The sequence below is a fragment of the Budorcas taxicolor genome, chromosome 15, assembly GCF_023091745.1.
Source record: "Budorcas taxicolor isolate Tak-1 chromosome 15, Takin1.1, whole genome shotgun sequence".
Lineage (NCBI taxonomy): Eukaryota > Metazoa > Chordata > Mammalia > Artiodactyla > Bovidae > Budorcas > Budorcas taxicolor.
Window position 1 is genome coordinate 51,836,830 of NC_068924.1, and position 72,089 is coordinate 51,908,918.

Below are 72,089 nucleotides of genomic sequence, written 5' to 3' on the forward strand. Positions count from 1 at the left end.
TACCATAATACTTTTAATGTAATGACTTTTGTTCAGGATTATGAAAAAATTTGAATTATTTCTTTCCAGCCATTTCATTTCATATTTATACAGTTTAGCTAGCCAACCAAAAAGAAAGAAAATAAAGGAAAAAGATATTTGGCCAGATGACACACAGAGAGAATGCTAACATGAGTTCAATGCATGGAGTTCTTGGTTGCTCTGTTCCACAGACCGGGGCAAAGCAACGATGTTCTGGTGAAGGCTAAACAGAACGCCAGGTCAGTCCATTTTTACTGGGCTCAAGAAAATTCTCAATTAAAGCATCAATCAGTTTCTTCAATTCCTCTTCTAGCAAGGCAGTGTCACTGAGGAAAAAGGTTAACAGTTTTAAAATTCTTTATTTCCATAGCCTTAAAATGTGCTTAAATTGTTGTAATTTTTTAAGAGTGCATATACTTTATGGGATGATTAAATAACTGGTAAACAAGACAGAAATTCACTCGGGTAAAACAAAACAAGACCAAAAGTGGGAAGAGAGGAGTCACACTCACAGAAAACAACTTTCTCACAAACTGAAATTGAACTGCATTAAAAGGAGGTCCTTGGTACATGAAACATGGATGAGTTAGAGTATATCTAAAGACTGCTCCTAAAGCAGGCAATTTAAATGGCTCAGAACACCAACACCAGGTATTAAGATAAACTGGCTTCCTGAAATACTTCAAGGCACACCTCTTACCGATTATTATGGGATGATACAGCATATCTTTTAGGAAGTAAAGAAAGAAGTGTGACTAAAAATATAAGATGTTTAAAAAAATACCAAGTATTCCCTTCAAAGTCATCACTTGAAGAGCTGCCATTACCCCAAATATCTCTCTTTTCGGACTGCCTTCACAGTCATTCTACAAGCTATACAACAAATTTAATTTTTATTATGGTAATAATCACCTTTCATTTTAAATCAAAGATAGCACTGTTCAATTTGCTTTACTTTAAACTCTGCTCTGAATGGCTTCAGGAGGTCATTTTCTCCCCCCAAAGGAAATAAAATCTACTCTTAAACACAAGGTTTACAGAAATACTAAATAATTAATGTACATTGCTCTGAAGGCAATTCCAAAGAAAAAAAATCTCCTTCCCAAATAGATATTGACCAATGACAACATTATAGGAGATACTACTCATAAAAGTTTAAATACCCTCTAAATGTTATTAAAGTCAAGTTAATCACAATTTATACTCTTAAAAGGATATTAATTCAGCATATTAAGTCAAATCATATTAAATGTAGAAAATGAATATTTGGCAATGAACAAATTATTTGTTGATCATTTCTTTATGCTTAGCCTAAATAGTTCAAGCTTTACAGAGTCTTCCAAGGAATATAAATTCACTAAAAAATTAAGATTCAGTTCCCAAATAATGCAGTTTTTTTGGAAAATAGTCTGGCAGTTCCTCAAAAAGTTAAACATAGAACTTACCATATGACCCAGCAGTTCTCCTTATGTAAGTATGACATATACCCAAGTTAAAAGAAAATATATGTCCACACAGAAACTTGAACACAAACATTCAGATCACCATTATTCATAACAGCCAAAATATGGAAATAACCTAAATGTCCCTCCTCTGGTAAACAGATTAAAAATATGGTGTATCTATACAGTAGAATATCACTGGGCCATGAAAACAAAATTTCTAAAAAAGGAATAAGGTACTGATTCATGCCAACATGGATGAACCTTGAAAACATTATGCTAAATAAAAGATGCCAGTCACAAAGGACCACATATTGTGTCATTCCATTTATATGAAATGTCCAGAATAAGAAAATCTAGAATGACAAGTAGTAGACTAGTGGTTGCCTAGGGCTGGGAAGAAGGAGAATAAGGATTGACGGCTAACTGGGAGAGGCTTTCTTTCTGAGGTGATGAAAATGTTCTAAAATCGATTATAGTGATGTTTCTACAACTCTGACTATACTAAAGACCACTGTATTGTGCACTTTAAATGGGTGAGCTATAGGGTATGTGAATTACATCTCTTAAATAAAGCATTTTTTAGTTAATGCTTACTGGAGTACATTGCTATACCATGTTGTGTTAGCTTCTGGGGTACAGCAAAGTGAAATCAGTTCTGAAATCAATCAAGCTTTTATATATACATAATATTTTAACAGTTGATTCCTACCTCTGGTCAGGTGATGCGCACATCTCTGCATAATACTTTATCTTCGGTTCTGTTCCACTAGTCCGAAGAGTAGCAACACAGCCATTTTGAAAAGTAAATGTAATCATTTGGCTGCTTTTGCTTACAGGCAGCACCTAGGCACAATTGTAACAACGGCTCAATTACACTTGGTACCTTTCTCATTTTCAAGAGTTGTAAAATGCATTTCACTTATATGAGGTGTGTAAAGCGGTAAAACTCATAGAAAGAGAAAGAAGCAAGGCAGTTGCCAAAGGCTAGGGGGAGGGAGAAATGGAGACTTATTTAGTGGGTATAGAGTTTCAGTTTAGCAAGATGAAGTTCTGGAGATCTGTTACACAACAATGTGATTATTAACATTACTGAGCTCTTAAAAATAGTTAAGAGGATAAATTTTATGTTTTTTATTTTTGCATGCTCAGTCATTCAGTAGTGTCCAGCTCTTGGCGACCCTATGGACTGTAGCCTGCTAGGCTCCTCTGTCCACAATATTATCCAGGCAAGAACACTGGCATGGGTTGCCATTTCCTCCTCCAGGGGATCTTCCTGACTCAGGGATCAAACCTGTGTCTCCTGTGGCTCCTGCACTGGCAGCAGATTCTTTACTACTGAGCTACCTGGGAAGGCCCTGCATTTTTTTTTCTTTTTTTACTGCAATTAAAAAATTTTTAAATATTTTAAAGAACTTTAAAATACAAAAGATTACATTCATAATAGTTCATAACTGTACCATTTACTATTTATAATTGTAGAAGTATTGGATTATATACCTTATACACATGATCTCCAGGTCTCAACAATAATCCTGCAAAGTAAATATTACCGACAATTTACAGAGAAGGTTCAAAGAGGGTAAACGACCTGTTCAAGGTAATCAGCTAAGTGGCAGAGCAAGAAGTTGAAACCTGGCCTATCTGTCCCAAAGTCCAAACTACCCCTACTTTTGCAAAGTGCTTTACAATTTCAAGATACTTTCGCAGATAGTTTTTCAACAGTCTCCAAAGCAGAGGGCACACATCCTAGAGGGCAGGCAAAATAATCCACTGGGGTACAAATATATATAATTACCTAAAAATTAAACAAGAATGAAGCTTTACTGACATAAATATATAGATTAACACAGGTACTCTTCCTGAACCACAAATCAGTCTGTGAAGGTATCTTGAGGGAACCATGGGGGTTGTACTAGGGCAGAGGGGTTGACAGTGGAGCCTTTCCTCAGGTGTCCTGAGCTTGGTCCTCTCCGTGACTGGTACTCCTAGTTGCTCAAGGCAGAGACCTTCCTTCCCTCCCGTCTGTTCCACTCACAGACCATCAACTAGCAAGTCCTGCTTATTCTATCCTTTATTTAACTCAACTTTGTCAGGCTCTGTCCTTCACTGCTGCCACCATATTACATTCCGGCTCCTGTTGTCTCTCATCTCCGTTACTGAAACAGCATACTAATTGATCTTCTTCTCACCCTTCTCCAACCCACTCACTGTACATGCCATCCTTCCTTGAACTCCGTACTACTGCTGTAGAGAACTACTTGTGGTTCCTTGAAAGAAAACATGACTTCTCACCTCCAGACATAGCACTTACTGCTCCCTTTGCCTCAAACATCCTCTGTTCCTCCCACACCTGGATAATTCCTGCCCAAACTCTAGAACACTGCTCACAAAGTCCTCTGCAAAGCCCTGCGTGAGCCCCTCAAATCTGAGTAAGGGTCTTTCCTATGCTCCTTTATGGCACTCTTATGCACCCCCTAGTCATTTTGTAATCAGTTTACTTGACTGTTTCCCTACTAGACTCCTACTGTGTCTTTGTCATTACTGTCTTCTCAGTGTAGCACAGAAGGGTTTTGATAAATGCCTATTGAACACACAGATGAATGTCAATCTGAAGTTGGAGAAGAAAGAACTCAGGAAGTCTTTGACAGTCACTATATGACCCCAGGGGATTAACAAATATCCATACTACAAGCCTTACAAAATTTGTTGCAAGCATAAGTGGAGAATAGATAGGAAAGCACTTGGAATAACAAATGTCATAAACTTTAAGGGGAGTCAAGAGGGGAAAAGCATCATACCAAGAACTATTCTAACCACAGCAACACTAGAGAAATAAAAAGAAGCAAAACATTTGGTTCTTCTTTTCAAGTAGTTTATAAACACACAAGAACATACGTGCATATAGACAGAATAACAACAACAAAGAGCCAATTCTGTTTGACTGGATGAAAATACACAAAGGGAATATGAGTAGTATTCTACATAAGAGGCTGCAGATTTTCCAAAATATATTATGCTCCTAGACTCTTGAGACAATATCAGACCATTATACATGGAAATTTAGGTTAATAATAACAATCATAATAGTAACAAAATAAATATAATCAGCAATCTATGGCATTTAAAGGTTAGTTGAGCACCTACTGTGTAGGCAAGAGCTTTGAGAGGCATAAAGGTATATTAGAAATGAATCTGCCATGCAAAAGACAATGGTAACATGACATAGAAAGTGATAAGTGAGCAGAGGAAGGCACAATATATAAAGAAACCTCAGGAGGAAGATATCTGATTATGAGACCTGGAGGGTACATGGAGGAGGTGACATCTGCATGAAGTCTTAAATAATGGCTAAAGTGTGAATCTGCAGCAGTAGGAAGAAAAGGTGGATTAAGGAAAAAGCTTGAGCAAAAATAGAAAAATAATTTTTAATGTATATATGTAAGAAGTATTTGTAAGTTATTCCATTTGGCTAGAGGTATAGGAAATAAGGTTGAAAAGGGATACCACTGAGCCACCTAGGAAGCCACGCATTCATAGGGAATAAGGTTGAATGGGAAGTTAAAATTTCCCTAAAAAGACACATAGCTTTGAAATTATAGGCATTTATTTATTTATTCATTTATTTTTTTAGGTGCTAAGATTATCAGTAAAACATTCATCTTTTAAAATTATATAGTCTATTTTTAAAATTTTAATTGAAATATAGTTGATTTATAATGTTGTGTTAGTTTCAGGTGTACAGCTATACATATATATATTCTTTTTTAGATTCTTTTCTATTATAGGTTATTACAAGATCTTGAGTATAGTTCATACTATGAAGTAGGTCCATGTTGGTCATTTATTTAATGTGTGTATATTTTAACTCCAAAGAAAGTTAGTGACTTAGTCGTGTTTGACTCTTTGTAATCCCATGGACTGTAGCTCACCAGGCTCCTCTGTCTATGGAATTCTCCAAGCAAGAATACTGGAGAGGGTTGCCATTTCCTTTTCCAGAGGATCTTCCTGACCCAGGGATGGAATCCAGGTCTCACTCATTGCTCCATCTACCGACAGAGCCACCCTTAACTCCAAACTCCTACTTAATCCCCCATCCCTTTTCTTCTTTTGTAAGCAAAAGTTTGTTTTCTATGTCTGTGAGTTTGTTTCTGTTTTGTAAATAAGTTCATTTGTATATTTTTTAAGATTCCACATAAAAGCAATATCATATGATGAAATTATAGGCTTTTAGACTTAAAAAAATTTTCAACATTATTTAGCATTATCACACTTTTTCCCTCCCTCCCACCCTCCCTTCCTCATTCTGTCTCTCATCCTCCTTCCCATTCCCCACCCTCAGGGCATACTATACCCCTGGGGAGTGATGAGGATGGGATGGGTGAGAGTCAGAGTCAGTTAGTGAACTTACAACTGCTCTGGAGAAAAACAAGGATCCTAAGTTTTAAGAAACTCACAGGCTTGACCTTCCATTTTGCTGTAGTATGAATTATTACAAATTGTTAAAAACTTAAAAATATAGGTACTTACTGATTTCTTATTAGGCTGGCTGCTGTCATATCCAGTGGTAATATCTCGTACGTGCAATATAGCAAATGTCCCACAAAACTTGGGGTATTCTTTTGGAGAATCAAAATTGCGAAGCCTTTCAAATATACTTTTGATGGTAGTTGGATCATAACATAAGAAATATGAAGTTTTTGAAATATGATAACCATATCTGTACAAAGATTTAAAGTGTTAAAATCACATTTCAAGTCACCCTTTAGAAAAGTACAAATTAAAGATAAGCCTATTATTGTGTTAAGCAGATAGTGGCAGTACTTAATGCAGACAATATTAGTACTTTTTAAAAAGGAATGACTATTCCTCAAAACAAGTTTATAAAGTTAAAAGTAGCACCAAAAAAATTAGAACACGAAATTCCAAATAGTAGAACTTACTTTTCATAAACATTAATCAGTTGCTGTTTCAATGTTATGTTCATGGTTTCCAGGTAAGATGCCATCTCAGCAACAACAACGGCTGCACTCACACCATCTTTATCCAAAACGGAAGTTCCACACAGAAAACCTAAGAATTAAAAAACTCTTTAAAAAGGAGGAAAACATAAGCCTACATATAATTTCAGTAGTTTCATATTTCTTCAGAAAGATCAATGCATTTAAGAACCTGGTAATAAAGGAAACCCACTGATACCGAGCATATGTAGGGGACCTTTAAGGGTTTGTTTTTTTTCTGATGAGAAATGTATACACATTTCTGAGTTCTTGATAGTTTTTATAACTCAAAGTGTAAAACCAGATGACAAAAATTCCTCTCTATAGAATCACTATATTTGAAAAAAGTGCTCTCATTCATATTTCAAATATTTTAATTTTTACTACTTACCTATAGACTCTTCAAATGAAAAAAGGACTTCTTTCCCATTTTCCAGGAGGTCTTTTATCCTACTTCCAATCCATTTAAAACCTGGTAATGTTTCCTGAAATGCAGAAGAGGCCACTCTAGTTAAGTGACTCTCTCAAAAAAATATATATATTAGAGAAAAGCCCATCACTAAATGCACATAACACTTCAATAATGATCTTCTGTTATGGTCTTCAGTCCACAAAGATTTATACAGTGGTAAACATAGTCATAAAGTGCATGGATATATATACATTGCCACAACCTGCTATTTATTGAGCATAGTAATAGTGATGTAATTCACCAAATATAATCCAATAAGTGGTGATGTATATAGTCACAAAGTACCATAAATCCACACATATATTATCATCATACACTATTTATCAAGTACTGTAATAGTTGCTTTACATCATTATCTTTTGCAACGCTCACAAAAACTCTGTTACTGAAACAGAGGCTCAGAGGTTGAGTAAATTTGCCTAAGAGTACCCTGCATATGAGAGAGCCAGGATTCAATATCACTTCTCAGAAACTGCTCTTCAAGTTGCATTGTAAGCACTAATGTAAAAGTGCCTACAAAGGTTGTAATTTAGTCCCTCTGAGTAACCAAAGGCCACAAAGCTTTTTAACAATGCACTTTCAACATTATCACAACATATACTTGAACCAAGTATCCTTTTACCATAACACCATGGCCCAAATAAAACCATCAAGAAAGTTACTAGGTTCTTCTTTGGTAATTAGATTTGAGGACTTTTCATCTGATAAGCTGCTGCTGCTGCTGCTCCTAAGTCGCTTCAGTAGTGTCCGACTCTATGCGACCCCATAGATGGCAGCCCACCAGGCTCCCCCATCCCTGGGATTCTCCAGGCAAGAACACTGGAGTGGGTTGCCATTTCCTTCTCCAATGCATGAAAGTGAAAAATGAAAGTGAAGTCGCTCAGTCGTGTCCGACTCTTAGTGACCCCATGGACTGCAGCCTACCAGGCTCCTCCGTCCATGGGATTTTCCAGGCAAGAGTACTGGAGTGGGGTGCCATTGCCTTCTCCGTCTGATGAGCTAGTGTTCATTTTAAAGACACGAACTGCTTTAGAGTCAGAAAGCATGTGATACACAGTGACTCTAGAGCTCTCTTACTAATTTAAGATTTCTCATTCACCTCTCCACCTCCTCACTGGGAAAAAAAACAAAAAAAAGCCCAAAATCTCTGCAGCACCACCTCCAGGAATAAAAACAAGAAAGCACATATATAATATTGGTCTTTAGAATCATGTTTTTTCTCTTTTCTGCTCATTATGGATTTTCTTGCTACAAAGAAAAGACCCTGATGCTGGGAAAGACTGACGACAGGAGGAAAAGGGGGCAATAGAGGATGAGACGGTTGGATAGCATCACTGACTCAATGAACATGAGTTTGAGCAAACTCCAGGAGATAGTAAATGACAGAGAAGCCTGGCATGCTGCAGTACATGGGGTCGTAAAGAGTTGGATATGACTGAGTGAATGAACAACAACAGTAGTAATTCAGAATTTTAGGTTTGAATGAATTTTCAATTTCCTCTATTTTGCTGTTTGTAATTTAGAAAGCCAGAGATTGAAAGTTCTATTTCATTAAGAAAGGTACAATTTTCTTTTAGTTAGCCTATTAGTGTTAAGATCTATAGCTTGACTGTGGCTCAAGGCCCAGAGGTGACTTTTTCACTGATACTTGGCCAAGTGGGCAGAGGAAAAGCAACTTAATTGGCATTAGTCCCAGTAGCTATAAAAGGGGTCAGTTTAACTGCCCGAGGTTCACAAAGGTTAATGATCTGTGCTGAGAGAGAATCATTATGTTTTTTGGATGTAGATCACTGGGTCTTAATTTGTAATTTAGGAGACTACTTAAAGTTTCTTTTTTTTAATTTTATTTAAAAGTTTCTTAAGACTGAACCTGAAGAGGCTAAACAAGTGGTCATGACACCTACAGTTTTTTGGAGTGGAGTTTATGTTATTTATGAGGTCACTGGGAGCCAGATTTTCTTCGTAAGAAAGCCAGATACTGTTGTATGGAAAAATGAGCATTAATGCAATTTGTAAGAATGTTTATCTTAGTTTCAGAAACTCACATATAGGATGAATTTGGCTCAAGGTTTCCAAACTATCAAAAAGACTTAATCTTTTAGTTAAGTGTTAATAGAATTTGAAAAAAAAGAGGGAATTAGAAATGAAATCAATAAAAGTCAACTTTGGTGGGGAGATGGCTTTAGCTTACAGAAATAGGTTTAGAAAAGGAGCACATAGATATTACCTATTCTTACCTCAAAGTGAAATCCTTCTTTTAGTGCAATTGCCTTCAAAATTTTGGAAGAGACTGTGGTGGCTAACATATAAATGTTCTTCACATCAGCATTTCTTGATTTGCTTTTCTTCCAGCAATCAAACATCCACCACCCAAACAACGCAGCCAGCTCATTCCCTGTGAAAACTTTCCAAACACCACTGTAGAGAGAATGAAAATTCAAGTCAAGATCTTTGTAACTTGTCATTAAAACTTCTTGACCCCAGGACCTACAAATTACCATCCTTCACAAAGGAAAACCTAAAAACTACTGTATGGGATTTCTGAGAAAACATTTACTATTACTTTTCTAACTGATCAGGGTGAGCTTAGAGTAGGAATGGCAGCAATGTACTTTGAAAAGCTATGACACTGTTACTTGTATTTTCTTACTTAAAGAGAAAAAGGTTATAATATGGTGTCCTTTTTATGTAAGGACATTAGTCATGACATTATAATGGCAAAAATACACAACAACCCAAAGAACCATGATTAGGAAATGATTACATTCATAAAGCAATGTTTTGAGATACTACACTAGTTTTAAAATTAATATTTTAAACAATATTTAAAGATAGAGAAAAATGCTCATAGTACAGTATTATGTGGAAAATAATCAAGACACAAATTTATATATATATATATAGGATGATCACAATTTTATAAAAAACAAATATATCTTGAATATTTGAATGAAGAAAACAGGAAGGAAACATCAAAATATCAACCTAGGCGGTTATCTCTGGATTGTGGGCTTACAGGAGATTTCTTTTCTTTTTATTTTTTTAAATTTATTTCCAATGAGCCTGTAAGACTTAAAATCAAAAACTGTTTTTCAAAGTTTAAGATTTTAATCAAGTAACAGTTTCTACTTACTTCTCCTGAAGTTCTGCCACTGCCAGTCGGTCTGCATCAGGATCTGTAGCCAGCACTATCCGGGCATTTTCTTTCTCTGCCAGTCTCAAAGAAAGTTCCTGAAATAGTGACCCAAAAAGCTGAATTACATTGACGATGTTAAATTCAAAGTTCATATTCCTAAATGTAGGCACTATGTTAGTGATAATGAATTTCAGAAGGAATATAGTTTGGCTAACTTTTTTTAACTTTATTTTGTAGAAGTATAGTTGATTTACAAGGTTGTGTTGATATCTGCTGTACAGCAAAGTGGTTCAGGTACACATATATATATTCATTCTTTTTCACATTCTTTTCCGCTATGGTTTATCACGGGATATTGAATATAGTTCCCTGTGCTATATAGTAGGACCTTGTTGTTTATCCATTCCATATGTAATAGTTTGCATCTGCTAATCTAGTTTGGCTAAATTTAAAATAAGACTAGGAAGTAGGGAAATCCACCACAGGGACTTCAAACAAAACAGAATATATGGCTCTAATATAATTTAAAAGATGTAAGCTAAAGTAGTTTTTGCTTCTGTAAGTAATCTTTGAATTGTCAGAGTCCTATCCACATGATAAACTTTAATATACTAAACCATAATTTGAATACAGAAAAAATATACCAGTACAGATTCTCCTTCTTCAGGATTTGGGCATTTAACAGTAGAAAAGTCTGGATCAGGATCTTTTTGTTCTGGTACTGGAATTGGAGGCTTAAAACCAAATACTTGAAAAGCCAATTGTACATAGTCATGTCCGACTCCATGAAAAGATGTATGTACAAATTTCAAGGTGGTCTTTGAGTTTAATTCCCTGTAAAGGAATATATCATTCAATCACTGTCATAAAACTCATTACTTGTGGTATAATTAAAATAATCTCAAGAAAAGGCTAAAATCTATTTTGTCAGAATAGGAAAACTACACTCAACAAACCATAAACCATAATGTTTTCTGAAAACAGTGTTAGCTATTTATGGAACAGTTATAGAAACATGGAAATTGTATAGAAACATCAAATTTTAGAGGAAATTTCCTTATCTTATATACAGTGAATATATATATTGAGTTATAATTTTTAAAACTTTATTAAGAGGTAATTAGTAGTAGTTAAAAAGTAGTTTAAAAGTGCTAGTGGCTAAGTCATGTCTGACTCTTTGTGACCCCGTGGACTGTAGTCTATCAGGCTCCTCTGTCCATGGAATTCTCCAGGCAAGAATACAGGTGTGGGTAGCCATTCCCTTCTCCAGGGAATCTTCCTGACCCAGAGATTGATCCCAGATCTCTTGCATTACAGGTGAATTCTTTACCATCTGAACCACCAGGGAAACCCATCAATATACTATAAATTTATTCTTCTAAAGTACACAATTCAGTGGTTTTCACTATATTCACAGAGTTGTTCAACCATTACCATAATCAACTTTAGAAAATTCTAATTACCCCAGAGCCACCACACCCTAACCCTCCCATTTTTCCCAGCCATAGGCAACCACTAATATACTTTCTGTTTCTATCTCTATTGATTTGTCTACACTAGACATTTCATTGGAGAAGGCAATGGCACCCCACTCCAGTACTCTTGCCTGGAAAATCCCATGGACGGAGGAGCCTGGTAGGCTGCAGTCCATGGGGTCGCTAAGAGTCAGACACAACTGAGCGATTTCACTTTCACTTTTCATTTTCATGCACTGGAGAAGGAAATGGCAACCCACTCCAGTGTTCTTGCCTGGAGAATCCCAGGGACGGGGGAGCCTGATGGGCTGCCGTCTATGGGGTTGCACAGAGTCGAACACGAATGAAGCGACTTAGTAGCAGCAGCAGCAGCAGCAGCAGACATTTCATATCAATATAATCATACAATATGTGGTCCTTTGTGACTGGCTTCCTTCACTTAGCCTATTTTTAAAATTTATCCATGTTGTAGTATGCAACAGTATTTCTTTTTTACTGCTGAATAATATTTCAATGTATGGATATACTACGAACATATTTCTAGCCATTCATCTATTGATGAATATTTGAATATTTGGGTTATTTCTACTTTTTGACTACTATGAACTGTATTATTTACCTACAATTTTAATATAATGAATAGCCAACACATTTTTATCCTTATTTTTTTTTGTTGTTAATCTTATATTAAGGTAATATTATCCTACATTCCCCCTTGGATACCTGTAAAAACAGATCTTTTTCAGATCATCCATGTATCTTCTACAAATGTCCTGCAAAGGATCTCTCTTTAGTGGGCTGGTATCCACTAAATTATCATTCCAAGAACCATTCCAGGGTTCCACACATTCTTCTATACATTTTAAAATTTCTTTATCATGAGGAGATGTGATCTGAGCACCATTTTCCCAGTAAACCTAGAAGATAGGTAAACACAGCTATAAGCACTTGAAATGTTGACCATATGTTTTCTTAGCTACAGTAGGGATATTTGACTTTACAAAGAAGCATACCAAATTAGTCAAGTAGACAATGTCAATGCCGGACTAACTTAATAAATACCTAAGGATATTGATGGTAATGATTCCAAAGGGACTTTTCAACAAAATGATTCTGTATTATTTTCTCATTTAGAAGAAGTACATATTAATAACAATACAAGTAAAATATAATCAGGGCACCATTATGATATTGTTAAAATATGCATATATTGTAGCATCCAATCATAATCTTAGATCTATAATTATATACTAAAGAAGATCTAAGAAACCATGGAAAAAACTCAATATTATAAAATTTTAGCATTATAAAGTGGTTCTGTTATATGATAAAGAAGAATTTATTTTTCAGCTATAAATTAAACTAGAATTTATGTCACACCAAATAAAGTCTATTCCAGGGAAGACAACAAACATATTAATTATTCCATACACATTTTGGTATATTTATTTTCAGTATTTAATGAAAATACATTTCATTAAGTTGTCAGTCTGTCAAGTAGCCAAATCAACAAGACATTAGGAACAGTTAACAAAAAAAGCAGAAAATGTATTTCTATAATTCACAGGATCTCAAAGTTAGAAGGGACTCATCTATACCAACTTCTCCCATGTATTTGACGTCAATCCCTTCTACCACATCCTGAATGAAGGAAAGAAGAATACTTTTGAATATATACTATGTACTAAACTTTGTGCCAAGCAATATGGTAGACTAGATGACTAAAAAAGCTAAAGTAGAAAAAGTATTGTCTAAAATGCACAGCTTAGTTCACAAAAATGAAAGAGAAAACTCCAGGCAGTGGGAAAAAATGAAAGAATGATAAACTTGAATGATAAAGCTGTGCATTGATGCTGTGGCCAACTGGCCTTTGAGAAGGCCAACTTGCCATTTATCTGGTTCTTGACTGTAATGCCCAGGTGGAAAGCAGGAAAATGGAACTGAGATGTCCTTCTTAGTGGAAATATAGAATAGAAAAAGTTCTGTCCACTATTACTGAAAGATGATAAGGTAGCATGTCTCTCTTCTTAAGTTCTGGGTGATTAAAAAATTTCAAATCTGAGGCCTACAGTAACATAAAAATTGCTCCCAGTTGGTGAAACTCCTGAGGTTCCTACAGAAATTTAAAAAACAAAACCAAAAATCCAGTTGAAGGGATGCTCCCACATTCCAAGCAGCCAACAAGATCCTGTTCATGAGCCCTGAAGGCTCTCCATGAAAATTTATTTAACATGAGAAAAATAATCTTGGCCTTTCTCCCTGCCTTTCCTCTTACCTTATATGTGAATGTGATGCCTAGAGGTACAGCACCCCTTATACAATAAGCACTTGAAGAAAAGGCCAAAACAAAACTGCAGGGATGCTAGGTCCAACAACACTGAGCTGTAGAACCATACCAGTTGCCACATACTTCTGATTTTTTGTTATGTTAGACAAATTAACTCCTATCAACTTTAACCACTTTTGTGGGTTTTCTGAACCTGTAGCAGAAAGCATCCCTCCCTGATACAGTAACAGAGAAATCGGTGCAAAAAAATATACCCAGGAATAAACTTAAAAAGAAATATGAAAGATGAAAAATCTTTAAAATGTGACTAAAGGGTCTAAAAGAAGGAAATGGCAATCCACTCCAGTACTCTTGCCTGGAAAATTCCATGGATGGAGGAGCGTGGTAGGCTACAGTCCATGAGGTTGCAAAGAGTCGGACACGACTGAGCAACTTCGCTTAAAGGGTCTAAAAGTAGTCTTGGAAGAATAGAAAGATACATTCTGTTCTTGAATAAAGAGACTCAAAAATTACAAAAATACTGAAGCTCTCTAAAGTAATGTACAAGTGAAATATGATACCAATAAAGCTGAAATAATTTTTCCAGATGGAGAAAAATACCATAAGAACACTCACAGAAAAATAGTCAAAAGGTAAACAATAATATGAAAGACAGATGACCAAGAGCTACTTTGGAGTTTTCACAAATCTACAAGGACAAGAGCAACTACCGAAGACAAAAATGAGTAAAGCCTTTAATAGACTTTTCAGGAAAGGGAACACAAATATCTTATAAATGTATGAAAAGATGCTCAACCTCACTCACAAGACAAGTACAGATTCAAGATGACATTTCCACATATCTGACTGGCAAAGATGAAAAGGTCTGACAAACAATAATGGATGGTGTGGGGTAAAGACCCTCCTATACTGCTGGTGGGAGTAGCAGCTGGAACCACCACCTTGAACAGAGAATGACAACCTTTATTTCATAGATCCTTTGACTCTGAAGTTTCACATCTAGAAACTTATTCTATAACTCAGCAGGGCCATAGGAATATAACGTGAGCCACAATGCAAGCCACGTATTTCACATGCCTTTTTTGTATTAAGTCCTCGAAATCTGGTGTGTATTTTACATTTACAACACATCTCAATTCAGACTAGTCATATTTTAAGTGTTGGGTAATCATAGGTGGCTGGTGGCTATCAGATTGGACAGTGCAGCTACCGAGAATAAGAATAAAAACAACAGGTAACTCTGATCGAGTATTTATCAGAGCCAGATACTATACAAGCATTTTTCATGCACTGTCTCCCTTAATCATAACTCTTGCCCTAAAATACTGGTTCTATTATTACTCTCAGTTTACAGCTGGGGAAACCAAAGCATAGAGAAATTAAGTAATTATCTTAGATTACAAAGCTTCTGCGTGGTGGAGGTAAGTTTCAAACCCAGTCCATAACACTCTTGAAAGTGAAAAGTGAAAGTGAAGTCGCTCAGTCATGTCTGACTCTTTGAGACCCCATGGACTGTAGCCTACCAGCCTCCTCTGTCCATGGGATTTTCCAGGCAATAGTACTGGAGTGGATTGCCATTTCCTTCTCCAGGGGATCTTCCTGACCCAGGGATTAAACCTAGGTCTCCCACATTGCAGACAGACACTTTACCGTCTGAGCCACCAGGGAAGTCCCAAGTGGTTAAGATAAAACCACTATTCTATAATGACTCTATAAATCTACTTGTGTATACGAACAAAGATGTGTATAGAAAAACATTCACTGTAGCACATTTGAAAGCAGTAGCAGATTAGAAACAAAATAAAATGTTTATCAACAAGGATTGGTTAAATAAATTAGGATTCATCCATATAGGTTTTTAAAGATGAATGAGGCAAACCTATTTATAGATCGACTGATGTAGAGGATGATCTCTGAGACTGTTTCACACTGTTGTGTGAAAAAAACAAGGTGCAGAACACTATATATAATACCCTGACATTTATGAGGGGAAAAAGAGGGACTGACCAATACTACACATATGATTACACAGGCATAGATTACCTCTGGAAGGAAACTAAAACCAGAAACAGTATTTGCTTCTGAAAAGAGATGCTCGGGGCAAGGGGTGGGAGAAATACTCTTTATTGTTTTAGCTTTTTATAATGTTTAACTTTTATACCTTTTACCTTGTGCTTATACTTCTTAAAGTATAAGAAAAAATATATAAAATATATATAATATAAAAAAAATCTTTGAGGGTCTACTCTATGACAAGTATGTTCAATAACAATAAATATCAAAACAAAGTCCCACCACCCATCAGCTTATATTGGGGAATTGGGGAGGGAGGAGGATTGAACAAACAAGTCAATAAACAAACAAGATAATTCATTATAAAAAAAGCAGGTAATTATAGACAGTGATACGTTCTATGAAGAAAATAAATAAAATGAAGAGAAGATCATTGAGGGAAGCCACTTCAGATAAGGTGGCCAAGGAAGGTCTCTTCAAGGAAGCAACATCTGGGCAGGAAACTTAAGGATGAAAATAAGCAAGTCTGCAAGATTTGGGGAAGAGCAATCCAAGCAGAGGAACAAATGAAAGGCTCAGAGCCTTTTGGAGGCTCTGGAGGAACTGGGAGAATGGAAAGAAGCTGCAGTGTGACCAAGACACAGTGAGCACAGAAGAGGACTGAATGGAATGAGGTGGAAGAGGCAGGCAAGAGAGAGAATCCTATAAGCCCCAAGGTAAGGAGATTGGATTTAGCAGGAAAGCTAACATGACCTGTTTATATTTTAAAAGATCCTCTGGCTGCTTAGTGGAAAATGGACTGCAGGGAAGAGGAATGGAAGCAGGGAAGAAACCAGCTAGGACAATGTTGTTCAGGCAAAGACAATGGTTTAGAATCGTGGAGGGAGAAGACACGGGCAGAAGTAAACACATTCTACACAGATTTTGGATGCAGAATTTGTAGAACCTGTTAGTAAATTAAATGTCTGGCGTGAAGAAAAGGGAGTAATCAAGAATGAATTTTGGTTTTTGCTTGGGTGGGTGGTAGTTTGAATTTATAGAGATGGGTTAAGACTTGGGGAGGAACACACTTGAGTGTATATATGGCAGGTTGTGGAAGAATCAAGGCCTCTGTTCTAGAGATACTAATTTTGAGACATGTTAGGCATCCCAATGGATATCAGGTTGGCAGCTGGATGTAGGAGTCTGATGATCAGAGAACAGATCTGGGTTCTTTACTCTCTGACGGTTGACCTCTCCCTCCTTGCAACTCTCTTACCCCTTTGGTTTTTGTAACATCAGTTTCTTCCTGTCTTTGTCCCATCTCCAGATCCTCTTCTTTCTCCCTTCTTTTGAAGTTGATATTCCCTAGGGATCCATTCTTGTCCTCTTTTTCTAACCTACACTGTCTCTGGGCTGCCAATCCAAATAAAGAACTTCCAAATATTCTTAAATGCTCTAACATAATATGTACAGTGATCCCAAATTTCTCCCCGAACAACAGATCTGCATATTCAACTGCATAAAGGTTGCTGCTGCTTGACTGACCCACAAATCTCTCAAACTTAATTATGTCCCAAACTAATGAATTAGGCTTCTTTACAGCTTCTGTAAATGGTAATACTCCCCACTTAGCTGGCAAGGGTCAAAATCTTAGATTAGTATAAAATATTCTTTTCCCCAGTAAACCAGAACTCAGTGTGCCTGGAGTCCCCCCCTACACAAGAAGAAAAAGAAATATTAAATTATAGACTCATGAGCCAGGAGCCCCAAATGCTGGTTCAACACTGCTGTATCTTCTGTTTGCCCCTTCTGAACACCCTTCACCCTTCCCCACCCCGCTTTCTGCCATGAAGCCTGACATACAAACAGATCCTGTGGCCAATAAGGAGTCCCAGCAGAAGACTGGAGGGAAAGGAGGAGAATGAGGATTCCTCCAGCTCTCTTCCTTCAAACTACCACTCATTCTTTAAGTTCTTGGTACAAAATGATTTTATCTCTGAAATGGTAGAGAGGATAATTTGGGATGGGCTGGGGAAATCAAGGGCAGTAAGATATCAGAAGTAAAAAGACCACTGAAGAGACTTTTGTAATAGTATATAAGTATATAAAGTACAATAATACATATTGAGATGTAATAAGGGCCAGTAAGGATACACATTCTTTGAGTGGTGGTGGTACTCAGTAGCTTCAATTGTGTCCGACGCGACCCTATGGACTGTAGCCTGCCAGGTTTCTCTGTCCATGGGATTCTCCAGGCAAGAACACTGGAGTGGGTTGCCCTGCCCTTCTCCACGGGATCTTCCCAACCCAGGAATCGAATCCACATCTCCTGTGTCTCCTGCATTGCAGGCAGACTCTTTACCCACCTGGGAAGCCATTCTCTGAGAGGCAGCCTCAGTGTTTTCATCTTCCTGCTTCCAATGTCTAACCCTGCTTCCCATTGTAGAAAATATACTCAGCACGTATTATTCAAATAAAATAAGAACTATGAAATAACCAAAGATGAAGAATCCAAGGTTTACCTTGTATCCATTGTCTTCTTTGCGGTTGTGAGATGCCGTAATCATCACACCTGCAACTGCATTGAGTTCCTGGACTGCATATGGCTAAAAAAGCAATAATACTGTAATTCTGTTTCCTAGCTACTCATACATTTGACACAAGAATAACTTTGATTAAATAACTGGAAAAGACATTAAGATGTAAATAGCCTAAAAACTTAATAATCAACTCCAGGTTCACTAGGTGGGATATAACTAAAGCCAACTATTAGGTCATCAGTAACCACCTAACTGTTAGACTGAATGCTTTCCCCCCCCCAGTCTCATTTAACTTAGTCTTATAATTATTTTGTTCCTTTAACAAATATTTAACAAACACCTACTATATACCAGATATTCCACCAGACTCTGGAGATATGAGAGGGGAATTTACTCATAAAATATTATACCTGGAAGTAAATTTAGAAATAATCTAATCTATCATATTTTACACACTATATATTGTTTATTCAATATTATGTAATCATAAGCAAGAATTATATAAGCATGGAACATAGGTCTCTTGCCTTTTGATTTGAAGATCTTTACATACACTCTGTGGCCTCTATGGCATATAAAAATGAATTTACCATTTCTCCCAAAGTTAATTGCCAGGTTGAATTTCCCTTTTTCATCACAGTTATTATTTATTTGCCTAAAATGTTCCTCCATTCTACCATCACATCCAACTTCTTTCCTCCTGGCCATGGGGGAATGGGCATATGACACTGATCTGACTACAGTAACCTATTCCTTTGATGATTTAACTCAGAGACTGGCTCATAAGACCCAATTCTTCTCCAAGATGTTTTTGCTGCAAGTAGATTTCCTCTGACTCAAAGACATGGTGATAAAGAGTGCCAAAAACAACTTCCCTAGCAGCTAGAGCAGAACCACTTGCAATAGGATAGGAAGGCCAACACACAGTTACAGATGGAAATGGTAACCCAGAGGCAGACTCCTACAAAAAAATTCAGCGTTTCTGGGCCCTCCTTGGTTACTGTCATTCATTAGAGCTAATTGTTTAAAAATTCCTTCAATTCTTTGATCCACTCTGTATACGGCCAATAAATCACTAGTAACAGATTATGGAGACATTATCTAATCATCTAACAATTGGTAAAACTTGCCAACAAAATCACGTAGACCTGACATTTTTATTTTGAGAAGAGTAATAAAAATCAGTTCAATTTCTTTAATGACTACAGGTCTGTCCAGGCTTTCTATTTCTTATCAGTTTTGATATATTAATTATTCAAGAAAATTGGCCAGTTCTCCTAAGTTTCACATTTATTTGCATCACGTTCAGAATATTGTGGTTTTCTTAATCTGTTCTTAGTCACTCAGTCATGTCCAACTCTTTGCGACCCCATGGACTGTAGCCCACCAGGCTCCTCTGTCCATGGGGATTCTCCAGGCAAGAATACTCGAGTGGGTTGCCATGCCTTCCTCCAGGGGATCTTCCCAACCCAGGGATCAAACCCAGGTCTCCTGCATTGCAGGAGGATTCTTTACCATCTGAGCCACCAGGGATTGTCTTTTTTCCTTTTTTCTTCAGTACCCTTGCCAAAAGGCCTGTTTTACTATTTGTCTCTTCAGAAAGCCAACTCCTGCTTTTGTTGATACCCTCCTTTTCTTTATTCTCTATTTAGCTGATTTTTCCTTTATCATTAGTATTTTTTAAATTTTATTTGGATTTATTCTGTTTTTATCCTAACATACTAAAGTCTTAGTTCATTACTTAAAACTTTTCCTAATAGATTCATCAAGACTATAAATTTCCCTTTAAGTAGAGCTTCAGTTAAATCTCATAGTTTTTTTTGCTACTTAGTGTTTTCATTGCTGCTCTTAAAATCTAGACAGTCCTTGCTTTGCAAAGTTCCAATACACATGAATTTCTGATACCATGTTTAAGTAAATAATACCAGTCTCCTAAAAACATGCTCAAATTTCAGCTGCCTATGCTGTAACTATATCAAGTAAAAACTTGGCTCCTAGCTCTTCAGTCTGAAACAACTATGTATATATGAGATCCATCATGATTAGTAACTGATCACGTCACTATTGGTCACTGTGCATCTGTAAGCTATTGCACAGACAGCAAAACATGTAGCTGTGTTGCTGCTTTACCTCCCAGAGATAACTCATGTGACAGTTTTGCAAAACTGGATGACTGAAATTAGGAAATGGCCAACAAAGATGAAAGTGCAGCAAAGAAGCAAAAAGTAATAATGGTGGAAGTGACATTTGAATCAATCATAAATGAAGTTATAGAAAAATAACTGGGAACATTGACACTGCTGTCATTCAAGAGACTCCAGATAGGCAATCAGATCAGCTTAGTGAAGGTGAATGTATGGATATAAGTTAAGGATGTGTTTGTGATGAAAACAATGAGGTTGTCCTAGAGTAAGTGATACTGGCAAAAAAGGAAATTCTCGAAAACATTTTATGACATTGAATGTGCAAAAGATAAAATGTGGAAAGTTGACCCAGACTTAGTAGGGAATTTGATAATTCACCAAGGCATAGAAAAGACGCACACTCATTGTTAAGTTATATGACAAGAAGCAAGCACTGTTCACACTCTCGAATTTTTAAAGAAGAAATAGAACACTCAAGTGAGTGTTTTATAGTAATTTTGCCTGCTTGATAAATCAGTTTCTGAAAGAAGAATATTAAAATATCCCACCATGACTCTAGACTTATCAACTTGTTATAGATCAAATTCTTAGGTGGTTCAACACATATGTGTTGAATGAAAATAAAGTCAGAGCAATATTTGTTTTCTTTAGGTCCTTTGTATCATTTAATATAGAACTTTATGCATGACAAAGATTTGAACCCTATTTGATTTAAGAAATACTTTTTCAAGAGCAGCGATCTGTATGATCAATGATATAACACACTTACTACGAAAGGTGTAGGAACATATCTTGAAAAAAGATACACAGGAACATCTTTGGCCAATAAGACTGCAGCAGTTAGCTTAGCAAGCCTGAAAAAGGGACAGAGATTTCACTTGGTCCTTAGCTTACCATACTTAAAAAAACCAACCTCCCACAAAATAAATGCATTACAATTGTTCTGAATATACAGCAATCTAATCCAACCAATTCTTATAATCACTAGTTATTTAAGCTTCATGCTTCAACTTTAAATTGTTAATAAACAAGATTTTTTAAAAGGAACTTTAACAAGGAAGAGAATTGACATTTTAATTTCCTCCTTTTTCCTGATTCAGCTTTTGGTGGCTATTTTACTAAGAAATAAAATTTTCCTTTTGCAAAAGGCAAAAAACATGGAAGAAAGTGAAACCAGAGACTTTGACAAACACAATATACCTTTTTACCCCCTAAAAAAAGTATCACTAGATCATGATCATCTATGTGTGAAAATATGCCGAATCTAATAAAATGGGATTATAGTGAGAGAATACAACTTACATAATATTGCTACCCAGTGCCTTTGCCAAAATAATAAAATCATAAGATAATCTATGATGTCATTCTAAATACTAACTTTAAATATTTAAAAATTTACTCTTTTCTGTAAAAAGCAAAGGTTATCTTTGAAATGCTGATGTTTCAGCTCTAAATAAACACCAGCATGTGATCACATTTTTTGGACAGTTTCCTGTTTCAGAACTCTTATTACTGGGCATAAAATTTTTTTCAGATTTTATTCCAATCCAGTCTAATCTCTGAAACAATTAATACTGTACCTCTGGCTGCTGCAGCTGCTAGTTACTTGACCCCGTGTGTCATACCCAACTACAAAGCCTCTTTGCTTGAAGTCTGAGAAACATCTCTCAAGGTATTTGTACATCCCCTGAAGCAGATAAACAGAAAAGGTTAATTCCTGAGTAATGCCTGCATTTTCAGTGACTTAAAGTCTATGCTTTTTATGTGTGGTGTGCAGCTAATTGGCTCCCAGGGAACTGGCCTCCTCATTTTGCCCGTGTTCACCAACATGAGAGCAACAATCTTCAGTCCTCAAATGTGAGATGACAAACACCTGTTTCCTGAAGTTTTGGACACATTTGATACACAGAAATATCAAGAAACTGTTAAAGATAATACAATGCATAAAACATTAGGTAAAAAATGATGGGACATGAAAGTCAGTATGCTAAAGAAGAAAAACTGTTAGAAGAACCAAAAGAAACTGCTGTTTGCATTAAGCCTCTAGAAAATGGAAGTTTGACCGTTTTAGGTCTTACTAAATCATAAGACTGAAGCTAACCATAAGAGTTGATCTATTTATGACATAAATATTTTACATCAGCAATATAAACCTCATTAGAATATTTCTTAAGATGGCTGATCCCATTCCTTAGTTTTAAAATCACAAAGAAAATCTTATAAACAAGGAAAATTTGCACCAAAGGAGACAAAAAGTAGAATAAAGTATTTAATATTGAAAATACCACAATAAGCCAAAGCCATTTAACTATTTTATGAATGATTTGCTAACTTTAATAAACACTTTCAACTATATGAAACTAACACTTTTAAAATGTTGCCACATTTAATCCTCACAATAACCCCAAAAAGAAAGAAACGCAGGTACCAGTTTTATTTTTGTCTCTGTTTTTCAACATCTCTTCCAAAAGAAAGGAGACAAAATAAGATTGAAGCTCCATTTAATGACTTGCCCAAGGCCATTCATTCACAATGTTATACTAATTTAATGAAGACCTACGATATGGCAGGCACTGCCACGTAACTATGGTGCCAGTACCAAATAAGGTCCCAGTGACTTCTGGGAACTGGGAACTTCCTTCAAAGTTCTTTCAAGTATAATTATTCTTCCCAACCTACTCCTTATGAGTGAGTGTGTCTGTGTATACACGTGCACTCACGCATGTATTATAGCCCAAATTGACCAACTTATTTATTTCTAATGATGATGCTATCCTAAAATCTCACAGAATCTCATACTTTGGTGTAAAAATCCATCTTATCTTATCCCACTATACCTAGGTTCTGAAAAAAAGCTAAAGTTTAAGAATCAGATTCAATCTGGCTTTTCTACTTCACATATTGGAATCTCAGCTCCTGTAAAAATTTGCACTTCTGTAGAAACTGATTTTCAAACACCTCCTCCACTCCTTTTTGTAAAGTCAAGGAATCTTTAGTCAAAATGAAATCTTATGAGGAATCCCAACATATCAGAAAGATCTAACTGAAGCTTTTCTGAACGAGGAAAAGAAAGGGGATGGGGACAGGAGCTAGCAAGCATCCTACTCTTCAGTCATCTTGTCATTATTTGTTCCCAAACCCCTGCATTAGCCATTGAGTTTAAAGAATTTCCTCAGAATAAGATCTATTGTTTGCCAGTATTGATTAGAATCATATCTATTGAGCAATTCTGTAGTTTAGGACTATTTTTAGTATATGCTAAATGTATTTTGGCCTCCAAAGTGGAGCTCCCTGAAACAGTTAAAGATGATTCACTGGAAAGAGAATTGTTTCTAGAATAAACTGCATAAAAATGGGGAGAAATAAAACAAATGGAATCATATCAACACTGCCTTAACTCTCAAATTATATGGAAAGCCATGTTAAAGGGAAATATTTTCAACTAAAATTTCCAAATACTCTGGTTAACCTTTATCAGTGGCCACATGCCAAAATAGATCACCTTCTATCTAAGTTTGCTTCTTTGTATTAAATGAAAATGTCAATAACCATTTCCTGGTTTGAAATGCAAAGTAATACTGTCAAGAAGTTGATGATGGCAACCAAAATAACCAGAACGTCAGTCTGTGACCCTAAAGATACATACGTGACCTCTAAGATGCGTCTTGTGTAAGACCAAAGGTCAGAATTTATGTTACATTTTTCATTTGTAAGAAAGTATCTTGCTGGATATAAAGCTTTTTTACCATTTTTTTTAAAACCTAATTTATAAAGCAAAAAACAGTGATAAAAGTACACATATAATAATAATACTTACCTGTGTTGATTGTATTACTGTAAGATCATTAATATAGCAAAATCCTGCCCCCATAGCAGAACGAAGTCCTGCAGTTCCAAAAGTCATTCGGCAACAAAGCCTATCTCGCAGCTCCTTGTTCATCCCATTCCTTAACAGATTTTCAATTTGCTCTCTTGTTTTTGGATTCTATTAAAAAAAAGATGCATTAAAACTTAATCAGAATCACAAGTAGAGTCCTAATAGGAAGCCCTTCTGAGGAGCCAATAAGTTTTATTCATATATTACAAGGTTCTGCATTTACTATAAATATATTAGTATAGACAGAAGCCTGGCATGCTGCAGCCCATGGGGTCGCAAAGAGCTGGACATGACTGAGCAACTGAACAACAGCAACAGTAATAAAACACACCTGCTATTTACTGAGTCCCCAAAGTGCCCAGACCCTAATGAGGGTGCTTTATATATCTCTAATCATATTTTTAAAAATACTATATTTAAGAAAATTTTAACAAACTGACAACCTTAAGAGCTATGGACCCAAAATAAAACTTAGTCAAAAATGACATCAATTATTACCAACTATGTTAAGTTTTAAAAGAAATGTGGGAGCTATTAAATAAATGTAATTACAACATGCCTATTAAATACTTCCTAAACGTCTATAATTCAAAATGATCAGATAAGCCTTGTGTGTGTGAGTGCGTGTGTGCGTGTGTGCGTGTGTGTGTTTTCAGTCATGTCCGACTCTTTGACACCCCAGACTATGCTCTGCCAGGCTCCTCTGTCCATGGGGTTTTCCAGGCAAGAATACTGAAGTGAGTTGCCATTTATTCCTCCAGGGGCTCTTCCCCACCCAGAGACTGAACCCGTGTCTTTTGCATTTCCTGGTGGATTCTTTATCACTGCACCAACCGGGAAGTCGCAGATAAGCCTTACTGCTCTTTAAAATCACAGAAAACTGTTCAATTTATCTATAGCAGGAAAAAAAAACTGACTATACAAAGGTCTTAAGTTTAAATATGGACTTGATTAAGATTGAGAATGAAAATTCAGTTCAAACTTGGCTTGTGAAGCAAGACTTGCCAACATCTTCATTTTAGGATTCCTATTTCATTAGCACATACTTCAAGTTATTTTCATAAAGCTCAGGATGCCTATAAGTGAAAATAGTGCTTCACAAGCGAGTAGCAAGTTTTAAATGGAAATGCAATTATAAATAAGAATAAAATTTAAATGGAATTTCCAGTAGTTTATTTTTAGGACAAAGAGTCAAAAGTAAGAAAATAAGGTAAAACATAACTTCTCTCTTCCATTACCATACATAATATGGATTGAGTCCCTACTAACTTCTTAGATTGTCTATATCTACAATCTATACAATGATAATGAATATTCAGAATGATAAGCCAAGACATATGAAAGATACTAGAGTATATTTGCACTTATAGAGAAATAAAATCATGTTAATATATAATTTAAACAAAAAAGTATTCTAGTAATAGTGAAAATTAAAGTTATTTGGATACATGCCAAAAACTAATGAGAAGACATGGAAATTTTGATTAACTGAAATTACAATCTGATTAAACTAGATGGATGATAAAAATGTATGTATATATATAGAGAGAGAGAGAGAGTGTGAGCGTGCCTTGACTTAAGGAGTCTCTATTTCATAAATGACACAAACTAACAAATACAGAGTTACTTTTACAATATGAATAGCTATTAAGAGAAAAATCAAAACAATAAAATAAAACAATAAAATTATCTGGGCTACTATATATTATTCCAATGCCTGTATTATACCACCAAATTTGATACAGAAGTCAAAGAGATTTGAAGAGGATTAACATTGGAGAAGGCAGTGGCACCCCACTCCAGTACTTTTGCCTGGAAAATCCCATGGACGGAGGAGCCTGGTGGGCTGCAGTCCATGGGGTCGCTAAGAGTCAGACACAACTGAGCGATTTCACTTTCACTTTTCACTTTCATGCATTGGAGAAGGAAATGGCAACCCACTCCAGTGTTCTTGCCTGGAGAATCCCAGGGACAGGGGAGCCTGGTGGGCTGCCATCTATGGGGTCGCAGAGTCGGACACGACTGAAGCGACTTAGCAGCAGCAGCAGCAGCAGCAACATTTCAAAATTATGACCCAGCAATCCCACTGCTGGGCATACACACCAAGGAAACCAGAATTGAAAGAGACACATGTACCCCAATGTTCATCGCAGCACTGTTTTTAATAGCCAGGACATGGAAACAACCCAGATGTCCATCAGCAGATGAATGGATAAGAAAGCTGTGGTACATATACACAATGGAGTATTACTCAGCCATTAAAAAGAACACATTTGAATCAGTTCTAATGAGATGGATGAAACTGGAGCCGATTATACAGAGTGAAGTAAGCCAGAAAGAAAAACACCAATACAGTATACTAACACATATATATGGAATTTAGAAAGATGGTAATGATGACCCTGTATGCGAGACAGCAAAAGAGACACAGATGAGTAGAGCGGACTTTTGGACTCTGAGGGAGAGGGAGAGGGTGGGATGATTTGGAGAATGGCACTGAAACATGTATACTATCATGTAAGAAACGAATCGCCAGTCTATGTTTGATGCAGGATACAGGATGCTTGGGGCTGGTGCACGGGGATGATCCAGAGAGATGATATGGGGTGGGAGGTGGGAAGGGCGTTCATGTTTGGGAACTCATGTACACTCGTGGTGGATTCATGTCAATGTATGGCAAAACCAATACAGTATTGTAAAGTAAGGAACGAAGGTGAAGTCGCTCAGTCGTGTCCGACTCTTTGCGACCCCGTGGACTGTAACCTACTAGGCTTCTCCGTCCATGGGATTCTCCAGGCAAGAATACTGGAGTGGATTGCCATTTCCTTCTCCAGGGGATCTTCCCAACCCAGGGATCAAACCCGGGTCTCCCGCATTGGAGGCAGACGCTTTAACCTCTGAGCCACTGGTTGTAAAGTAAAATAAAGTAAAAATAAAAATTTAAAATTAAAAAAAAAAGAAAAGGAAAAAAAAAGAAAAACAAAACTGAAAAGACTGAAAAACTCCAGTACTATACACGGTACAAGGCAGTATCACACAGTTAGTTACACTTAAATTAGGATAGGCTTTTCAGAAACATTTTGCAGCAATTATCAATATCAAACTGCATATGCCTTTGACCCATAGATTTCTCTGTCCACAGTAATATGTTCAAATGAACAAGATTCATTCATACAAGAATATCCATTGCAGTATCTTACTGCCAGTAGTATTACTACCATCATATTGATGAAGAGATTAAGATTTAGAGAGGGAGCCTCGTAACACTGAGCTAATTTTGCCAGTCTAGACAGGAACTGAATCCAGGTTGATCCGGCTCTAAAGCCTGTTCAGTTCAGTTTGAGTTGCTCAGTTGTATCTGACTCTTTGCGACCCCATGGACTTCAGGATGCCAGGCCTCCCTGTCCATCACCAACTCCTGGAGCCTACTCAAATTCATATCCATTGAGTCAGTGATGTCATCCAACTATCTCATCCTCTGTCATCCCCTTCTCCTCCCACCTTCAATCTTTCCCAGCATCAGGGTCTTTTCTGAGTTGGTTCTTCATATCAGGTGGCCAAAGTATTGGAGTTTCAGCTTCAGCATCAGTCCTTCCAATGAATATTCAAGACTGATTTCCTCTAGGATGGACTGGTTGGATCTCCTTGCAGTCCAAGGGACTCTCAAGAGTCTTCTCCAACACCACAGTTCAAAAGCATCAATTCTTTGGTGCTCAGCTTTCTTTATAATCCAACTCTCACATCCACACATGGCTACTGGAAAAACCATAGCTTTGACTAGACAGACCTTTGTCAGTAATGTCTCTGCTTTTTAATATGGTGTCTAGGTTGGTCATAGCTTTTCTTCCAAGGAGCAAGTGTCTTTATTTCATGGCTGCAGTCACCATCTGCAGTGATTTTGGAGCCCCCCAAAATAAAGTCTATCACTGTTTCCATTGTTTCCCCATCTATTTGCCATGAAGTGATGGGACCGGATGCCATAATCTTAGTTTTCTGAATGTTGAGCTTTAAGGCACCTTTTTCACTCTCCTCTTTCACTTTCATCAAGAGGCTCTTTAGTTCTTCACTTTCTGCCATTAGGGTGGTGTCATCTGCATATCTGAGGTTATTGATATTTCTCCCGGCAATCTTGATTCCAGGTTGTGCTTTATCCAGCCCAGCGTTTCTCATGATGTACTCTGCATATAAGTTAAATAAGCAGGGTGACAATATACAGCCTTGATGCACTCCTTTTCTGATGTGGAACCAGTCTGTTGTTCCATGTCCAGTTCTAACTGTTGCTTCCTGACCTGCATACAGATTTCTCAAGAGGCAGGTTAGGTGGTCTGGTATTGCCATCTCTGTAAGAATTTTCCACAGTTTGTTGTGACACACACAGTCAAAGGCTTTGGCATAGTCAATAAAACAGACGTTTTTCTGGAACTCTCTTGCTTTTTCAATGATCCAGCAGATGTTGGCAATTTGATCTCTGGTTCCTCTGCCTTTTTTAAATCCAGCTTGAATATCTGGAAGTTCACAGTTCACATATTGCTGAAGCCTGGCTTGGAGAATTTTGAGCATTACTTTACTAGCGTGTGAGATGAGTGCAATTGTGCGGTAGTTTGAGTATACTTTGGCATTGTCTTTCTTTGGGATTGGAATGAAAACTGACCTTTTCCAGTCCTGTGGCCACTGCTGAGTTTTCCAAATTTGCTGGCATATTGAGTGCAACACTTTCACAGCACCATCTTTTAGGATTTGAAACAGCTCAACTGGAATTCCATCACCTCCACTAGTTTTGTTCATAGTGACACTTCCTAAAACCCACTTGACTTCACATTCCAGGATGTCTGGCTCTAGGTGAGTGATCACACCATCGTGGTTATCTGGGTGGTGAAGATCTTTTTTGTATAGTTCTTCTGTGTATTCTTGCCACCTCTTCTTAATGTCTTCTGCTTCTGTTAGGTCCATACCATTTCTGTCCTTTACCGAGCCCATCTTTGCATGAAATGTTCCCTTGGTATCTCTAATTTTCTTGAAGAGATCGCTAGTCATTCCCATTCTATTGTTTTCCTCTATTTCTAAAGCCTGTACCATTTCACTATAAACAAAATAATTATGTAGGGCAGGTTAATAATACTTCTAACAATAATTAACTCCAGCTACAAAGCAAACAATATTCCTTTTTATTATAGCTATATAAATATAAAAATGATCACCAGACATTAATGCTATTAGTTTACAGAGTACACTTCCTAATATTTAATTGCACAACTACTAGAATAAAGCCTAAAAGTATCTTCTGTTATATATCACAATCAATTCTAACCTAATTCTTGGTTCTTAGGAAGCCTGTAATTTGAAGAAAGAATAGATATATTAACAATTCCAAATCTTAATATTGTTAAGCATCTAAATATGAGCCAATATATAATAACTCAAATATACCTAAAATTACAAAACTGTAAATAACACTTTAAAATGTTTCTGATAGAGATGAGTGTCTAAACAGTAAACATCAGTTTTATATTAACTACAGAGAAAAAATTTATTTTTTTTCTAGTTTATTTCTAGACAAGTTAAAATAGGAAACTGCAATCTGAAAATCTGAAGAGTGAATGTAACTGACATTTACTTCTGAGGGTCAGCCAGCGTAGAGACCCAAGTGTAGAGTCCTGAAGCAGAACATGTTTTCTAAACCAGATGCTTCCTGACTGAGTCCAAAATACACTCTTGTTAAAGCAATAATTTTTTTCTCTTTAATCTTGGTTTAATTCTAAATTTAATTTCTCCATCTTCAAAAAATTATGGAAATAAATGTAAACTAAATTGGTTTAGGAAAAAACTTGAATGATTACACTTGTCATAAAAAATGATATTTACTTAATAACAACTGGCTTAATAAAATCTGAATAATAATCACTAAATGAATATAAAAGTCATATCCAGTAAATAAAGATGCTAACTACTCCAAAAGTAGAAAATAAATTTAAAAAATACATTGTTACCATTTAAGCATAATATTGATTATGCCAAGATTAGTGTGAAATATAAAAACAATCAGTTTATTTCAAAGCTTAAGATTACATAAACAGTCTTTAACTCATTTTTTTTTAATCACAAAGCACATAAACTTAATTGAAGTTGACTATTCAGTGACACAGTAATATATATCTCTATAAAGGTTTAAATAAAAATATTTCTCATATAAGGTAACCAAAATAAAACATTTCAAATAGTTACTGTTTTATTTATTCTGATACATCTCACCTTTTTTGACAAATGAAAAACCCAACTGTTGGTTAACTAGTTCAGGAGGTCATTGCAGGGTAATGAAGAGACCATAGACCTTATGATTCTAGGAAGAGTGGTCCTGATCTTGAGTCTGCAATTGGCTAGCTAGATAATCCAGAACAAATCACTTGACCTCCTCTGAGACCTTATATTCTCAGTAGAGTATGATAACTTTTTAGATTATCTTTTCAAGCTCTACAGTAAGAGATCATGTGAGGGACTATATTAAATCTCCAGTCAGTAGCATCTCTTACTAGTACTTTGGACAGATAATTTTACTCTAGTATCCTCTCTTATAAGAAATAGAAATGATGTTCTGCTCTTCTTCCTGGGTCACAGACAGAATATATCTTCCAGCCTCCCTTAGAGTTACATGAGATCATGTGACAGAGTTTTGGTCAACAGATCTGAGGAAAAGAGATGTGTGTCAATCCAGGCCATTAAACACTCCCTTACCACCAGCCACCTCTGCCCCCTCCCCATCCTCTCTTTCCCCATCAACTCACAAAAGAGAGAGGGCTCCAAGGACTTATAGGAGTATGTAGCATCAAGACGGAATAGGTGATTCACAGAGCAAAATTCCCCTCTACCTCCTACCTCACAAATATGCCAACAAATTTTGGAGTATTTGCTACTACAGCTAACCTGCCCTAGTTTAGTATTCACAGAGGAATATCACATACCACTCAAAACTTTTTTGGGGTGGTAGACTGAAAGAAATTACTTCACTTTGTATCTTCAGGGCTTATGTAGTATCCTGGCTGAGCTTACTCTTTCCATATCGTTGTCAGTTTCTTTAACAGATTAAAACTTAAAAGCCTTGAGTTCTTTACTCAGTCTCTTTTATCGAATAAACTATGAGCCCTCGGACAGGTCACTTCTCTCTGAAGCTCATCAGTACAATTTAGAGGTTGGAATTTAATCTGAAAAGACCTCATTCTGGTATATAGCTTCTCTATATGCATTTTTTTTAAAAAAGAAGAAAGAAAAGATCCCTTCAAACTCTAACATTTTGATTGTTAGATTCACTTTGGAATCTAGTCAACAGTTTAACTTCTTCATTGCTCTCTATTTAATTATTTCTCCAATGAAGTTCATACTTGGAAATATTTTTGTCCAACAAAATACATCAGCTTATTTAAAAAATTTAAATCAAGGACAGTTGCCAATTGCTAAAAATTAAACGCATCTTAAGTACTACCATGTGCTTAGTTGCTCAGTCGTGTCTGACTCTTTGCGACCACATGGACTATAGCCCGCCAGGCTCTTTTCTCCATGGGGATACTCCAGGCAAGAACACTGGGGTGGGAATGCCATGCCCTCCTCAAGTACTACCATATACACTCCTAATTTCAATCAAAAACAAAGAGAACTTAGTATTTCAAATGGATGATAAACAGACACATATATAAGTTTCCCAAGGTGTTTTACAAGGTTGACAGTTAAGTCAGGAATTTGAGGATCCCAGATTGGTAATAGCACCCAATTGCTAGATATCTGCCAATATTTCTCTCTCCTTTAATCATACAGTTGGGTACTTACACAGCAGCCTGGCTAAGGGCTATACTTAGTCTACCTTATAGATAAGTGTGACCATGTGACTAAACTCTGTCCAATGACATGAAAGTGGGAATGATACGTTCCATTTTCAGGTCTTTCCCTGAAAAGGATTAAGTGTACACTCTCCTAAATCTTATTCCTCTTCCCATGGGTTGAAGTCATTTTGGATCAGTAATGGCAGTCACATTTTGAGGATGGCACAGGTCCCCTCCACCAGGCCTGGTCAGCCACTAACCTCTGAAGGTTATAAGAGAAATTATTTTCTCTCTGCTTTGAACCATTATATTTCATAGTCTTTGCTACACACCTTTGACTGTACCCTAATACAGTAGGTGATGGTTGTGTTCTGATGTGAAATAAGGTTGAGCCTTCTTGACTCCCAATAAAATAGTTTTTCAATACACTGAATTCCATCCCCTATCATTTCTCCTTCTCCTACCTATCTAAGCATTCTTCTTGCCATTAATACATTAAATCAACATTCATCAAAGTCTTTATTTTGCAAACATTATGGGGAAAATAACTACGCTTATATTTTTGCTACAATCCCAAATGCAATGTCACTCAAAGTATTAAAATAAAAGTTAACAGATGATAGTAGAAATTTCCTTAAAAAGAGTAATCACTTACATAATGGTGGCATGTGCTCAGTTGCTAAGCTGTGCCCAACTTTTTGCCACCCCATGGACTGCAGCCTGCCAGGCTCCTCTGTCCACGGGATTTCCCAGGCAGGAATACTGGAGTGGGTTGCCATTTCTTTCTCCAGGGGAATCTCCCCATCCTAGAGATGAACACAGGTCTCCTGCACTGGCAGGTGGATTCTTTACCACCAGGGAAGCCCAACTACATAATGGTGGTATCTTCATAGTTGATAGCAGTGACCATATTTTCAACAACCTTATATCTGTCACAGTAGCTAGCTTGTACGTTGTACACAGAAGATGTGTTGACTCAGAATCATAAATAGTGACAAAATAGCCATGTTCTTTCAGGGAACATCAATATTAGAGAAAGAGAATATTAGAACACGTTTAAGTAACCATGCGATCAAATAGAATTCCCAATTGAAATGAATTTTCTAATTAAGTGGATATATTTTTTAAGATAAAGGCCTTTGGAAAAATAATTTCATGTTATCTTTGAGGTTAAATTAAATAACAAATATATACTATTTGTGATCAATCAAAATATTACTTTGTTTTAATTATTAATGTATTTTCACTATCAAGAACAGAACCTGGTACCCGGTAGACACTCAAATGTTTGTTGAATTAATTAAAAATATCTCCTTCTTAAGCACACACTATATGCTAGGCACAGCAAACGCTATAGGGAACAAGAAGATAGTGTCTCTGCTCTTGTAAAGCTCAAGATCTACTGAAGCATAACAATAAGTAAAAGGGCAATTACCACATCAAATATAAAAAGTTTTAAAATAGGAGTAAGTAACAGGGTTCTACAGGAGCACATAAGATAAGCCTCTAACCCAGAATGGATTGAAAGACAGAGAGCACAGCCAGGGAAAGCTAACTGGAAGAAGTAATATCTGAGCTGAAATATGAGTAGAAATTGGAGGAAAAAGGGTGAAGATCAAGTTGAGGGTAGAGAAATAATGACTTCAGCATTAGACTTATTTATTAAGTTTGAAATGGTATCTATAGCTAGCATGCCAACTATTACCTCCCTACCCAATAGCTTCTTCCAGTAATCAAGGAAATAAAAATTGAAATAAGATACCATTTTTCACTTAGAAATTTTATTAAGAGTTTTCAAAACTGTAAGCCCAGTGCTGGGAAGGGAGGGTATAATAATTACAATGGCAGGGGTAACAAACCACTCCAAACTTACTGGCTTAATCAATAGTCATTTATTTCTCATAGTTTCTAGGGGTCATGAATTAGAAAGGGCAGAGCCAGGACGGGGCTAGCTGGGGCTGTCAACTGTATATTTATAGTGGTCACTATATGTGACATGACTCCAAGGGCAAGTATCTCAAGAACAAGCAAGCCAGGGGGAAGTTACATTACCTTTTATGATCTAGCCTTGGAAGTCAGGAAGCTTCAAGGACTTCCCTGGTGCTCCAGTGGCTAAGACTCCACACTTCCAATGCAGGGGGCCTGGGTTCAATCCCTGGTTGGGGAACTAGATCCCACAAGCTGCAACTAAGAGTTCTCATGCTGCGACTAAAGATCCCACATGCTACAGCTAAAAGTCAGGTGAAGCCAAATAAATAAATGTGCTGTGCTCAGTCACTCAGTCATGTCTGACTCTTTGCGACCCCACGGACTCTAACCCAACAGGCTCCTCTGTCCCTGGGATTTTCCAGGCAAGAATACTGGAGTGGGTTGCCACTTCCTTTTCCAGGGGGTCTTCCTGACCCACGGATTGAACCCATGTCTCTTGTGTCGGAAGGTGAGTTCTTTACCACTAGCACCACCTGGGAAGGCCAAATAAATAAATAATAAATATTTAAAAACAACAACAAAAAAAGAAAGTCAGGAAGCTTCACTTCCACTGTTCTGTATTTCTGGAGACAGTTACAAAAGTCTCCCCAGGTGTCAGATGAGGAACTAAACATCCTACCTTTCAAATAAGGTGCACCGAAAGTACAGCATGTTAGATGGGATAGGTATATATGACACACAAAATAAAAATGCATAGGATACCAAAAAATGATACAGAGCAACATAACATTTCATACATATGGATGGAAAATACATATGAAAAATACAATCTTTCATACAAGGAATATACTTAGTGCAGTCGCTCAGTCATCTGACCCTTTGTGACCCCCATGGACTGCAGGATGCCAGACTTCCCTGTAAATAACCAACTCCTGGAGCCTACTCAAACTCAAGTCCGTCGAGTCAGTGATGCCATCCAACCATCTCATCCTCTGTCATCCCCTTCTCCTCCTGCTTTCAATCTTTCCCAGCATCAGGGTCTTTTCCAATGACTCAATTCTTCGCATCCGGTGGCCAAAGTATTGGAGTTTCAGCTTCAGCATCAGTCCTTCCAATGAATATTCAGGACTGATTTCCTTTAGGATGGACTGGTTGGATCTCCTTGCAGTCTAAGGGACTCTCAAGAGTCTTCTCCAACACCACTGTTCAAAAGCATCAATTCTTCGGCACTCAGCTTCCTTTATAATCCAGCTCTCACATCCAAACATGACTACTGGAAAAACTATAGCCTTGACTAGACGGACCTTTGTTGGTAAAGTAATGTCTCTGCTTTTTAATATGCTGTCTAGGTTGGTCATAGCTTGTCTTCCAAAGAGCAAGCATCTTTTAATTTTGTGGCTGAAATCAACATTTGCAGTGATTTTGGAGCCCTCAAAAATAAAGTCTGTTGCTGTTTCCATTGTTTTCCCATCTATTTGCCATGAAGTGATGTGACCAGATGCCATGATCTTCGTTTTCTGAATGTTGAGTTTTAAGCCAACTTTTTCACTCTCCTCTTTCACTTTCATCAAGAGGCTCTTTAGTTCTTCACTTTCTGCCATTAGGGTGGTGTCATCTGCATATCTGAGGTAATTGATCTTTCTCCCGGCAATCTCGATTCCAGCTTGTGCTTCATCCAGCCCAGTGTTTCTCATGATGTACTCTGCATATAAGTAAAATAAGCAGAGTGACAACATACAGCCTTGATGTACTCCTTTTCAGATTTGGAACCAGTCAGTTGTTCCATGTCCAGTTCTAACTGTTCCTTCCTGAACTACATACAGGTTTCTCAGGAGGCAGGTCAGGTGGTCTGGTATTGTCATCTCTTTCAGAATTTTCCACAGTTTGTTGTGATCCACACAGTCAAAGGCTTTGGTGTAGTCAATAAAGCAGAAGCAGATGTTTTTCTGGAACTCTCGCTTTTTCAATGATCCAACGGATGTTAGCAATTTGATCTCTGGTTCCTCTGCCTTCTCTAGATCCAGCTTTAACATCAGGAAATTCATGGTTCATGTATTGCTGGAGCCTGGCTTGGAGAATTTGGGCATTACTTTACTAGCATGTGAGATGGGTGCAATTGTGCAGTAGTTTGAACATTGTTTGGCATTGCCTTTCTTTGGGATTAGAATGAAAACGGACCTTTTCAAGTCCTGTGGCCACTGCTGAGTTTTCCAGATTTGTTTGCATATTGAGTGCAGCACTTTCACAGCATCATCTTTTGGGATCTGAAATTCCATCACCTCCACTAGCTTTGTTCATAGTGATGCTTCCTAAGGCCCACTTGACTTCACATTCCAGGATGTCTGCTTCTGTCACAGTCCATGGTTTCTCCAGGCCAGAATACTGGTGGGTAGTTGTTCCTTTCTCCAGGGGATCTTCCCAATCTAGGGATCGAACCAGGTCTCCTGCACTGCAGGCGGATTCTTTATCAGCTGAGCTACCAGGGAAGCCATTATTAGACCCAGAAATCCTTCTACTATACAGTATTGTACTACATTAGTTTCATATACACTTAACTGACACATAGTCAACTATATGTACTTAGCCCTACCTCCCAAAGCATTGCTAAGAATTACATTTTGTGCACGTGCTCCATTATATATAGTGAATTACTATACGTTGTCGTTTAGTTGCTCAGTCATGTCCAGCTCTTTTGCAACCCCATGGACTGTAGCCCACCAGGTTCCTCTGTCCATGGCATTACACAGGCAAGTGGAGTGGGGTGCCATTCCTTTCTCCAGGGGATCTTCCCAACCCAGGGATCAAACCTGTGTCTCCTGCACTGGCAGGTGGATTCTTTACCACTGAGCCACCAGGGAAGCCCAAAGTACTATATACATTATTGTTATATATTACTGTATAAAGATAGATACTTGAAGTCACATATTCTATAGTTCATAGGCAATTTAAGAGTTTTCCAAGAGTAATTTTTTACTTTATGGAATTTTCATTATTTACTGAGTTTAGAATCTAGCTCCCAAGTAAGACAAGAGTCCCCAGTACCAGGGATATTCTGACAATGAAGTTACCTATTAGTGATATTTTAGACATTTTAATTCTGAACAGGAGCTTAAACAAGATGATATCTAGAATCCTGTCAATTGAGATTCTATAACTATACTTAATTCAATTTGTACCAGAAAAAGATTCATGGCCTGATGTTTAATATATATTTTGAAGTAGTAAAAATACTACCAATAACTAGGAAAAACTTTCCTATCAGAATGAAAACTATCAACAAAGGAAACAATAAGATGGATTTTTTTCTTTTTTAATAAAGCCCAATTTTCATATTCTTCTGAAATCATGCTACAATTATGGTCTGACTAATGGTCTATGGTCAAAAATTAAATAGGTTTATCTCATGTATATGTCATCTTTACATACGCTACAGAAATAAACCAGAGGAAAAAAGCTACATGCAAAACAGTGCTCTCAGCATTATTTAAAGTAGCTTTTAAAAAATCAGAAATACTCTATTTTATCTATATGAGATGATGGATGTTAACTAAACCTACTGTGGTAATCATTTCACAATATATGTAAATCAAACCATCATGCCATATATCGCTGTGAGACATATGGGGTTTTAGTTCCCCAACCAAGGATTAAACCTGTGCCCCCTGCAGTGGACGCATGGACTCAACCAGTGGACCACCAGGGAAGTCCTGTACACCTTAAACTTATACAGTGATGTATATCAATTATTTCTAAAAAAAAAAAAAAACAACTGGACAAACATCAGAAACACTTTAAGATGTTCAACAAACAGAAAATGTTAAGTGTGACATACCTGCCAAATATTATCTGTCAATAAAATTATAATTATGTTCTGCATGATAAAAATTACATAAATAGATCCAAAAGACAAATTGAGGAAAAAATATTTGCAATCAAAACAAGCAAAAATGCAATTAAAAAAAGTGTGCAGAGGTTCTCAATAGACATTTCTCCAAAGAAGACATACAGATGGCCAACAGACACATGAAAAGATGCTCAACACCTCTAACACCAGAGAAATGCAAATCAAAACTACAGTGAAGTATCACCTCACACTATTCAGAATGGCCACTACCAAAAAATTCTCAAGTAATAAATTCTGAAAAGGATGTGGAGAAAGGGGAACCCTCCTACACTGTTGGTGGGAATGGTGCAGGCATGATGGAGAACAGTATGGAGGTTCCTTAAAAAAAAAAAAACCCATATGATCCAGCAACTTCACTCTCTGGTATACAAAAATCCCATTCCTGGAAAAGACAAAAACTCTAATTTGAAATTTTAGACAAATAGACAATTTTGTTCAAGGGAAAAAAACTTGATTAGAATTATAAACATGCAAGAGATTAAACCATAAAATGTACCCACAAAGAGAGCTCCAGCCTCAGTTAACTTTATTGGCAATTTCCAAAGTACATTTAAGAAATAGATCATTCAAATCTTAAAAGCACTCTTCCAGAGAAGATAAAAGAGTGTACTCCCATCAGTTCTTTTCCTGTGTCTAGCTTAACCTAGATACAACAGACATCATCAGAAAGAAAAAAATCATTGTCTGACCTCACCAATGAACAAAGGAGCAAAAATCCTAAGTAAAATCTATCAAACCAAATCCAGCAATATATAAAAACAATAATAAATCATGACAATGTGTTTTTATGCCAGAATACAGTGTTGGTATAATATTTGAAAATTAATCAAGGTTATCCACAACATTGACAGGTTTAAAAAGAAAAATCAAATGATAATCTGAACAGACACAGAGAAAGTACCTAATAAAGTAAAACACTTACTACATATGATAAAATCTTAGCAAACAAGGAATATAGAAAAACTCAGGATGTGTGTCCTAAGATCCCATTAAGATTCTCCAGAGATCCTCTTAAATGGATGGTTGTGTCCATTTCTAGCAGCTATAGGTACTACTGCTATGAGTTCCCACATGCAACATTCTCTGGAGAACTTCCTTGGGATGACTGGAACCAGCTTATGCAAAAGACCTGAGAGTTATACACACCTTTCCCTCATGGCCAACAGCTAATGATATTTGGTGCAGAAGTATAACTCTATTGTGCAATTAACACTCCAGAAAGCATAGAATCAAGCTGATTAAACTTGATTAATTAAACTTCACCTGGAATTATATCATTGCTTAGTTCTTTCCTTTCCCTATCCTGATTCCCTCACGCCTTTACAGGTTTCTCCTGAGAGCATTCCTTTTATAAACCACTTGCACAGAAATTCCTCTTTGCTTCTAGGGAACAAACCCCTAAGATATATATAAGTAAGTTTAAACTTTCAACTTTCAGCACATAAGGAATAGAAAGGAACTTCCTGAATCTGATAATGGCAAGCTATAAGGAGAAGAATGAGAAGGAGGAAGGCAGGGTGGGATGGGGTGGCAAGACAGAAAATCCTATAGTCCTAGTCAAACCTATAAAGCAAGAAAAACACACAAAAAGTACAAGAATAGAGAAGAAATGAAACTCACATAATCTGCAGATGAAATGATTGGGCACATTAAAGAGAATAAATAATTTTTAGAATTACTAGAATATAGTAAGAGGTTTTTGATACAAGGTCAATGTTCAAAAGACAACTATATTTCTCTATACCAGCAAACAGAAAGTAATAATTTTAAATGGCATAGAAAATATCATGTACCACCTGTTTCCTGTGTTGGCCAAGAAAATTCCAACCATATCTGACCTTCCCACAGATAACAACTGTGACCTCTCAGACCAAATGAAAAACAAAGAAACAAAAACAAAATCCACAAGACCTTAAAGTCCGAGAGAGTGAATAAATACAGATTTGATTCTAAAAGGGAATTAACACTTAGGAGAAGGAACCAGCACAGATGAGTTTCCTAAGTTTATGGTTTTTGAGAACAGACAGCGGTCAGAGCCTTGTGCAGTGGCTGAAACACCAATGGAAATCCCACGGTCCTTATGGCCCGAAGAAACAGAGCACCGGATTCAGGGCAACCATACCCACTAGAGTACACATCCAAGAAAGGGGAGATTTAGACAGGGAGAACCCCACATTCTGTCCATCAACTGTCCCAAACTCTAGCTGACTCCTCTACTACATAAGTGTGGGATAGACAATCAGCTAAGGATAAAAAAACAAATTGAGATTTGAGAAACCTCTCAGGAAACAGCGTGTATAGTCTGAGTTCTACCAAGTTAATTACATACTAAAATAAACAAAATAAACACTCTCCAGAGGAAAAACGGATTCCAGGCTCTCCACAGTATAACACTCATCATGCCCATGATGCATCCGTAATTATCAGACAAATGAAGAGTTAGAGAAACACGGTGCACTCTCAGGAGCAGAGATAATGAGTGGTGACCAACCCTAACATATCCAGATGTTGGAATTAGCCAACAAGGATTTCAACAGAGCTATTACAAGTGACTTAAAGAAAAATGCTCTTGGAATGCAGGGAAAGATGAGACATCTCACAGAAGAAATAAAAACTATAGAAAGGAACCAGATGGAAATTTTAGAACTCAAAAATACAATATCTGAGATTAAAAATTCACTGAATGGTCCTAATAGCAGAATGGAGACGAAAGGGTCCATGAACTAGAAGACAGATCAACAAGAATGATCTATTCTGAAATACAGAGAGAAAAAAGATAAAAATAAATAGTCTCAGAGATGTATCCAATACCAAGAAATCTAACATATGTATAAAGAACACTAAGAGAATTCATTGCCAGTGAATCTGTATTATAATAAGGGCTAAAGGAAATTCTTTAAGTTGAAGGGGAGGGATATCATTTGGAAACTTGAATTTTGGGGAAAGAACGAAGAGCACTGGATCTAGTAGAAAGCTGGATAAATATAAACAGACTGTTTTTTCTTCTTAATGTCTTTAAAATGCAGAGGACTGACTAAAGCAAAAACTATAACACTTTTATAAAAAGTGATACAAATGATAAAGGATGGAGGTGGTATTGATAAAAAATGGGCCAACACTGTTGCAAGAACTTACAATATTAGTGGTATAATATTAACTCTAAATAAATTGAGGAAAGTTAATTTTCCAAAATTGAAACTAACGAAACAAAATCCTCAAAGTCCAATATCTATTAATGAAATTGTATTTGTTCTCAAAAAGCTTCAGGCCCAGATGGGTTAGGTGGCAAATTCTATCAAACATTTAAAGAAAAAATAATACCATCATACAAAAAGGTTTTCAGAAAATAAAGCAGGGAACATTTCAATTAATTTTATAAGGCCAGCATAATCCTAATACAAAAATCTAACAAATATACAAAAAGATCCTTAACAAAATATATAAAAATAATAATACATTATGACCAAGTAGTATTTATCTGAGGAATATCAGTTGAATCAACATTCAAAAATCACTATAATTCATGATATCACAAAGTAAAAAAAACTGTTTAATGTTATGGTACATCCAGACAATGGACTATTATTCAGTGATAAAAACAAATGAGCTCTCAAGCCATGAAAAGACATGGAGGAAACTTAAAAGCATATTACTAAGTGAAAGAAGCCAATCTAAAAAGGCTAACTACTGTGTGATTCCCACTATGTGACATTCTGGAAAAGGGAAAACTGTGGAAACTAAAAGGATCAGTGGCTACCAGAGGCTGAGGGCTGAGGAAGTGATGTAACAGGTGGAACATAAAGGATTCTTGGGGTTTCCCAGGTGGTTCAGTGGTAAAGAATCCACCTGCTAATGCAGGAGATGCAGGTTCGATCCCTGGGTCAGGAAGATGCCCTTAAGGAGGAAATGGCAACCCACTCCAGCATTCTTGCCTGGAAAATCCCATGGACAGAGGAACCTGGTGGGCTATAGTACATGGTGTCACAGAGTCGGACACGACTAAGCAGAGAGAGAGAGGATTCTTAGGATAGTGAAACTATTCTGCATGATAATATAATGGTAGACACACATCATTACACATTTGTCCAAACCCATACAATGTACACTACCAAGAATAAAACATATGTATAATAAGGCTGGCCAAGATGGCTGTTCTCTTCCTCCCTGAATACACCCTATTTGATCAGTCCCTGCTTCACCTACACTCTACCCACATGACTAACCTTCCTTCCTAATCACAGAGACATACTTGCCCCCAGCTCCAGCTAGGGATTGCTCTAGTCTCCAGATCAGAACAGCTCCAATATGATAGTTTATCAAAGGGGCAGTGATGCTCCTCTGCTGGTTTCCCTGGTAACTGATGTGCCAACCTGACATCAATTTCCTTTGCTAACTGGTAAATTTCCTCACTGCCTTTCCCAATAACTAAGACTACTGCCATGCCATCTGCCATACATGATGGGGTGTTGCTCCAGGGCCTTGCTTCAGACATGTAAGATGCCCCTGTCCATTAAATCACTGATGTGTCTGTTGCTGACTGTAGGCTCTTTCTTCAGCCTGAGGCTAGGCAAATACAAGGCATGAAGGTCTGTGGGGTGAGGCTCAACAGCATACTGGAAACAGTGGATTTTGGGTGATTAATGTGTTAGTGTACGTTTATCAGTTCTAACAAGTGTACCACACTGGTGGGGGATGTTGATAATGAGGGAAGCTATTCATGAGTGAGGGTAGGGGGAATATGAGAAATCTCTCTCTGTACTTTACCTTCAATTGTGCTGTGAACCTAAAACTGCTTTAAAAATAAAGTTTTAATTTAAAAAAAAGCAAAAAAAGCATTTGACACAAACTGAACCCCAACAACACAAGAGAAGACTCTACACATGGACATCACCAGATGGTCAACACCGAAATCAGATTGATTATATTTTTTGCAGCCAAAGATGGAGAAGCTCTACACAGTCAGCAAAAACAAGACCGGGAGCTGACTGTGGCTCAGATCATGAACTCCTTATTGCCAAATTCAGACTTAAATTGAAGAAAGTGGGAAAAACCACTAGACCATTCAGGTATGACCTAAATCAAATCCCTTATGACTATACAGTGGAAGTGAGAAATAGATTTAAGGGACTAGATCTGATAGACAGAGTGCCTGATGAACTATGGACGGAGTACAGGAACTATGGACACTGTACAGGAAATAGGAATTAAGACCATCCCCCCAAAAATAAATGCAAAAAAGCAAAATGGCTGTCTGAGGAGGCCTTACAAATAGCTGTGAAAATAAGAGAAGCGAAAAGCAAAGGAGAAAAGGAAAGATATACCCATTTGAATGCAGAGTTCCAAAGCATAGCAAGGAGAGATAAGAAAGCTTTCCTCAGTGATCAATGTAAAGAAATAGAGGAAAACAATAGAATGGGAAAAACTAGAGATCTCTTCAAGAAAATAAGAGATACCAAGGGAACATTTCATGCAAAGATGGGCTCAATAAAGGACAGAAATGGTATGGACCTGACAGAAGCAGAAGAGATTAAGAAGAGGTGGCAAGAATACACAGAAGAACTGTACAAAAAAGATCTTCACAACCCAGATAATCATAATGGTGTGATCACTCACTCACCTAGAGCCAGATATCCAGGAATGTGAAGTCAAGTGGGCCTTAGGAAGCATCACTACGAACAAAGCTATTAGAGGTGATGGAATTCCAGTTGAGCTATTTCAAATCCTAAAAGATGGTGCTGTGAAAGTGCTGCACTCAATATGCCAGCAAATTTGGAAAACTCAGCAGTGGCCACAGGACTGGAAAAGGTCAGTTTTCATTTCAATACCTAAGAAAGGCAATGCCAAAGAAGGCTCAAACTACCACACAATTGCACTCATCTCACACGCTAGTAAAGAATGCTCAAAATTCTCCAAGCCAGGCTTCAGCAATATGTGAACCATGAACTTCCAGATGTTCAAGCTGGATTTAGAAAAGGCAGAGGAACCAGAGATCAAATTGCCAACAACTGCTGGATCATCGAAAAAGCAAGAGAGTTCCAGAAAAATATCTATTTCTGCTTTATTGACTATGCCAAAGCCTTTGACTGTGTGGATCACAATAAACTGTCGAAAATTCTGAAGGAGATGGGAATACCAGACCAACCTGACCCACCTCTTGAAAAACCTATATGCAGGTCAGGAAGCAACAGTTAGAACTGGACATGGAACAACTTTTCCAAATAGGAAAAGGAGTACATCAAGGCTGTATATTATCACCCTGCTTATTTAACTTATATGCAGAGTACATCATGAGAAACACTGGGCTGGAATCAAGATTGCCCGGAGAAATATCAATAACCTCAGATATGCAGATGATACCACCCTAATGGCAGAAAGTGAAGAACTACTAAACAGCTCTTGATGAAAGTGAGAGTGAAAAAGTTGGCTTAAAGCTCAACATTCAGAAAATGAAAATCATGGCATCCGGTCCCATCACTTCATGGCAAATAGATGGAGAAACAGTGGAAACAGTGGTTGACCAGTCAATCCTAAAGGAATCAGTCCTGAATATTCATGAGAAGGACTGATGCTGAAGCTTCAATACTTTGGCCACCTGATGTGAAGAACTGTGTCATTGAAAAAGAGCCTGATGCTGGGAAAGATTCAAGGTGGGAGGAGAAGGGGATGACAGAGGATGAGATGGTTGGATGGCATCACTGACTCGTTGGACATGAGTTTGAGTAAGCTTCAGGAGTTGGTGAAGGCCAGGGAAGCCTAGCGTGCTGCAGTCCATGGGGTTGTTAAGAGTAGGACATGACTGAGCGACTGAACTGAACTGAATGTTCATAGCAGTAGTATTTCAATAGCCAAGCTATGGAAGCTACCCAAGTGTCCACAGGTGAATGGATAAAGAAGATGTAATACACACATACACACACAATGGAAAAGTACTTACCCATAAAAAATAATGAAATTTTGCCATTTGCAACAACATGGATGGACCTGGAGGGTATTGTGCTTAACAAAATAAGACTGAGAAAGACAAATACCGTATGTGATCATTTATATGTGGAATACAGAAAATAAAACAAATGAATATAACAAAATAGAAACAGACTCACAGATACAGAGAAAAACCTGTGGGGAGAGGAAAGAGAGGAGGGGCAAAATAGAGGTAGGTGATTAAGAGGTACAAACTACCAGGTATAAAATAAACTACAAGGATATATTGTACATCACAGGAAATATAGCCAATGTTTTATAACTTCAAATGGAATATAATTTATAAAAATTTTGAATGACTATGCTGTACACCTGACATACAATATTGTATATCAACTATACCTCAATTTAAAAAAATCTCTTCATTGTTATTGCATGTCCCCTATTCAGTTTAATTTCCCTGATAGGTTTTCAACTGCTGCAGTATTCTAGTTTATGTATCCTTTCTCTGATTGGTGGGCATTTAGGTTTTTAATAGTTTTTACCTGCAATAAATAATAAAATATTTCAGAGGGAAAATTACATGAGAAAATTTTGAAGCAGAAACCACAAAACTACTACTTACACCGAAAAGATTTTCTAACAAAGTCTGGTGAGCTGAAAGCTTAGATGACTTTGCATCTAAGAAGCACAGTATATTTCATTTACATTATAATTTTCATACTCTTTTGAGCATTCAATAAGACCATTTTCATAGTTTTGTTTGGTAAAATATAGTCCTCATTAAATTACTTGGTATAAGAGACCCTATGCAAGACTGGATACACTATCTGTATCCTTTCCACCAGCATTAATCATTTTCTTCATTAACTCCCAACACCAGAGGGCAGCAGCTTCAGTACTAATTAGCAATAATGCGGAGAGTAACTAATGGAAAAAAATACTCCTTTAGCAAAATCTACACTAAATTACTACCCAACCTTTTATTTGGGGGAAAAAGTGTTTTTAAAATATAGAACAGACATATGAAATAAATAAAAACAACTAAGTAAGCAAAACACACTGTCTTCCCACAAGGATAGATAAATCAAATTTAGATTGTCCAGGGAGAGACCACGAAAATCCGAATTAGAGGCATTTAATAATATTTACATTCTTTAGTTAATTTAATGTATCTTATAAGCAGAGGTGTCTCTTGTTGTGGCAGTCCCAGTCATGGCTCAGACACTAAAGAATTTGCCTGCAATTCGGGAGACCTGGGTTCAATCCCTCGGTCAGGAAGATTCCCTAGAGAAGGGAATGGTTACCCACTCCAGTATTCTTGCCTGGAGAAGTCCAAGGACAGAGGAGCCTGGTGGGCTACAGTCTGTCCACGGGGTCGCAGAGTCAGACAAGACTAAGTGACTGCTACTTTCCCATGACTTCCCTGGTGGCTCAGACAGCAAAGAATCTGCCTGCAATGTGGGAGATCTGGGTTCAATCCCTGGGTCGGGAAGATCCCCTGGAGGAGGAAATGGCAACCCACTCCAGTATGCTTACCTGGGAAACCCCATGGATAGAGGAGCCTGGTGGGCTGCAGTCCCCTGGAGGAGGAAATGGCAACCCACTCCAGTATGCTTACCTGGGAAACCCCATGGATAGAGGAGCCTGGTGGGCTGCAGTCCATGGGGTCGTAAAGAGTTGCACTACAGAGCAACTAACACTTTCACTTTCACTTTTGTAAGTATAATTTGGAAGAGCCAAATAAAGACAAATTCTTTTCGTTAGCTTCTCTTGGCTCTCTGATTTTTCAAATAGGAGGAAAGGAAGAGATGGGGAAAAAATAATTCTAGATTAAAGATATAACCAAATAGATTTCTAATGGCCTTGTAGAAAACTTCAAGGAACTAAACAAAACTCCTTTTTGAAAGAAAAAACAGGGCAAAAAAGACCCTAAATAAAAGGAAGAAATAGTCAGTCTACCTATTTTGACATTTTTAGATGGGAAAGAAGAGGGTGCTTTCAAATAAGAATCCTTTCCCTTTCAAGTATTTTTTTTTAATCAAAGACTTGAATTTTTAGAAAAATTTTTGGGTTTACAGAGCATTGAACAGGTAGTACAGGGAGTTCCCGTAAACCCTCCGATCCCACCTGTTTCCCCTGTTGTTAACACTGTGTTTTGGGGCTAGAGGGAATGGAGGTAAGGGGACTTCTTTAATGAGTATAGAGTTTCAGATTCACAAGACAAAAACGTTCTGGAGATCTGTTTCATAAAAATGAGAATCTGATTAATGCTATTGAAAAAGTGGAGTCGCTCAGTTGCATCCAACTCTTTGTGACCCCATGGACTATAGTCTACCAGGCTCCTCCGTCCATGGGATTCTCCAAGCAAGAAGACTGGAGTGGGTTGCCATTTCCTTCTCCAGGAGATCTTCCCGACCCAGGGATTGAACCCGGGTCTCCCGCATTGTAGGCAGACGCTTTACCATCTGAGCCACCAGGGAAGTCCCACACTTAAAAACAGTGAAGATGGTAAATTTTAAGTGTTTTTAACCACAATAAAAATTTAAATTTTCTGTTTTGTCTTCAGATTTAATCCTCAAAACTGAAAATACTGCAAGTATTAGGTTGCTGCTGCTGCTGCTAAGTCGCTTCAGTCGTGTCCGACTCTGTGTGACCCCATAGACAGCAGCCCACCAGGCTCCCCCGTCCCTGGGATTCTCCAGGCAAGAACACTGGAGTGGGTTGCCGTTTCTTTCTCCAATGCAGGAAAGTGAAAAGGGAAAGTGAAATCGCTCAGTCATATCCGACTCTTAGCGACCCCATGGACCGCAGCCTACTAGGCTCCTCCATCCATGGGATTTTCCAGGTAAGAGTACTGGAGTGGGGTCCCATTGCCTTCTCCAAGTATTAGGTTAAGATTATGTAAATATTGTTCACTACAGACCCCAGGTCAAGGTGAGCCTGGAAAGATGACATTTTATCCAACCCCGGGGTCTGTAGTGAACAGTATTAGGTTAAGATTATGTAAATATTGTTCACTACAGACCCTGGGCTTGGATAAAATGTCATCTTTCCAGGCTCACCTTGAGTCGCCTGAAGGTGCTGAGATCAAATGGATTTTTTTCCCCTTAAGCTCCATCAATTAAGTCCTTAAAAATCACACCCTATTTTAGTTTGCTTCACTTTTGAACCATAACTTGCTTATTCAAGTCTGTCTTCCTTCCTTCCTCCCTGCCCTCCCTCCTCCCCTTCCTCCCTTTCTTCCATCTGCAGTTAACTGCTTTTCTTTTTTTGATGTTGCTGTTGCCAGAAATAACAAGCCATCGTCATCATTATCATTAACATCTTCCAGCTCTCTTTTATGGCACAGACTTTGCATTCTTTTTTAAGATACATTTCTCTAAAGTCCAGTGTCCAACTAGTGCACAGGTCACCTGTGATTTCTTTACAATGGACTCCTGGGGTCGTTCCTTCATGTCAGCTTCTCTCATATTTTCTATTTCCTTTTGCTATAGGTTTCTTCAACTTGAACTTTTATATTTTCTATTGCATTTGGCAGGGGGTGAAGGGATACAGTTTTTTGCCCCCCTAACTTCCAAGAGCTCATTCTTCTTTCCTGTTCCTTTTACATAGCACCTTTCTTTGATAGAATAATTACCTTTTTAAAAAATTTAATAATATATGTGTTTTTATTTATTTTTAATATAAATTTATTTATTTTAATTGGAGGTTACCTTTTAAAACTGATTTTAAGTTGTTAGGTTCCTTCACCTTGGTTCTTTTCTGGGTCCATTGCTTTGTTTTCACTCTTCATGCTGCTTGTTTTTTTTACATAACTTGATCCTTGGTAAGTCACTGATATCTACCAATTTTTCTGGGAAGCGGTACGGGTTTTCTCTGGTTTTTAATACATGGGCATGTTTTCTGCTAATCTCTTCTCAAACAGAATGGCTAATTGGGAGCTCTGTGTGAGTTGGGCTTACGGTCCTGGAGACTTTGTTAGCACTAATTAAATTATTTAAGTTTTCAAAAGAATAAGTAAAACTAATGGCATAATGTAATTTAGTCAGGACAGAGAACAGGGTGAGTGAGCTCTCATTTTTCACAGCATGTATCTGACAGATAATATGTAAAATAAATCAAGGAATAGTGGCACTAGCTTTTATGGTCATGACAATAACTAAGAAGTCAAAAATGGGTTCTAAGGAACAAACTGAGGATGAGAAGAGGTAAGTAGGAACACTGCTTTCCATTATAAGCTCTTTTTACTATTTTTTAAAAAACCATAAGCATGTATTTCTTTGAAATAAATAAAAATAAATTTAAAAATAAAATTGTAGAAACTAAAGAGAAAATATAAGAAATTTGGAAATATACAAAAGGAACAAATAAATGTGTGTATGTTTGTGTGTGTGTGTATATATATATACACACACACACATACATACATACATATATATTACATATATATGTATATATATATCTCCAAATCCTAATTTCTACATACTAAATGTCTTGGACAGAGGGAGAATGTTGTTGCCAAGGAAACCAAAGCAACTGTTAAGCAGCAAATTCAGCTCTTGAAAAAAAAATTCCATGGCAATTTATTCTGCAGAATATTATAGTCTACTTCAGCTTTTACAAAAACCAATAAAATGGTTTTAATGAGGTCCTTGAAACTTGGTTTATGATGTCACTAACATCTTTAAACATTCCAGTTACAGAGTCTAGTACAGTGATAAGAAAGCTAGAGTAAAGATCAGATATCCTTAGATTTAGTTCCAAGTCTACCACTTAAAAGCCATATGTCCTTGAGCAGGTCATTTTCCTTGTCTGAAACTAAGTTTCTTTAGTAGTAAAAGTGGGGATAACTATACCTAACCTGCCTACCATACAGGGTTGCTGTGAATATCAAATTATTTAGAGCATCAAGGTTTGAAACACTACACAAATAAATTCAAGTAATAACCACTAATATTTTCTAAAATTAACAAGGTGATAAGTATTCTTCATCAATCAAATGCCAAATTATGTAAAGTATTAGAAAAAGGTTAACAAAAAATATAATATAGACTAGTATTATTAAAAAAAAAGTGAGAAGGAAATAGCAACCCACTCCAGTATTCTTGCCTGGAGAATCCCATGGACAAAGGAGCCTGGCAGGGTCACATGGGGTCCACGGGGTTCACAAGAGTCAGACACGGCTTAGCGAGTAAACCATTATAAAAACTGTATTGAACTAGGTGGCAGATTCAAGTTCTGATTCAGGTTCTATCTACCACCATTGATAATTTCCACTTCTTTGGGTCTCTGCACAATGAAACTGGACTAGACAACCTCTGTAAAGGTGCTTCATGGGTGTGTTTTCCATTACACCATGATGATTTAAAAGGAAATTCACTCACCATTTTTTTAAAATGCGGGCTGTATTTTGCTTGAAAACTTTCATTGCTAGATGTTTGAAAATCACTGCCTTTAGGATGAAGTCTTTTATTTCTATTTTCAGGCATTTCATAACCGTAACCTGATTAATCTATCTTTACATTCTGCTCTTTCTCAACATAAACCTACCTTCAGAGACCACAGCACTCTACTTGTTATTTCTCAAAATGCCATGGCCAATTCCTGCCTCCACACTGTTGTCAACATGTATATAGTTGTTGCCACTACAGCTGGCTGAGCAGTTTTGCCCTGGGTCTTATCCCACTCCCTACCCACATTTACACACCCAAACTTGGACAGGGCTTAATGTCTTTGATGAGACTGTTTTCAAAAATGGTAAAATTTACAGTATATCAAAAACAGGAGAGAGTTGTCATGTTTATAGAGAACCTAGCTTCTAGCCAGCAAGACTTGTCTGTAATTTGATAGAATGTCTGAAAGCATTATGAAGGAAGTGGGGACCTTAGCTCTAAAAGATAGAAGGGGAGAGCACTGCAGTGGTGTCATCTGTGCATTGGCTGGAGGAGGAACACTTTGATCCACAAACTTGTTGGATTCCAGTGGTAGGACAGTCCCATCAGAGAGATGGATGCATTTACTTATTACACGCTAATGCTGTTAAACATTTATGCCATATATCTGACTCCTTGTGATGTGATTTCATAGTCACTACAAATCTTCAGATTCTTTCACTTCCCTAATGGTGCATCTAGAAAATGGCCTGACTGAGACAAATTCATCTATATTACATCTGTACCATAAATTAATAAAACAGCTTTCTGAATTCTGACATCAGTTACTGTGACCTTGAGCAGCATGAGTCCATCCTGAGACAAGACAGACTAACAAATTAGTCTGAAGGCATAAGAACCAAGGGTCAGATCCTGGACTATAGTAAACAGAGCAAAAGAATGTCACTCCATAGCAACAGCAAGGGGTACCTGGGACATCTCCAATAAACACCCTGTCTTCTTGCACTATTTTTGTTTTAACACTTTCATAAACCTTTATTCAAGGCCACTAACCACATACTAACGCCTTTCTATGACCTGGTCTACATGCCTTTCCAACAGTTTCTATGTACCCTAAGCTACTGCAGAAACAAATTTTCTAAGTATACACATTAATGTTTTTATCTCTACTTGGAATATTCTTCCTCTCAATGTTGACAAGTCTAAATTTTAACTAATTCTGAAGGGTTTAGCACAGATAACACCTGTTTTATGAAAAAATTTCAAAGAACACCACCCACCATGACTAAAACTAGCAATATTAGTGACCTGGGCAAGTAACAAATTGCTTTTAGATCAACTTATGACTTGGTACTATGTATCTCACCAGAGTCATCAAGGATCAGGGCATTTGGTAGGTTCTTTGTTTCACTATTAAAAAAAGAAGGTATTAATCAGGTATTACCTCACTTTATGCTGGAAGACCACACATGTCATCACCAACATGTAATGCAATAAATGCTGTAAATCCAAACTATTGTTTCACATTTCTGCACTCCACGTTTCAATGCCCTGGGACACCATAGTCTAGCTTACCTATACTATTAATCTACAATAGATGTATCTTTCCTTACTAATTAAAAGCATTTTTCCCATTGAGAGAGGGATTGGTTAAGTAAATATTATTTTTATTAAATAATTATTAAACTTATTTAAATCTGTTAAAAGCACTTGTTACTTGCTGCTGCTGCTGCTAAGTCGCTTCAGTGGTGTCCAACTCTGTTCATCCCCATAGATGGCAGCCCACCAGGCTCCCCCGTCCCTGGGATTCTCCAGGCAAGAACACTGGAGTGGGTTGCCATTTCCTTCTCCTTGTTACTTGCTACGTGTATTATATTTGTAAGCTTTTGTTTTATATTCCCTTCTATGTTCTTTGACAATATGATCCATATCTAATTACTCTTTGTGTCTCCCACAGGTTTTCAGTCAGTACCTTGTATATAGAACGCCCTTTAAATATAAATTAATTTCTCTTCCACTTTCGGTGAGGGCTCTCCCCATTCTTTTTATATGTATCCCATCTTCTTATTGTCTTCCTTGACTATCCCAGTCCACAGGTCACTTACTTTTAAACTCCTATAAAAACCAACTGCCTATAAACCATTAAATTGCCACCAATACCATCCCAGCATTATCTTTTTACGTGTATATGTATTTCATAGTCTTGTCACATTTCAGTATACCCAACAATGTCTAGGTACAGCATGAACAATTAATATAAATTCACTCAGCCAATATTTTTAGAAATAATAAAATCAAAAGACCCATTAGGAAAAGTATAGTCAAAATTGGCACCTAAATAGAACAAAAGATTTTACCTGTGGCAATGAAACAAACTCCTATTGTTGAAGGGCCAAAGGCTTTGACACACATAATAGTTACCAGTAAATTAAACTGTGTTGGAATTCTACAAGTGTCTTTGAATATCATACATCTTCCTTTCACTTCACAAAGACATAAGTGCAATCACATTTCTTTACTGACAGTACATGGCTTTAAACAATAGCAATTAACTATATTAAACCTATAAAGATAACATTCATTTGTAATTTAGATTTCTCTGCTGAAGAGATATATATGGTCAGTTTACAGCATATATCATTTACAGTATGCTAAGCCTTAACTTTTTTTTCCTACTAGGCTTCCTCCTCCCTAATGAACCAAAAGCAGAAGAGTAATCTGTAAATCTTCACTTCTTTTCTATCCTTCCACAACAAGGAACTATATTCACAGCAGGCAATAATAAAAACAGGCAAAATGGATTTAAAGTTATTCGCATTTTTCACATCCTTGTAATCAGTGGGATACCACAGATTTTGTACATGACTGAAAAAAGTGTGTGTACATATGTATTTTTTGTATAAACGGTCAAATCCTACAAAGAGGGTGTTAGTGCTCTAGTAGCTCATTCAGAACATTCTGGAGCCTTGCTACTCAAAGTGTGGTCCACAGACCAGCAGCACTGGTATCACTTGGGAGTTCATTATGAAGCAGAATCTCACACCCCACCCCAGGCTTCCTAAATCACAATCTGCATTTAAAGATCTCCAGGTGATCTGCATGCACTTCAAGAGTTTGAAATGCACTGGTTTAGACTCCAGAGGAAGAATTAGAATGTCCAAGATACATATGACCATGTGATACTAAACAAGTAATTGCTTATTTGTTGGTCTTCCTTATTTGCTGACTGAAGGCTTTTTGAGGGTAGGAACCCTTTCTAGCCTCCTCACCTCTAGCATATCCTGGACCCAACAGGCCCTGAAACATTACCCAATACTCAATGGATATTTTTTGCTGAACGCATGAATGACTGAACAAAGTGAAAATAAAACTTTTTCAGAAGGCTAATAATCCTTTAGGAAGTTGAATAACGTGATTTCACATATGACCACGTTAATTCTGTAATTCAGTATTATTAATTCCATTTAAAATACGTTGCCCTCTCTACTTCAACAAATGCATTTAATATACTCGACAAAGCAAAAGCCTGGATCATCTTCCTCTGTTGGAGCTAAGGGCCTCTTTTACAAGTGAGATGGCTGCATTTTAATTCTAGCTCTCATATATCCATCCCGTATGCCTCCACAAGATAAACACCGCAACAATTTGGAGAGAGTACGGTCGGGGAACAGAGGAGGAATGGATACAAGTCTGTATCCCGAGCATCGCATGAAACCTGGAAAACATGATTTTTGGAAGAGGACACTTTCAGAAAATAACTTCTGGCCAGCGGAAAAAAGAGAACCCTTATTTTTCTCAAGAGCAAAAGGTGGTATTAGAGAATACACGGGAGCGAGAGCGATAAAAGACCAGCGACTACCTAGCGACGTAAGGTGGAAACACATCAGACCAGCGCTAAAGCAGACAGTGGTTAGATATCTTCCCAGAAGGCGAAAAAAAAAAAACAACAACACAAAAACCACCCACTTTCAGATTTGCAGAGAAGGAAGTCAAGGGAGAAGAAAGGGGGAAGGAAATAAATATCTCTATTAAGGGTATAACTTACGATGATGATGATTAATTATTATTATTATTATTTTTTTTTTGAGAAAAGGGACATGATATACACTTGAAGGGGGGCGGGAAGGGGGGAGGAGGAAGGAAGGTAGCAATTTCTCGCCCTGCAAAATGAAGCGACTACAGGCGTCCTTTCCCAGCTCAGACGGCCCCAGGGAGGCAGCACAGGCATAGGTGGGTGGCAACGCCCAGCTCCGCTAGCTCCCGCCGCATGGCCTGAGCCATCTCCCCCACAGCCTGCCGAGCACCGGGTGGGGACGGGCAAGGGCGTACACGGTGTGGGAGGGCGTGCAGGAGGAGGGGGAGGATGCCCTGCTGACCAGGTACCCACCTTATCCCAACGGAGCCACTGCCCGATGGCTGTGTCTAGCTGAGGGTCCCCAGTGTGATAGGGGGCGTGGAGCAGGTTGGAGTTCAGGTCTCCCTCTGCGTTTTCAGTCATGGCAGCCAGTCTAGGGTGCATGAATGGGGATCCAGCGAAGACACCGAGCTAGAGGAGCTTGACGTGCGCTCACCGGGATCTCGGCGACCCCTCCTCACTGAAAGGCATCGGAGACCAACCGCAGGACGTTTGTGCCAGGTCCTGCCGCAGCTTTGGGGAAACAGGAGAGAGGGGTTACGCGGCCGCCTCCTTCCCACTAGACGAGCTCCTGGTCTCTCTGGGCGAACGGACTGAGGCGGTCCCACCTCGAGAGAACAACAACAGTCCCAGATGTCTGGGTCTTGGCTACCGCCGCCCTCTCAGCTTTAGGCCCCGCCCTCGCGCCTCTGGCCCCGCCCCCTTCCCAGTCGATTTAAGCTGCCGGGACTCGCGGCGCGAGCCGGGAAGCGCGCTCCCGATGCCTTCCCAGCGGCGCGATTTAGGACCATGCTGCGGGGTGAGGAATAGGGGCAGAGCCATTTTATTTCTTATTTTGCCTTTTTCCACGTGTCTTATTCTTGTTACAGTCCCCACCCATCCCCACGCGTCTCCTTTTCTGCATCAGACGCCATGTCCACCACGACGCGCCCGCCTCAGAGTTAGCTTTTGTGAATCCCACGGCGCGCGAAGGCCCCCTCCTGTTTCGTGTTGGGGAGCGCGCCTGGCGGGAGAGTGCGAGGGCTGTCCCCGCATGGCCTCACGGGAGTTGTAGTTCTTCATCCCCCCACCCTCCCCCGCCTCAAGGCGTGTAAAGACCACCGCAGACTACAACTCCCAGCAGCTCCTTGCCCTGCGTTTTCTCCAAGGAAAAAAGCTACACCTCTAGGCTGTTTCCTATAGAAACCTCCGGTCCGCGTTAGGTCTACTGGAGTTGTGTCCCTGGGCTTCAATTAGATTAAACAAGGGCAGGTGCAGGAAGGGTACAGCTGATACCTATTCAGTACTTTACAGTTTATGAATCGCCTTCTGACGTCTAAACCATCGTGTGGCGTGATCCATTCTCATTTTACACACAAAGAGGAAGCTGCTGAGTGAACTGACTTTTTCAAAGAGGCAGAATTCAAAAGTAGTTGAACGAGCAATCCAACCTCATTTTAGGTCTCAGATAGCAGCTCATTTTCCTCTGTTGTTATAGTGGACTAGGAGGTAGGGAGAAGATAACTGGGGAAAACAACCAAGTTGTGAAAGAGGGAGGATGTGTCAGCATTTAACCATAACACAAAAATGAATAAGCGTTAGCGTGCAAAAAATACTGGCAATAGGAATATGGAGCAAGAAGAAAGATTGAAAAGAAGTAGTCTTAAATTTCTTCTTATTTTGGCCTCCTCTCTTCTACAGAATGTTCACCTTTCAAGTCACAGAGCAGGGGAGGGAGATTCTGACAAGTGCTTACCTGTCAGACACAGCTGCTCCTGAGTCTCTTGGTGTAGCTTCTTAAACAGTAGTTCTACGATTTTGACCAAGTGACTCTTTCTCTCCTCAGTTTTTTTGCAAGGAGAGTGAAATAGTATTTACACCTTGGCTGCAGTAACTTAAATGGTTTTAAAGTACTTGGAGGTTCACAGATAAAAGATATAATAAATTCAAAGTTTTACTTTCCTTTAAAAATGCCATTTATCAAAATAAAATCCCAAATACCAAGGTATAGAAGGATTATATTACCCATCCCTGAAAAATAGTGTGCCATAGTTGAGAATTACAGTTTTTGCTAGTCAGTTAAGTATTTCCTTTACAGAATCAGCAGGTTCTTTTATTCACACTAGGCCTGGAAAATACACATGAGTCCTGGAGAAAAATTCATCACTCACTATCATCACCATTATTGTCCATGATGAACGTTAAATAAACATGTACTCTATGCGAAGTTTTATGCTAGGGGCCGAGGCTAAGAGAAAGTATATAATAAAATTGTTCATTTCAAAAAATAAAAAATGAAAGTAAGAATGAAATCTGTCTGGGAAGACCATATGTATACAAGAAAAAAGCTCATGATAAACAGCAAGTGCTTGCCACAATCAACTGTATTGATTGTGACATAAGTGGTCATAATCTTGCTACTCAAAGTGTGATAGGAGGACCAGTCCTCCCAATTCTATTGAATCAGAATCTGCATTTTAACAAGATCCAATGATGATTTGTATATGTATATTAAATGTGATTAAGCAGTGGTTTTTATAAAGACAACTCTAATTCAATTCTGAGAAACACTACTGAGTCAACAGAACTTTCAAGAGGTGAAACTGTATAGCGCAAGTATAAAGGATGGGAGAAATGCAAGTTTTAATTCAATACCAGAATTAACTAGTCCCCATTTTTATCAGCAAGATCATGACAGACATAAACTAGTTACCAGAAACTTTGCCCAGCATCTCCAACTTGTTGCTTAGGATTTGAAGGGTAAGCAAGAGGACCCAGAACTCATCAAATTCAAGAACAATATCTAAAAGTGTGTCCAGAAAAGGGAATATAATAGTTTTCCTAGTCAGGAAAGCTCAGAAGCTTTCATTTCTGTTGGAATTTGCCCAGTATCCTGTATTTTTATTTGCTAAATGTGACAACTCTCTGGTTATGAAAGAGAATCTCTCTCTTAGTCCAAATATACACCTTTTATTTATTGTTTTAAAAAATCTAATTAAGACAGTCAAAGCTCTCTTTTGGTCAAGGTAGCGAGAAATTAAATTTTCATCAATATTGGAGTCTCTCATCTCCAGCCCAGGCTTTAAATGATACTGGGAAAAGAGGAAGAGCAGACAGCTCTAGATCATCAAGGTTTCTGCTAACATCTGTATTGTCCAGGGTCATAGTGGTCTTGAAGTCTGATAGCTTTCCCCTTGCATACCATTCAGGTATGGCCAGGAAACTTGACTGAGGCTACAAACCCCAAAGCTTCTGTCTAGGCACATGGCCATCCCCTCTAAATCCTACCAGTTCCTTGAAACACTGCCACCAAGCGGAGCTCAGGTCTTGTTACCCTCCTATGTTAAAACTTTAAAATTGGAAGAAATCTGTCATTCTGCTTGTGATCACTCTGAAAAGAATAATATTTTCTTATTGTTCCCAAAGATGCTTGTCATAAATTCTAGTGAATGTTGTATTTAAAAAAAAAAAAAGGAAGGAAAGGAAATGAGTATCTTACAAACAACTTTCTACTTTTAGCTCCTTTATGTAAAACCTCTGCTGAGACAAGGGATACAACAACAAAGAAGAAGTGGTTTTCTTTGTATAAGGGGAAAGATACAGAGCACACCTAAGATTAGGATGAAGCAAGGCAAAGAACCTAGGGTGAAAAATCTAAGGAGACACTTCCTATTAGGTTTATGGAAGTGTAGAATTGGCACCTGAGGATGTGTCTCATTACAGATTTTAAAACACCTTTATTGTGATATAGTTCACATGCCAAACAATTTACCTATTTAAAATTGTATACAATTTAATGGTTTTTTTTGTTTTATTCACAAACATCCCCACAGTAAATTTTAGAACATTTTTTATCACCTTGAGCTATCCTGTTGCCCTATCTCCCACTCCCAGACCTAAGCAACCACTAATCTACTTTCTATATTGGTTTCCCTGTTCTGAACATTTCATATAAATAGAATCAGAGAATATGGGGTCTTTTGTGACTGACTTCTTTCACTTAGCCTAGTGTTTTCAAAGTTCATCCATGTTGTAGATATATCAGTGTTTCATTCCTTTTTATAATTGAATAATAAAGATGCTTACTCCTTGGAAGGAAAGTTATGACCAACCTAGATAACATAATAAAAAGCAGAGACATTACTTTGCCAACAACGGTCCGTCTAGTCCAGGCTATGGTTTTTCCAGTGGTCATGTATGGATGTGATAGTTGGACTGTGAAGAAAGCTGAGCGCCGAAGAATTGATGGTTTTGAACTGTGGTGTTGGAGAAGACTCTTGAAAGTCCCTTGGACTGCAAGGAGATCCAACCAATCCATTCTAAAGGAGATCAGTCCTGGGTGTTCATTGGAAGGACTGATGCTGAAGCTGAAACTCCAATACTTTGGCCACCTGATGCGAAGAGTTGACTCATTGGAAAAGACTCTGATGCTGGGAGGGATTGGGGGCAGGAGGAGAAGGAGACGACAAAGGATAAGATGGCTAGATGGCATCACCGACTCAATGGGCATGAGTATGAGTGAACTCCGGGAGTTGGTGATGGACAGGGAGGCCTGGCGTGCTGTGATTTATGGGGTTGCAAAGAGTCGGACATGACTGAGCGACTGAACTGAACTGAATATTCCATTATATAGGTTTACTATATTTTATTGGTCTATTTATCCATTGATGGACATTTGGGTTATTTCTGCCTTTTGGCTATTATGAATAATGCTGCTATAAACATTTATGTACAGTATTTGTGTATAATGCTTTTATTTCCCTTTGGTATATACCTAAGAATGAATTTCCCAGATCATGTGCTAACTTCTATGTTTAATCATTTAAGAAACAATCAGACTGTTTTCCACAGTAACTGCACCATTTATACTACCACCAGCAGTGTATTGGGGTTCCAGTTTCTCCACAGATTTTCCAACACTTGTTATTATTTCAGTTTGATTCTAGACATTTCAGTGACTGTGAAGTGGATTCTCATTGTGGTTTTTATTTGCATTTCCCTATAGCTTAATCATGTTTAGGCGTTTTCATGTACTTGTTGGCCATTTGTCTTTTTGGGAGAAATATCTAGTCAGATCTTTTGCCCATTTTTTAAATTGTTTAATTATTGAGTTGTAACTTTTCTTTATGTTTCTGGACATAGCCCCTGAGCTAAATCAGGTATATGATTTGTAAATGGCTCAGATGGTAAAGCGTCTGTCTGTAATGCGGGAAACCAGGGTTCAGTCCCTGGGTGGGGAAGATCTCCTGGAGAAGGAAATGGCAACCCACTCCAGTATTCTTGCCTGGAAAATCCCATGGACAGAGGAGCCTGGTGGGCTACAGTCCATGGGGTCGCAAAGTGTCAGACACGACTGAGCAATTTCACTTCACTTCACCCCTTCATTCTGTGGGTTGTCTTTTCATACATATATTTTTAAGTATCCCTATTTATTTATTTATTTATTGGCAATGACTGGTGGAATCTTAGTTCCCCAACCAGGAATTGAAACTGGGACCTTGGCAGTGAGACCTCGGAGTCCTGACCACTGGACTCCCAGGGAATTCTCCATATTCTTTTTGATACTTTTTGAAGAAAAGAAGTTTTTTGTGTTGAAGAAGTCCAGTTTATTTTTCTACACAAGAACAGTACATAAATGTTTATAGCAGCATTATTCATAATAGCCAAAGGCAGAAATAACCCAAATGTCCATCAATGGATAAATAGACCAATAAAATATAGTAAACCTATATAATGGAATATTCAGTTCAGTTCAGTCACTCAGTCATGTCCGACTCTTTGCCACCCCATGAATCGCAGCACGCCAGGCCTCCCTGTCCATCACCAACTCCCGGAGTTTACTCAGACTCATGTCCTTTATCTATAGTCAGCATTGTTGTTCAGTATCTGAAATCTTTGTGACTTTGTTTCCTTTGCCTAGTTCTTGATTATAGAGTCTGATTATAGAGTTCTTGATTATAGTTTCTTTGTGAGTTTTGTGTTTGTGTTGGACATTATCTTTGACCAACTATTTGTGTGAATAAGTTTAGACTTGCAAGGAAAGTACTTTTATCTAGAGAGAATTTGTATTTGCTTCTGCTAAGTTCCTGAGTTCAACTACGTTAAGGCTTATAATTCTCTGGTGCTCTTACCACCCTACTTAGGGTGTCATTCTGTGTAAGATATTTTTCTCCTAGTTTATCTTTACTCTGGGTGTGAAGTCCCAACATGTTGTGAGAAGTTTCTCCTGAGACTCTCAGTCATTTGTAGGCTCTAAGGTTTATTTTCTTTCTTGCCCAAAACGTTTTTTTAATTTCAGGTTCAAAATTTTAAGGATTGACAAATGCTTTCAGGAAAAAAGCCACATTTCAATCGTTACCTCTCTTTTTCCTTTACTTTTGGCTTGGTAATTTCTTGTTGGCTTGTCACCTTTCTCCCATGATTTAAAATAAGGTGAAAAATATTAATTGAGCTTTGTTATCTAGTTATATATAGCAGGAAGGTTAATTTAAAAAACCCATTTTAAGAGCTATTATTATTTTGATAATCATCTTTTGTCTGTAGAATATTACATCAAGTTGATCTGCCATATTATTTTTTTAAATGAATCTCATTTTGTGTGACTCTTAGCTTGTCTCCATTTTTTCTATAATAAATAACAATAGCAATGAACATTTTGTTCATAAAGCTGTTTTGCCTTTTACGTTATTTCATACATCTAGCTTCTTGGGAGTACAATTACTGAGCAATATATTGTATGTGCTTAAGACATTTAATTTCCAAAGGGTTGATATAATTTTTTGAGTTGAATTGCATGATCTTAATCTATTTATTTCTGTCATGGTAATATTGTGCTTGTATGCATGTTAAGTTGCTTCAGTCATGCTGACTCTGTGGCCCTATGGACCATAGCCCACCAGGCTCCTCTGTCCATGGGATTCTCCAGGAAAGAATACTGGAATGGGTTGCCAGGACCTCCTCCAGGAGATCTTCTCGATCTAGCCCACGTCTCTTACATTTCCTACGTTGGCAGGCAGGTTCTTTACCACTAGCGCCACCTGCGAAGCCCCATGGTAATACTAAGTGAGTGAAGTTGCTCAGTCGTGTCCGACTCTTTTGTGACCCCATGGACTGTAGCTTACCAGGCTTCTCCGTCCATGGGATTCTCCAGGCAAGAATACTGGAGTGGGTTACCATAGTACTGTCTTTTAAAATTAAGCCGGATAAACTAATCCTGGCCAGTTGTATAAATAGTTCTCAAGCAAAAGACGATCTTTATGAATTTTCTTTTAAAATATTAACTTTTTAATAAAAAATTATTTAAGTACAACTTAATGCAGTAAGTACTTGCATGTCTGTAGTGTGCAGGCACCCTCCTGCAGGTGGTGCAGATTCAGTGATAAACCTGATAGATTCTGGTCTATGCCCTTATGAAACCTAAGGTGGGGAACATAAGCAAATAGTACATCATTGAAATGCACTGTGGTAAGTGCTTTAATGACGGTAGTACAGAATGCTACAGAAGAACAGAAGAGAAACAATTAACCCAGGCTGGAAGGGCCATGGAAGGTATCCTAAGAGAAGTAATAGCTATGCATAGTAAAATTTGAAAACAGGTAGCCTTAGTACTCCAACTTTGTCCTGATTTTTCAATATTCTTTGAGTTTTCTAGGTCCTTTGCATTTCCATGTAATTTTTAGAGTAAACTTGTAAATTTCTACCCTAAGAAAAGCCAACTGAGATTATGATTGGAATTGTGTTAAATCTCTACATCAATTTGGGGATAGTTATTTTAACAATACTGAGTTTTCCAATCCATGAAAATGATGTATCTCTTTATTTTTAAAAGGTTTCTTTAATTTCTCCCAGCAAGGTTATATAGTTTTCAGTGTAGAGTTCTTACAAGTCTTAGGCATATTCCTAAATATTTTCTCTTTTAAACAGATATAAATGGTTTCATCTTATAGCATAGCTTGGAACTGAAGAATAAATAGTTAGGCAATGGGGATATGGAATGTTAGGCAAAATTAATAAAATAAGACAAGTTTCACTATTAAAAAAAAACTTTTTATTTTGTATTGGGATAGGGTCAATTAACAGAGTTGTGACAGTTTCAGGTGAACAGCAAAAGGATTCAACCATATATATACATGTATCCATTGTCCTCCAAACTCCCCTCCCATCCAGTCTGCTACATAACATTGAGCAGAATTCCATATGTTATACAGAAGGTCCTTGTTGATTATCCGTTTTAAATATAGTAGTGTGTATATATCCATTCCAAACTCCCTAACTATCCCTTCCCTCCATCCTTCTCCACAGCAACCATAAGAAGAATATTTGGATGTTGAAAGATCAAAATGACAAGTATCAAGCCTCTTTTATCGTACTACCATGGAAAAAATACCACTGAAGTAACAAGCACAACAAAAAGGACATTCTTTTTGAATTCCAGCGCCTGCAGCTATAAACCTTGTAATAATATCTAATAATGTCTATTGGGTGGATATTATCTCACAATAGAAAAGTAATATCTAATAAGTAGAGGACTTAGTTTAAGCTTTCTGGAGAAGGAGATGCAGGTTTGATGCCTGGATCAGAAAGAGCCCCTGGAGAAGGAAATGGCAACCCACTCCAGTATTGTTGCCCAGAAAATCCCCTGGACAGAGGAGCCTGGCAGGCTACAGTCCACGAGGTCGCAAAAGAGTCAAACACAACTGAGCAACGAAACAACAGCAACCTAGTCTTAGAACTACAGAACGCTTCCTTTCCCTCTACACTTTGCTGTGACAGATGACCTTGGTTTGGTGATGGCTTTCTAGATATAACACCAAAGGCATAATCCCTGAAGGAAAGAATTGGTAAGCTGGACTTCATTAAAATAAAAAATGTCCACTCTGTGAAAGACAATGTAAAGAGAATGAAAAGAAAACACACAGACTGGGAGAAAATAATTGTAAAAGACATGCTGATAAAGGACTGTTGTTCAAAATGTACAACGAATTCTTAAAACTCAACAATAGGAAAATGACAACCCAATTTAAAAAATGGACCCCAAAAATATATATATTGACCAAAGAGCTCAACAGACATTTCACCAAAGAAGATACACAGATAGCAAGCAAATGAAAAGATGTTCCACATAATTTGCCATCATGAAAATGCAAATTAAAACAACAATGAGATACCACTACACACATATTAGAATGGCCAAAATTCAGAACACTGACAATACCAAATGCTGACAAGGATGTGGAACAACAGGAATTCTCATTTGGTGCTGCTAGGAATGCAAAATAGTACAGCTGCTTTGGAAGATAGTTTCGGCAGTGTCTCATGAAGCTAAACATATGCTTACCATTAAATCCAGCAATTATACTCCCTAGTATTGACCCAAAGGAGATGAAAACTAATACCTACACAAAAACCTGCACATGGATGTTTATAGTAGCATTATTCCTAATTGCCAAACCTTAGAAGCAGCCAAGATGTCCTTTAGTAGGTGAATGGATAAAAACACTTGGATTATCTGGACCACATAGTACACTTGTCCCACGATATTCGCAGGGGATTGATTCCAGGACTAACCACAGTTACCAAAATCCACAGATGCTTGAACTCCATAGTTGGCCCGCTTTATTTGTGTTTCCACTTCCCAGATTTCATACTATTCACTTTGCCAACAAAGGTCCTTCTAATCAAAGCTATATATGTATATACAATATAAAATTATATGTACAATATAAACATACCCTGACAATTCAAATCTGTGTTGTCCAAGAGTCAACTCTCTTCTTCCCTCCTGAGAAATGAACCCATGAAAAGACATGGCGGAAACTTAAGCCAAAAGAAGCCAATCTGAAAAGGCTACTATTGTATGATTCCAAAATACAAAACTATAGAGACAGTAAAAAGACTATTGTTTGTTAGGAGTTAGTGAGGAGAGAGGAATGAGAGAACAAAGGATTTTAGGGCAGTGAAACTATTCCATATGCTACTGTAGCAGTGGATATAGGTCACAATACATTTGTCCAAACTCATAGACTATATAACCCCAAGAGTAAAAGGTAATGTAAACTATAGACTTTAGGTGAGTAAGATGTGCCAATGTAAGTTCATCAGTTGTAACAAATTACTGCTCTGGTGGGGGATGTGGATAGCTGGAGAGGCTGACTATGTGTGTATAGAGGCAGGGGTATTGGGGAAATCTGTGTATCTTCATGTCCAACTCTTTTACTTAATTTTACTGTGAACCTAAAATTGCTCTTAAAAAAAAGAGACAATTTTTAAAAGATCACTAAACCGCCTTATCATTGTATCTGAATTCTAGATAAGAAGAGGAGTGAAAGGTAAAGGGCTGAAAGTGTATGTCAGTCAAGTTAGCCCACCCATCTTCTTTTAAACCAGAAAAAGCAGTTGTTTTCCCATGACCCCTACCCAGTAGACTTTCCCCTTACATCTCATTGGTTAGAAGTATGTCACCTGGCCACTCCTGGCAAATCAAACTTCTAATGATAAGGAAAAAGAAGAATGGCTATCAGTAGGTATTTACCAGAAGTGGCAAATAGAGGCTCAAGACCTTGATAATCTACCAACTATACAATGTATTATTAGGGGTTTATCATCTTAACCTCTTAGAAACTATAGCATGTTTTCTGGAAAGTTGATGAGCATATCAGCATGATTTAGACAACATCTAGACCAATACCTAGCATGGTTCTGTGGCAAACACAGCAGTAGCTTACAGAGCCTGGTAGTGGGAACCCTGATCAGTTACGTTCCCTATGGTTGGAAGTCTGGAGGTATATTCTCTAGGCTGCCATAGTATTCAAAACATCACATTCTCCTACTTTTTTCCTCTACAATTTATGACATTCTTTGCTGTCTGCATTGCTGGCTTTTCTTCTATAAGCACATTATTTAAATCCATGTTCTTTTTGAAGACCTTAATTTTCCCATTTATCCTGGGTGATTTTTTTTTTAATGTTCCTGTGGCTTCAATCATGAATTAATTGATCATGTTTGTCAACCAAGGACACAAGCCTTTGTCTCTCTTCTGGCCTCCCAATCCTGTCAAGTATTTTCACTTTGATATCTCATAGACAAATATTAAGTATTCTGATTTGATTGTTTTTTTACTATTTTAACACCACTATTTCAACCATGAAGACATTTTGAGAGTAAAGAATCTCATCAGAATTAGGTTAATATGACAAATTTTCATTAAGAAAATATTTTATGGAGTAAATTCTATCAAATTAATTTATTGGCATGATAAATTTTATATTTTATACTATTTCTTCCTAGTTTTCTCTATTTTTATCTTGTCTAAAATTGTTTTAAAATAAATTATTTTCCCTTTACATTTTACAACAAAGATTTAATTCATTGATAAGTTGTCATGCACGTCAAATGTTTCCATAACCTCTGCCTTTGTGCATTTTCTTTTGTGGTCATTTTTTACACAAAATCTAATTTTTCTGGTATTGATATTTTAAATGTTATTTTGTTGAGAAGCAAATAAATTATAAGGAAAAAACAGGGAGAGGGAAAACTGTAGATTAAAACAAACTTAAGAAACATGTCATTCAAATCCAATCTGTGTAACTTATTTGAGCCTGATTTAAATAATTTGCCATCAAAATTGGAGAAGGAAATGGCAACCCACTCCAGTATTCTTGGCTGGAGAATCCCAGGGACGGAGGAGCCTGGTGGGCTGCCGTCTATGGGGTCGCACAGAGTCGGACACGACTGAAGCAACCTCGCAGGAGTGCAGCAGCAGCCATAAAAATTATGAAACAACTTAAAGGAGTCAAGGCACCCAACTGTAAAGAAAATGAACAAAATTAAAATTATACATGAAATGTTGGAAATTATACCACTGTGTATGTATGTGTATATATATATGGCATGAAACAGCTTGGGAAATTTTAAAATTGACAGGGTATATAATGGTAATAATAAGTTATTCAGGGACTTCCCTGGTAGAGCAGTGGCTAAGAATCTGCCTTTCAGTGCAGGGGATATGGGTTTGATCCCTGGTCAGGGAACTAAGATCCTATAATCCATGTGGCACAGCCAAAAAATAAAATAAAATGACTGGTGGAAATGAGTCATTCATTTTTAGGTATGATAATGCTCTTTCTGTTATCTATTTACAAGTCTGTATATCTTGAACAAAATTGTTAATCTTAGAGGTATTTCTTAATGAAACAATACTGAGGTCTCCATATTTGCTTCAAAATAACTGCAAGGAGATCCAACCAGTCCATCCCAAAGGAGATCAGTCCTGGGTGTTCATTGGAAGGACTGATGCTGAGGCTGAAACTCCAATACTTTGGCCACCTGATGCGAAGAGCTGACTCATTTGAAAAGACTCTGATGCTAGGAAAGATTGAGGGCAGTAGGAGAAGGGGACGACGGAGGATGAGATGGTTAGATGGCATCACCGACTCAACGGACATGAGTTTGGGTAAACTCCAGGAGTTGGTGATGGACAGGGAGGCCTGGCGTGCTGCAGTTAACGGGGTTGCAAAGAGCTGGACATGACTAAGGGACTGAACTGAACTGAACTGAATTCCAGAGATGGATTTCAGGTGGTGCTAGTGGTAAAGAACCTGCCTGCCAATGCAGGAGACAAAAGAGACATGGGTTCCATCCCTGGGTCGGGAAGATCCCCTGGAGGAGGGTATGGCAACCCATTCCAGTATTCTTCCAGTATTCCAGTATTCTTGCCTGGAGAATTCCATGGACAGAGAAGCCTGGCAGGCTACAATCCATAGGATCACAAAGAGTCGAACACGGCTGAAGCAGCTTAGCATATACTCGCACATTCTAGATGTAAGGCGAGTAGATGTGAGTATAAGTAAAACAGAATTGACCTTGAGATAACACGGTCAATTGTTGCCATTAAATAATAAGTACATGGTACTTCATTATACTAGTTCCTGTTCTTTTGAATTATATTGAATTTTTCCACAATAAAAAAATGAGATAGATAAATCCTTTGAAAAGAAGATTTTATTCTCTGAAAACAACAAATTTCACTGTGTGCAACTTTAGCCATTGTCAGTTTTAGTCTGATGTTAATTGTTCAAACAGTAATGATTATCCGGTCCCATCTCTTCGTGGCAATTAAATGGGAAAACAATGGAAACAGTGACAGACTTTATTTTCTTGGGCTTCAAAATCATTGCAGATGGTGACTGCAGCCATGAAATTAAAAGACCTTTGCTCCTTGGAAGAAAAGCTATGACCAACCTAGACACCATATTAAAAAGCAGAAACATTGCTTTACCGATAAAGGTCCATATAGTCAAAGCTATGGTTTTTCCAGTAGTCATGTATGGATGTGAGAGCTGGACTGGGAAGAAAGCTGAGTGCTAAAGAATTGATGCTTTTGAACTATGGTGTTGGAGAAGACTGTTGAGAGTCCCTTGGACTGCAAGGAGATCAAACCAGTCCATCCTAAAGGAAAGCAGTCCTGAATATTCATTGGAAGGACTGATGCTAAAGCTGAACTCCAATACTTTAGCCACCTGATGCGAAGAACTGGCTCATTGGAAAAGACCCTGATGCTGGGAAGATTGAAGGAAGGAGGAGAAGGGGTCAACAGAGGATGAGATGGTTGGATGGCATCACTGACTTGATGAACATGACTTTGAGCAAGTTCTGGGAGTTAGTGATGGAGAGGGAAGCCTGGCATGCTGCTGTCCATGGGGTTGCAAAGAGTCGGACACAACTGAGCAACTGAACTGGACTGAATGGTTATTACAAACTGAATAAAATTTGATAGTGTGTTCATTTCTTAGCTATCCATGGAAAACTTCTAAGAAATTTTGTTAGGATATTTCAGCTGTAAATAACAACAAACTTTAACTGGTTATGACCTTAGAGGAATATACTATTTCCCATAACTAGAAGTTCTGCCCTGGGACTACAACAGCGTTGATTCATTCAGTGGCTCAGAACTCCGCCATCCTCAGTGTGTCACTCCTGTCCTCATAGTTGTAAGGGACTAATTTATTTCCAGTCGTCACATCTGAATCCAGTAATGTCCAAGAGCAAAAAAGGACTGTGTATATCTTTTTATTAGCCTGAGAAACGTTTTCCAGAGGTCCTTGGCAGCTTTCTACTCATATCTAATTGCCCAAATTAGATCCATGCCTAATCAGTCCCTGGCAAGGAGAATGAGACCGCATGAATGCTTTGGATCACCATCCTTCACTCCTGGCATAGGCAGGAGAGCCTGGGGCAGGAAGATGGATTCTACTCAAAAGTGGAGGTCTGCTGGCATGAGAAAAGGAAGAAGTGGCATATGGAAAAGGTTCAACAATATCTGCTAAAGGCAGGAAAAGTAACAACAAGGAGAGAGAGACAGAGACATAAAAATGAGAGAGCAGGGGCAGAGGCTATACAATCCTAAGCTCTTGAATGCACAGTAACATCAACATTTCCTGGGGGAGGAAGGCATCAAAATGTCATATATTTTCCACAGGTCCTCAAGAGAGAGACAAGTTAATGTAGAGATTAGCAGGTGTTCAATTCTTTTTTTTTCTTTTTTTTTCGGTGCATGGACTTTTACATTAGAGGAAATAATAATTGACCTCATGAAACATTTTTTTCAAATATTTGGCGTAAGGTCTGTCCTGAGAGCAGTCCTTTCTCCCTATGATATGGAGTTATGGAGTACTTGGAGAAATTGTTTCTATGTTTGATCTTAAAGCAAAGTAAGCTAGGATGGAGTGCTGTAGACTACTTGCTTTTACTTAAAGCATTCTTTATCATCAAGTGATGGAGTATTATTTGCCTGGAGTGGAATTCATTAATTTCACTGGTGAGTCCATTTGAAGTTTTTTTTCAGAGGTCTATAAAACCTGAAGTAGTTAAAGCAAGCTACCTTAAAGGTTGGCAACAAGTCTCTTTAAAATAGATTGAGAGGGACCTCCCTGGTGGTTCAGTGGTTAAGAATCTACCTTGCAATGCAGGGGATGTGGAAGGACCCACAGGACACAATGATCTCTAGGGTGCTGCAACTACACCAGAGGCAGCCAAATAAACTAAGGGAAAAAAGGCTTCTAAAAAAATAGGTTGAGCTAGTCCTCACCCCCCACCTCCTTTCTTTTTAGCTAGTCAAGTTTAACAGTTAAAACCAACCACACAGACTGTAGTTTATTTATTACATGCATTCAAGACAAAAAGAAATGAAGTGTTCTTAGCCAGTCACCTGGGAATAGCTCAAATTTTGTATCTACGTTCGCTACCTGATTCTTTCTTTGCACATGTCTTGGTTACCATGACAACTGGAGAGCTCATCAGGGAGAAAAATTGTTTTGACTGCTGGACTGAGTAGGAGGAAGAGTTGGGACAGGTGTAGAAACATGGATTTAGATCAGGGAACATAAGAGCTGGGGGCTATTTGGATGTGTCTCTGCTGAGCAATGCAGGAGACCTGGATTTGATTCCTGGATTGGGAAGATCTCCTGGAGAAGGGAATGGCAACCCACTTCAGTATTCTTGCCTGGAAAATTCCATGGACAGAGGAATCTGGTGGGCTACAGTCCATGTGATCACAAAGAGCTGGACATGACTGAACGACAAACACACTAAGAGCTGGGAGCTATGTAGATGTGACTACTGAGCATTTTATGTCATTTTATGGGGAAGACAGGCATGATGCTGAGTAAAATTACAATGCAGAGTGCTTGGGTGAGTCATGGAAAACCTAGAGGCAGTGGAGCAGAAAATTCTTGTGTAGCCACATCGTCCCTTGCTCTCTCCCACCACAGATTCTGTGCCTTAATCCACCCCAGGGTATGAGTGCCTGATCTACCCGGTTCATCAGCCAGGCACTAACACAGTGAAAATATATCTATTTAATAGCTAAATAAAAATCCCTCCCCCCCAGCCCCATTCCCCATTATCAAGACATCTTGGGCAGAAGAATACAACTTGACAAGAATACGGCTTGATGCTGTCTTGCTATTGTGCCCTTGGGGAAGGGACTTGGTGGCAGAGTAGCAGCAGCTGGCCTTGACAAGTCCTTTCCAAAGTGCAGAAGTCAGCAATTCCCTAACATGGATCAGCCAAGGTGTGTGGGGGAACATCATCCACTTCAGGCACACTGGGGATCGGTACTGGCAACTGGCAAGCTGAGACTGGCTTAGAAGGGGGCTGCTGTTCCCAAGCTGGACATGGCCTAATTTGGACCTGGCCTGATTCGGTACACATTGGTAAAGGCTGGCGCTCACACAGGATGCCGTTCCTGGCAACTCATTCTGCCCACTTCTGCCATGGGCACAGCCACCTCTTGGGCTTCAGCTGCCACAGGGACCGTTTCAGAACTGATTCTGATTTCTGTCCATCACAGATGCAGAACCCCTCCCTTGTTTTTCATTTTAAAACTTCTAATATTAAAATTTTTTTTTTACTCATGTCTTTTTGTTTATTGCAATACTGATTCCAAGTAGGGATAGAGTAAGTGCCTATTCCCCAAAATAGGATTTGGAAATTTTTACTGCTTAAAATTGATAAGTCATTTGACCCTCAGGAACTCTTCCATAATGAATTGCTGATTTGAATTATGTCACATCTTTATTGTAAATCTGCCTTTTGTATTACTTCCTCTATCTCCCTGGCCTCCTATTAGTGAAGAGAGTGTTTGGTGGTGTGTAATCTTTGAAAAGCGCAATCATTAAGGCTCCCAGGACCACGTCATTTGAGCAGTATGATCCCAGCTTTTCATTATGCTTCTTTTCCACTCGTTCTCAGTTTTTACTCCTGAATGTTCTGCAGTCTCTCTTTACTGCCTGCTTGAATTACAAGTATACACAAAAGAAGTGGCTTTTATGACGTGCTAAGGCAAGGATGTTGTGTTCCAGCTTTATAATAATAGCACTAGGGAATATATTCTATTTCAAAAAGGCTGAATAGGCTCTAATTCTAAAGAGCTGTAGCTAGTTAAAGTTAGGGTGATGAAGAGCCTAAAAAATAATTCTTTGACCTGATAGTTTTTATTTAGCTATTAATTACATGTATTTTCATTGTATTTATAGCCTTAGCTATTAATGCTGTGCTAAGTCACTTCAGTCATGTCTGACTCTTTGCAACCCTATGGACCATAACCTGCCAGGCTCTTCTTTCCATTAGATTCTCCAAGCAAGAATACAGGAGTGGGTTGCCATGCCCTCTTCCAGGGGATCTTCCTGACCCAGGGATCGAACCCACGTCTTCCGCGGCTCCTGCATTGTAGGCAGGTCTTTACCACTGAGCCACCAGGTTAGCTATTAATATTTGTTTTCAAATAGACAAGAAAAAATGCATAAGCTGAAAAGCTCAACATTACTATCAGAGAATTGCAAATGGAAACTGCAATGAAGTATCACCTCACACAGGTCAGAATGGCCATTATCAAAGAGTCTACAAATAACTGCTGAAGAGGGTGTGGAGAAAAGGGAACCCTCCTACACTGCTGGTGGGAATGTAAATTGCTACAGCCACTGTAGAGAACAGTATGGAAGTTTCTTTAAAAACTAAAAATAGAGTTACCACGTGATCCAGTAATCCCATTCCTGGGCATATATCTGGAAAAGATGAAAATTCTAATTTGAAAAGATGCATGCACCTTAATGTTCATAGCAGCACTATTTA

General features: G+C 37.9%; 1 protein-coding gene across 1 annotated transcript; it reads right to left on the reverse strand.

Annotated features, from left to right (window-relative positions):
• Positions 1–244: 244 nt before the first annotated feature.
• PGM2L1 (phosphoglucomutase 2 like 1) lies at positions 245–54,866 on the reverse strand. Its single transcript, XM_052652946.1, has 14 exons — positions 54,735–54,866; positions 24,330–24,497; positions 22,093–22,199; positions 21,282–21,366; positions 18,351–18,434; positions 12,270–12,463; positions 10,716–10,905; positions 10,069–10,166; positions 9,173–9,353; positions 6,855–6,948; positions 6,407–6,536; positions 5,994–6,183; positions 2,176–2,309; positions 245–347 (listed from the first exon to the last, which is right to left on the reverse strand). Exons 1-14 carry the CDS (start codon positions 54,864–54,866, stop codon positions 245–247), a joined length of 1,890 nt encoding a protein of 629 aa, XP_052508906.1.
• Positions 54,867–72,089: the final 17,223 nt, after the last annotated feature.

Coding starts and splice junctions, on each gene's coding strand:
- PGM2L1 (XM_052652946.1), bottom strand. CDS start 54,866: ATGCACCCTAGACTGGCTGCCATGACTGAAAACGCAGAGGGAGACCTG. Junction 10,906..12,269: donor AAAAAGATCTGTTTTTACAG/GTATCCAAGGGG, acceptor ATTCCTTTACAG/GGAATTAAACTCAAAGACCA. Junction 6,184..6,406: donor CTGATTAATGTTTATGAAAA/GTAAGTTCTACT, acceptor ATCTTTGTACAG/ATATGGTTATCATATTTCAA.